General features: G+C 34.2%; 4 protein-coding genes across 8 annotated transcripts; 3 read left to right on the plus strand and 1 right to left on the minus strand.

Moving 5' to 3' along the window:
* Positions 5,454–6,119, plus strand: LOC109726499. The gene has a single exon (XM_020256112.1). The coding sequence runs from the start codon at positions 5,504–5,506 to the stop codon at positions 6,002–6,004; it is 501 nt and encodes a 166-aa protein (XP_020111701.1). The 5' UTR covers positions 5,454–5,503; the 3' UTR covers positions 6,005–6,119.
* Positions 6,944–13,667, minus strand: LOC109726498 (protein FAR1-RELATED SEQUENCE 11). Of its 4 annotated transcripts, XR_002220539.1 has the most exons (7): positions 13,458–13,667; positions 12,396–12,534; positions 10,684–11,687; positions 9,905–10,348; positions 8,248–9,581; positions 8,023–8,077; positions 6,944–7,307 (listed from the first exon to the last, which is right to left on the minus strand). XR_002220539.1 is itself a non-coding variant. In XM_020256111.1 (5 exons), exons 3-5 carry the CDS (start codon positions 11,659–11,661, stop codon positions 8,967–8,969), a joined length of 2,037 nt encoding a protein of 678 aa, XP_020111700.1. In that variant the 5' UTR covers positions 11,662–11,687; positions 12,396–12,534; positions 13,458–13,667; the 3' UTR covers positions 8,115–8,966. The 4 variants fall into 4 exon arrangements, 1 of the variants encoding a protein (XP_020111700.1); XR_002220537.1 differs by having other exon boundaries at positions 6,944–8,077; XR_002220538.1 differs by having other exon boundaries at positions 6,944–8,113.
* LOC109726407 (ferrochelatase-2, chloroplastic) lies at positions 19,981–26,610 on the plus strand. 2 transcript variants are annotated; one of them, XM_020255978.1, is made up of 11 exons: positions 19,981–20,140; positions 20,274–20,385; positions 20,936–21,251; positions 21,877–22,020; positions 22,808–22,909; positions 23,257–23,360; positions 23,443–23,569; positions 24,432–24,584; positions 24,821–24,921; positions 25,082–25,283; positions 25,753–26,610. In XM_020255978.1, exons 1-11 carry the CDS (start codon positions 20,092–20,094, stop codon positions 25,975–25,977), a joined length of 1,635 nt encoding a protein of 544 aa, XP_020111567.1. In that variant the 5' UTR covers positions 19,981–20,091; the 3' UTR covers positions 25,978–26,610. The 2 variants fall into 2 exon arrangements, with proteins under 2 accessions (XP_020111567.1, XP_020111569.1); XM_020255980.1 differs by lacking the exon at positions 20,274–20,385 and having other exon boundaries at positions 19,981–20,183.
* Positions 32,826–50,280, plus strand: LOC109726349 (chloride channel protein CLC-c-like). Its single transcript, XM_020255885.1, has 9 exons — positions 32,826–32,843; positions 34,302–34,440; positions 44,125–44,227; positions 45,261–45,461; positions 46,497–46,674; positions 47,262–47,524; positions 47,929–48,198; positions 48,536–49,667; positions 49,778–50,280. Exons 1-9 carry the CDS (start codon positions 32,826–32,828, stop codon positions 49,865–49,867), a joined length of 2,394 nt encoding a protein of 797 aa, XP_020111474.1. The 3' UTR covers positions 49,868–50,280.

The following is a 60,843-nucleotide window of genomic DNA, read 5'->3' on the forward strand; positions in this document are numbered from 1 at the left end:
AGTAAATAAATGTTAAAAAATAATTTAAAACTCATAGAAAAATTTCGGGTTTTTTTTCTAACATCTAAGAGCTGTTTGATTTCTGTAAAAAGCATGAAACAAAAATGCAAGAAAAAAGTTTTTGATGAAAAATCTCATTTTTAGTTTTCCGCCCGTTTAGTTCCAAAAAAACTATTTTTTTTTTTTAAATATTTTCAAATTATATGAAAAACCGGCATTTTAGTTTTCCTAAAAAAAGCTGAAAAATAAAAAATTAATTTGTCATAAAATTTGAAAAACAAAATTTCACCAAAAAACTAGTTTTACTTGAAACCAAATTTTTTTCATGAAAATATTTCATGAAAAAAAAAATTTCCATGCTTTTTGGGCAAAATAAACATGCCCTTAATTACCAACTGGACAATATATTGATCAATTATATTAATTTGCTTGAATTGATCTGCAATTCTTATATTTAATTCCTTGTTTGTTACGTATGAGTTATTTTAATACTGTTGATTTTCGTGACTATAATGCGTCGTAGGTTTTTTTTNTAACAATCGCATCTAATAAAGTATTTTTCATATAAAAAGTTAAGGAGAAAAAAAATAAAATTCAGAGCTCTAAATACAAAAGCCCCGATACCAATCTCTAATATTGAAACTTTTAATAGCTCTTTCCCTGAAAATATGAATTTGAATTTAAAATTTAAATACAAAAACTAAATTTTAAATCTAATTTTGAAAATCAAAATCAAAATCGGATTTTAGGAAGTAGACTTTAACTGCTTCTGATTTTGAGTCTCTAAAATTAGAAATTTGATTCCAAAAGTTACAATTCGATTTTATAAAAGAGCTCGTCAAACCCTCTGGACGGAATTTATTCAGAGAGTTCGACCCGTCCCACCATGACCCAATGTATAAAACAATTCAGTTCGACCCTTTGAACCGAATATATAAATCGAAAAAATCGCTCTAAACAATTTGAGTCGACGGTTCAACCATTAAACCAATGAACATATCCAATTTTAATCAAACCAGCCGAATTTTTTTATCAAACTATATTAAAATTCAACGACTTAAATTCAACCTAGGTGTTTTTATTTTATATTAGCATAGATAAACCAGTAGACGGTGAAACTTGAAATTTTATATCTACTTAATTTGGTCTACAATATTTGTTTCTATATAATACAATTTTAAAAAGCAAATTAATATTTAGGGCATTGTGTTGTCGTCATTGATTCGATCGGTGGCTCAGCTACTGGAGGTGACTCTTGATTCAATAATGATATTTTTGAATCACGATGCGATACTGGCTTACTGTCACACCCCGCTTTACAGCGGAAGTTCGAATTACGTCAACAGACCCGCCGTATGTATAAGAATACGGACCGTACAGTACCACGTAACAATTTTTTCTTTTTGTGAAAATCATACGTGGGCTACATAAACAGCTAAAAACGGTTTTACCCAATTCGAGCATATCCACATTTAATAACTCCGCACCACATATTCATTTAAGGAACTTTAAAGCGAAAGAAAAACGGTGTATTTTTCCGCTCACTGCTTTATGCTGTTATGTATCAACTAACTACTTTTGTCAAAGGAGGAAGGGGTAAAGTTGGAAAGGAAAAAAAAAAAAAAAAAAAAAACTATGTCGTAATAAAAAACAAAAGTCGGAAAGTGAGAAATTTGTGAGTTTAACGAATCAGATTTTGTACTCTTCAGGCACTGAAGTCGGAATGTCGATCTCTATACGATTATGGTGGAAGTTCAGGTTCGGTGTCGAACAAATGCGAAATCGCAAGTGTCGGATCGTTGGCGCTATCCAGTAATCCCAAAAGCTCGTGTTATTAGAAATACGCAATCAATTCACTTAAAACGTATAAATGCAGCGCTCAGGAGTCTCGATTGTGACTCGGTCTAAGCAGCCTCATGCCACTTCGAATATGACTTGGCACAATCCAAGCTCCCGGCATTTAAAACATATCTTCCGCCTTTTTATTTTGAATTTGGCTATTTCAACACATGTTAAACTTTCCACCAACCACTAAATCGATTAGTACATATCTTCTACCCAGAGCACTGCTGGGTCTCTACTTTAATTCGCGGTTAGAGTTTGGATACATATTAGGGATGTCAGCAGATCGAATTCGAGGTGAATTTTTTGTAAAATCTGAACCCAAACCTAAACCGGATGGAATTTGAAAATCCATATCCAAGCAGGAACATAGCCAAAAATTTTAAATCCGAACCCGAAATAATTATTTCTCTTTACCATAATTCAAAACTTATTATATTAAAGACTATATTTTAAAATACAATTTTAAATATAACATCAAATATTCATATATATTTAGAAAAAAATGTAAAATCAATTCGGATTCGGGTCGGCTCGAGTTCAGGTTCCAATTGGGTAGGTATAAAATTCATACCTAAATTCAAATCCGTCGGATTTTTTTTTTATACCCATATTTGAAACCATATCCATTTAGCAGCAAGTAAATTTCATCCGCTCAGAGTCTAGTTCTGACAAAATTCGGACAAAATTTCGAGTATCCCCATAGGCCCATACCCATTGACATTTCTAATCCCTATAGACATAGTTTTTATTTTTTATTTTTGGATGTGAAATAGTTGGACTCAGCCCAGTTTATTAATTGGACCTAAAAGGGCTTTGGGCTATGGATAGCGAAGTGTCATGTACTATTCTTTTATAAAAATTTGCTCCCGCTCTGTAGCGTAGGTCTCGATTTCAAGGCATGCTTAAAAATTGAACAAATGTATGCATGGTGTCTATAAATTTATGTTTTAAAAAATGTATACTATATAACTCGAAGTTTTTTTTTTTCTCCGGGGGTGAGGATGATACTTTGGTCATCAAATTTTTGTTTAATGTAATTTTTAACTCCAATTTTATAAAATATTATAATTAAATTTTACAGTCCAATGAAGCTGGTCAAAAGCTGATATTTTGTCGATGTGACTCTAAAGTCATCCGCCATAATAATCTCACATCATTATCATATCAACAACGTGTTAGTGTTCGTCAATTAAATTGTATTGTAGGACTTGATTATACAGTTCAAATAAGCAATAAATTTAAGTTTGAGGGCCAAAAGTGTAATTTAGCCTTCTTCTTTTCTTTTTTTCTCTATATTCATAATAAGCTAATGGACCAATCCATGGCCATGATTAAGGATTCATTACAACCATCACTAATCATCAACTACTTAACACGCACCTTCTCAATTAATTAATGAGTTAATTAATAGTTAATAAATTATTTGTCTTATTCATGGACAACAGATAAAACTTCAGTGGGGAGTTTTCTAGCAACAACTTTTTAGGAAGTTCCCGATTTGCCGTCGCGCACTAATTTTATCTTATATCTAATAATTTATTAACTATTTTCTAATATTAAATTTTTAAAAAAAAATTAAACTTCAGAAAAAAAAAATTATTATAATCTTTAGATAGTGATAAAAATGACTTGTGATAAGAACAAAACGTCGTCGGAGAACTCTCCACTTAAGTTTTTTTTTTTTTTTTTTTTTTTTTTTTTTTTGAAATTGTGGGGTCCTTAACGAAGCGTGTTGATGTTTTTTTTCCTTGAGGAAACTTCTTTGTGGCATCTCCTTCCACGTCACAAAAAGGTATCTTCTACGGAATAATCTCATTTTCTACATCTCTCTCAATAATATCTTTGGATCTTGTCCCCATCTCTCTATTAAAAAAAAAAAAAAAAAAAAATCTTTGCTTGCACCTGGTGTACCCATATGCATCATACACTGCACCTAATATTTAATAATTAATTTTAAAATTTTAAATTGTCTTTAAAAAGCAAAAATAAATTACCACCACATAACTTATTCCGACACCCAAAGCCTTTAGGTAGTGTTTGGTTCGGGAACAAGGGGGGGAATAAGCCCTTGTTTCCCCCTTTGTTCCCAAACGCAATGTTTGGTTCCCGGGAACAGTAGTTCCCGGGAATCTGGAACTAGCTGGTATAAGACTGGAACTGCTGTTCCACCCGTTTTCGGGAACAAGCTAGTTCCTTGATGAGAACAAGATTAATTAAAATCTAAATTTAATTTTAATGACAGTAAATTATTAATTAATCTAATTAATATATTTAAATCATTATTTATTACTTTAATAATTAAATAATTTAAATAATTTATTATTTATAATTAAATATTAATAATTAGATAATTATTATTATTAATTTATTATTTATAATTAATTATAAATAATTAATAATATTCATTATTTTTTTATTAATAATTATTATTCTTAATGACAATCGATATTATTATTAATTTATTATTTATAATTAATTATTAATAATTAATAATTATTATTATTTATTATTAATTATTAATAATTTTTATTCTTAATAATTAGATAATCGATATTATTATTAATTTATTATTTATAATTAATTATTTATAATTAATAATAATTATTATTTATTAATAATTATTAATAATTTTTATTCTTAATAATTAGATAATCGATATTATTATTAATTTATTATTTATAATTAATTATTAATAATTAATAATTATTATTATTTATTATTAATTATTAATAATTTTTATTCTTAATAATTAGATAATCGATATTATTATTAATTTATTATTTATAATTAATTATTTATAATTAATAATAATTATTATTTATTAATAATTATTAATAATTTTTATTCTTAATAATTAGATAATCGATATTATTATTAATTTATTATTTATAATTAATAATTAATAATTAATAATAATTATTATTTATTAATAATTAATTAATAATTCTTATTCTTAATAATTAGATAATGGATATTATTATTAATTTATTATTTATAATTAAATAATAATTATTATTATTATTTATTAATAAATATTAATATTAATTATTATTAATAATTAGATAATCAATATTATTAATAATTTATTATTTATAATTAATTAATAAGAATAATTAATTATTATTATTATTTATTAATAATTAATAATTATTATTATTATTATTAATTAGATAATCCATATTATTAATTTATTATTTATAATTAATTATTATTAATAATTATTATTTATAATTAATTATTAATAATTAATTTCTTATTTATTTTTAAGTAATATTTTTATTACTATTAATTACATAATATAATTTTAATTTCAAATTATAACTCATATTCCTCTTGTTCCAATCTAACCATCCAAACACTATTTATCTTATTCCTAGGAACAACCTAATTTTCATCCAAACGCAAAATTGGTCTAGTTCCTGCTTATACCTGAACTTGTACCTATCCCTAGAACTAGCAGTTCTTACTTATACCCGAACCAAACGCAGCCTTAATGAAGTAGATTCTAATTTGACTTATAGGTTGTTTTTGTGCACCAGGTGCACGCAATAATTTTTCAATAATTTTTTGGACCTCTCGCAAAGCCACATTTCCCATATAGATCCAGTTTTGATCTACCACCCCCCCCACAGGAGCATCACCACCACACCCAAAAAACATGGCCTATTCCAGACCCCAAAAGACCCTAATCCTTCTCCTAATCCTAACCCTAATCCTCTCGGCCTTCGGCGGCCGCAAGGGACCAATCTATGGCTTGCCGACGGCGTACCAAGTCCTCGAGGGGTTCGACTTCCCGCCGGGGATCCTCCCGGCGGGCGTGACGAGCTACTTGCTGCGGCAGGACGGCTCGTTCGAGGTCTACCTTTCGGAGGACGACTGCGAGTTCAAAATCGCGGGGCAGTACCAGCTGAAGTACCGGCAGAAGATCACGGGGACGGTGCAGTCGGGCGCGATCAAGAACCTGAACGGCGTCAGCGTGAAGGTGCTCTTCCTGTGGATCGGAATCAACGAGGTCGACCGGAGCGGCGACGAGCTCAGCTTCTACGTCGGGCCGCTCTCGGCCTCGTTCGGCGTCGCCAACTTCGAGGAGAGCCCCCGCTGCGACTGCGGCTTCGACTGCGCCACCGCCGCCACCGCCGCCGCCGCCGCCGCTTCTTAGTGGTTTTGATTCTTCTTGTGTGTTTTGATGGGTGGGGGATTTGAATTGGTTTTGTTTTATGATTTGTAGCAGTACATGATTTTTCATGATTATTATCACTTCGAATTTGCATGGATGTTTGATGTGAGTTTTTAAGATTGAAACAGTTTGATATTACAGCTTCATATATTATAAAAAAAAAAAACAAAAAAGAAAAATCTCCCCCAAAGGAGAGCTAAGTCCATAATGGATCATATGAGAGAACAAGTATCGACGAACTAAGACCTAATCTGTAAATGCTGTAACTAAACTCACCCGCTTTAGAACTTAAAAAGATTTAGATATATTAATAAGCATTCTGAAGCTCTACTATAATAAAATGGTGGTGGAAACAGCTATCGAAGAAGCAAAACGAAACAAGAAAAGGAAGCCCCCAAGATCGTGTTTTGAGTTTGGCCACCGCATTACAAAACACGGCATTAATCCGAGTTTAAGCTAACTAATTACAAGGCAAGTATGATGATTAAGGGTTTGGGTGAATAAAAAAGCCCTCATTAATCATCATTAGATAAATAAAGAGTCCAAATTACAACATCCATTCAAAAGAATCATAGTTTGGTATATTCCAGGGTCCATTAATACATCTTTATAAAAAATGAATGGAATTGTGGAATAGGGGAAAGGGACAATAGCAAAGTTCCAAACAAGCAAATTTATCCAAATTATCATTAAAGAGTCCATTTGGTATTTAGAACTATTTAAAGCTGTGTAACAAAACTGAGTTGAGGTAAAAATATATAGAAATATACTTAGTAATTTTTCGATTTCATACAATATGATTTGTATTTTTATTGAGAAACAAAATAAGAAAAAAAAATTAAAAAAATATCTACATGCTTCTACCCCAATTCACTGCATGAAATAGTATTAAGAATTTAAGATGGCTCTCAACACCAAACAGGTCTAAGATAAACACATTGATCCATAAAAAAGTTAAATTAAGTTTGTACTTAAAAGGCCCCAAGTTGGAAGCATAATTGCTTCACCTTTCTAGCTGAGTTACATTTCTAAAAAAAATGAACGAACCAGATCGCTTGCTACCTTTCTCTCTCAACAAATAAATTAAAAAAAAAATCTAAATAAGCAAATTGAACCAAATTTTTATTAAACAACTCCATAATTCGTATAGTAGTTAAATTCACCCACAACACTTCCCAAAATAGCTGCAAATGCATCCAAATTTCCCATTGCATATGATTTTGAGCTTTGCCACTTTTGCAACATATGAGCACAATTTGATGAGCTAACCCTAAGACAACATTGTCTATTTTAAATATTAAAATATGAAGTTGCAATACGCATGGAGTTAGATTCTATCCACCTTTCTCATACAATTTAAAATAGGAAAATAAAAAAATCAAATTTACAAACAAACACTCAATAGCCCTCTTTGGAGTTGGACCACAACCACATGGTTCAGTCAAAGTTATGTTAATGGAAAGAATACTTATTAATCTTTCACATTAAGTTATACAAAATTATTTTAATCATACTGTTATAGAAAATAATAAAAAAAAAAACTGCAATAATGCAAAGTAGTTCATATGAAAACAACAATAATAGCATATGTCACAGTGCTAAAAATAGGTGTATTTACATGAAGAACGATCGCGGTAGTAAATATTTAGAATTCAGTACCGTATACTGGAACACATATCTTAGTGATAGTTCTCTCTACTAAGCTACTTTTAATATGATTATGGCCCTCAATAGATGCTCTAGTTCTAGCTATTATATAGTAGTGTTTCCGGAAAACCAAAAAAAACAGGATCTCATCTAGAAGTTTGGTTACTTATCACAGTACAAAGAAGATCTAAAAGTTGGCAATCAGGTCTAAACAGCAGTGTTGTTCTAGTAGAAGATTTGTGCAATGATCAATCAATTATATACTTGACTGATTTATATAAACTCTATTAAAAGACAAAGGGCATAAACTTTGAGTAATGATCAATCAAATATAAACTTGGATAGAAAATTACCTGATATAACTTCTGTGGAGGTGATCTTACAAACTGTAGAGCCAGACGCAATCCGCTGAAATCGAACCCAAAACCATAAGCCAAAAACCAACTGTTGGAAGGCAATAATTATTGACAAACTTATGGGCAATGTATAGTCAGGCAATAATTATTGACAAACTTATGGCCAATGTATAGCCATAGTGATATTAATAAAACTGTTAGATCTTACAGAAGGGTCCCTACAGGATAATGATATAAATGGTAGAACCTCCACACCAACCATTTTGCATGGATACTGTATCCTCAAAACTGCAAAAGCACCGACTGTTTTCGTCTGAGCCATGAAAGTTAAATAACACCGAGCGTTCCCAACCTTTTACTGTAGTTTCAGTTCGATCCCAACCATTCAGCACCTACAATTAGATCCCTAGTATTTACATTTCAAACACAATGTTACCCTTTCAGTTGAACTTCCCCATCAAATTAAGAAGAAATGGTTATGCAACCATCATCTAACGACCACTTAAATGACTTTTGGACTTCTCATTTTATGAGCACACACGCATTTCGTCCAATTTTATCGAGGGACTTAATAAACAGGTAAATAGCAAACTAACGCAAAACGTGAGGGGCCAGATTGTATCAACAGAATGGTTGGGGTCCTGACTGAAACTTTCTGAAAAGGTTGGTGGCTCCTGGTGCCATCAAGTGAGTTGAAATTCCCTTGGCAACCATGAAGACAAAATGAGTTCTTCTGAAGGTACATTATGCCATTGCAAATCAAAGAACTACAAAAGCCACATAGCTCCTACCGTGATTTGCAACTGAAAAGGTGCCTATTCCAATTACAATGCACTGACCTCCCATGCTGCGTCCCTGAATTTGGTCTCACATTGGTATATTATGTTCCCTCTCTTTCCCCACCAATCGCTTGGATGTTAAATAACAAATAGTGTGACTTCTTAAACTTTGTGAAAGTCATATCTTGAGCCATGGACCGAAACAGGTTGCTGCCTTATTCGAGACAAGAGACTCGAGACCTCACGTGATGCGATATCCATACGATCTTTCGACTTGGCTGCTTCGGCTATTAGGGCTGACATCATCGACTGCAGTGCCTGCACGCTCTCCGACTGCTCATTCCAAGAAGCGCCCTGCACCATCTTCGAGGGCAACAAGTTGGCCCTCCGCCATCTGATGGGCAAATGGCGGTCTGGGATCTGAAAGCAGTTGAGGGTCGAAAGCACTCTTAGAGTGTGTCTACAAAGAATCCCTGAGAACTCAAACATGTGGCAGCTACAAGAAAGCACTTCTTCCCGCGGTGCCCAAAGCACTTTTCGGCCACCATCGATCTTTGTGTGGTGCCTGATAAGGAAGCAGTTCTCTTCCATCTGGAAGGAAGCATAGTGGGTGGCCATGACAAGCTCCTCTTGTAATTTGGAGAAAGCGTAGGGGGTGAGGACGGAGGCTGCATGAGCTTCCATTGGAGCACCTGTTTTGAGGCAGATGTTTTGTATGTTCTGTTGCATCGCCTGCTGCTCCCCGGCTTGGTCTCTAAAATCAATGGCTACCGCAGCCTATTAACAGTAATGCAGAATTGCTTATTTCATCTAAACAACTTGAAATTTACAAATTTTAGAAGCCATATTTATATGATTCTAGTTCCTCACCTATATAAACGAACAAAAAAAAAAGAAACTTAAGGAAAACCATAATTATTTCTTAAGGAAAACCACATGATTATTTCTTAAGGAAAAAAGAAACTCCCATAATTATTTCTTAAGGAAAACCACATGCTGACATACAGATAAAACTTAAGTGCGACAAAAAAAAAATATAAAAAGAATAACTGGAATTGCCATTGAATAGGTAAAAGCTCACTTTAACAGACATAGTTTACCTGTTCGATAAAATGAGCAAGGCGAGTCTGCGCACTCAAGAACCTCTGAATGAAAGCATTTATTGACTTTGACAAACCTGTTGCAGTCATTCCTGCAAAGAAATGGCTTCTCAAGTACGGTAAAGCCCAGAATGTTCGAAAAGTAAACAAATTGGTAATGTGTCTATTTGCATGAAGCCCGTATAAATCCACCATCTCTTGCCATCCGAGCTCAAACTCATCTATACTTTCCAAATTATAGAGCCTACAGAACTCAACTTTCCATTCATTGTACCGCTCTCCAAGAGCTGCGTTGAACCAAGATGGGAACTTTGCTACTATAAGCCATATGCAGAAGGCATGTTTGGTTGTTGGCATTTCTTTAGCTATCACTTCCTTAAGACACATATTTTGATCAGTTAGGATTGTTTGCGGAGCCTTTCCATTCATGAAGCTAAGAAACACCTGTCATGGCAGGAGATAAGTTAGAGCGTTACAAGAAATAAATAAGAGGGGATTTACCTATATATATTACTGCAAAATCATCTACTTACTATTTACACTTGTAAAATCTGAATTTTTGTATACACACCTGGAAATTGTTAAAAAGATAATCATAGCTCAAGTTAGGGGGAAGAAGTTACCTTTGTTAGAAAGTTCTTTCATATGAGGGTCACTCTTGAAAGTTCAAGGGCAAGATTAAGTTTTTGAGGAGAAAATACTTAAACGATAAACACAGAAATTTGCAACTTGCAAGAGTATATATGTATTCCTTATTAATAGCATATCTGGTAGCCTACCTGTAATGCCCATGTATAGGATCGCAAGTTTTCTTCTCTTAGAAGCACACAACCAAAGAAGCAAGGCATCCCATAATTGTTCATGCCAACCCAAATTCCAAGCGGCATATCAAAAGCAGCTAAACGGTGAGTCGTGTCGAATACAATTGCATCACCGAAGACCTCATATGATTGGACCGACGATGCATACGACCAAGCAATATTTTCCAACCTATTATTGCCATCAATGGTGAAATCATACTTAAAGTTGGGGTCTTTCTCCTTAATGTTCTTGCACATCCTAAGGAGGTCGATGCTGTCCTCATCTTGATCAACCTTCCTAAATGACTGTATTAAATTCCTCACATCTTTCTCCGTGAAGGGCAGAAGTCCAGGCTCAACACACTTCTCTAACTCCAATAGTTTCATCATTTGTTGCACGGAAATGCCAGTTTTTGCGAACATCAAGATTCGGTTTTTATCAGCCTCTGAGATGACCCGATAAGCCGGAAGAAAACGCACTTGGTTTGGTTCTAAAAGCTCGTGGTTGTGGTGATTAGAAAATCCTGTGACCCGCCATTCTGTGATACCCGAATCCACATTCTTGCTTATACGCAGGTATGCTTGACATCCACACCGAGAGGACTTCCTATTCCTTTGTGGTTTTGTATCGTTTGATGATTTGATAGGGGTATTGCCAGCACGATGGCACACGAAGTACCGTCTAGTGAGTCCTTTACCAACACCGTCTTTGCCTTCTGTGCGGTGGCGGCGAATCGAGAAGCCACACCGCTTGGCAAATTCACTGTAGAACTCGTACGCCAAATCGTGGGTTTCAAACATTTGGCCAATGTAGGGAACAGCATCGCTTGAGGATTCCAGCGAGAGCCGCGTGTCCTCTGGGGACTCTTCTGCACTGCTAGTTTCCTCCTGGGAGAAGGATCTACGATCTGAGGGGTCGTCATACACTTCTAACATTGCTCTAGCTTCTTCAGACATTATCTTTGGCTCACAAGATAGATAGCCTGGACATGCCAAGTATAAGAAGCTTTGAATAAATCAGCAAGGGAAACATAGCAGACTTTCTTAGAAAGGCAAGTACTCAACAATCAAGAAGTTTAAAATGATGAACAGAAAAGAAATGTAACGGATATGCAGCTATGAGTAACTTGAAATTTTTATCCTGGGTACAATTATGTTGCATCACGGAGCACTGTGCGAGGCAACAGATTTAATGAACTAAACCCCAAAGTTCAACAACCTGGACTAGAACCCAACACACCCCAAAACCCACCATGGTGCCTAACCACTAGGATACTACCCAAGCTAACTGTGCCCAAGAAAAGTTAACCATATCCAAGGATAGCGCCAAAAGTTCACAAAAAGGAAAAAAAGAAAAAATGTTCAAAATAACAACAAAGTGGCCCAGGAACAGCCTATCATAATAGAATTTCATCACCTCAATTATGCTGGATTCAAATAAGAAAAAATAAGTCAACTTATATCCTCAAGTTTGCAATAAGTCGTTCTATCTTTTATAACCGCAATATCAAATTTTTATATTTTTTTTCCCCCTCCATCAAGTCCTTAAAGCCAAATTGCATTTATCAAGTGCATATAGTGTTAAATCTTTAGTGTGCATCCAAATTCTAATCAACCAGAGGTAGAGAATTCAGATTCATAGGCATATCTAGTAAAACTCCATGCTGTATTAGGTAAAAGTAGGATTGTACCTTAAGTTCCTCCAGTGTGAAGCCCTTTAAAAACTCTAGATTCATTTGGTAGACTAGTGGTGGGTCCAACAGCAGACAAAAAGCTGAAAAGGTCCGATAGTAGGTTTTTGGAAAATCTTCACAGCATTGTTCTGTCTAGCTGCAATTACAAGTTCAGAATCCATATTACTAGAAAGAGAGACAATTATAAGCTTGACAAGTGATCAACTCAAAAGAAACTAAGAAGTATACTAAGTATGAATAGAAATGTATCCTATAAATACTGGAAAGAGTCTACAGAATGTAGAAAGCGTAATATCAAGCTAAAAGCTGAAAAGGGCAAACAAATGCTGGAAATAAGATCTACCAATACAAAAGACTCAATTTGCTTCTTCAAACAATTTGTGGCGACCTCGTGGCATTGCGAAAGAGAAGAAGAAAAATTATAAGCACTTCAAAATAGCAAACTAATAAGATAATTCGCATACCGACTAGCATTGTTGGGCAAAAATTAGCTTGAAAAGAAAATGAAATGGAATGCCATATGGTAGATTCTTGCTTTGCAAGAATGAATTTAGGTGTAGCATTGCGACATTAAATACCAGCAAAAGAGAACCCAAAAAAAAAAAAAAATCTCTGTGAAGAAAATTGTGCTTGAAAGTAAAAAGTGGAATTTATTTTTTTGTTGTCATTTTGTCACACATACCAAATCTAATTCGGTGCGAAAAATGTACGAAGATCGTTTCAACTTTTTTTAAAGAAAAATAAAGACACAATCTAAATATTTGTTTGCTCTAATTTGAGGTATTCCCATCAAACTAAATTAAGATTCCATTTAAATAAACAGTTCTGCTAGCTAAATTAACGAATCGCCAGCAAATTTAAGGAAATTTCACGATTCACCAACATAGCTTAGATTGAAAAAAAAAAAAGCAGATTTTAGGTATCGACTTCAAAATGGCGTACAATTGAGGGGCTCTACACACATTAAACCCTAACACAAACTCATTTTAAAGATCACAAAGGATCACGGAGCGCACTGTACATTGTATCATAAAAGCATCCAATAGAAGAGGCGATTACCCATCACACTGTGGGTCGACGATGCGGCGGCGGCGCCAGAGATCCATACATCGGCGGCGGCGGCGGCGGAGGCGGCGGCGGTGGACGGAGAAGGATTGAAGGAAGGGGGGGAGAGAGAGAGGGATCGATCGAAGGGGAATTTGGGGTTTCGGGTTAGGGTTTCGCTTTTTTTTTTGCCCCTCCCCAAATTCGTTTTTTCGATTAATTGGGGAAAAATTTACTGAACCGTTACAAAATAGTGATGACCACACAGAACTTTAGGAATTTCTTTTTCTTTTCTTTTTTTAATTAAACTAATCCTTTTTATCAATGTCAAACACTGTAAATAATAAGGCCAATTTGCATAAAAAATTTACAAATTTTGAGCTTTTATAAAATTAGACTACCTTTTTCAATTTTGCAAAATTCGAGTTGGATTTTCAACAAACCAAAATACCATTATGTTGAATTTTATCTTGGGCTAAAATAGGTCCAATTTTTTATCCCGTGATAATAGGTCCAGGAGACTAATATGTTGAATTGGATTAGCCTAATAAGTTGAGTGGATGTGTGGTCCACAAGAGACCTAACGGCAAGAGACCCAACGTCCAGATGGGTTGAGTCAGATCGAAGCCCGCAAGCACTGTGGTTGTGCCCTTAAGTGCGATAGATGCGCCTTTCCGGTCAGCACATGCTTTTTAGGATAATTAGTTAGCGCTTACGATCCACAAGTAGTATTAGAGCCAGTGGCACGGGTTTGATTCCTACATGCTGCATTAACGTGCAGGTGTTGGAAGGGGGATTGTTAGCTATTTATTATTGGGCTAAAATAGGTCCAACTTCTTACCCGTGACAATAGGCCCAGGAAACTAATAAGTTGAGTTGGGTGAGCCTAATAAGTTGAGTGGAGATGTGGTCCACAAGAGACCTAACGGCAAGAGGCCCAACGTCCAGGTGGGTTGAGTCGGATCGAAGCTCGCGAGCGTTATGGCTTAGCCCTTAAGTGCTCTTCTTTTTTTTTCCTTCGTTCTTTTTTTTCTCTCCGACCCTCATCGCCTCCTCTATTGCCTTTGCGGCCTCGGCGACGGTAATGAGGGCGGTGCCACATCCTCTTCCTCCATCTTCTCCTCCGCTGGCGCCGACGGTCCTTGGCGACGGTAACAAGAGCGGCGCTGCCTCCTCCGCCTCTGCCGATGCAGGAGAAGTAGAAGGAGAACTCGAAGCGGGCCTAGATGAGAGCGGAGCGGACGAAGGTGATGAGGTCGTTGTCAAGGAGGTGCTAGCCGCTCCATGAGGGTGAAGAAAAAAAACGCACCTATCTCCAAGGAGCGAACAAAAATGCAGAGGGTAGAGAAAATAAGAATAAAAAATAAAAAAGAATAAAGAAAAAAAAAATCTCTCTTCAAAATACCATTATATATTGTTGCTGCTACCCAAAAGTCTAAAAAGTAGAGAAAAAGAAAGAAAAAGATGAAGGTTATACTGTTAAAATAAAATTGCATTGTTTTACAAGAAAATTGTATTGTTTAATATGAACTTTGTACTTTTTGATATGAAAATTACACTCTTTGAAATAAAAGTTTCACTCTTTCGATAAAAATTATACTATTTAAGAGAAAATTGCACTATTCTCTGACCATCATTGCCTCATCATCTTCTTCTTCTTTTCCCTTCACCCCCTCTTCCCCCTCCCCCTCCCCCTCCCCCTCCCTTTCCGACTCCGATCTTCACCAACGCAAGCCTCTCTACCCCGTGCGCCACATCTGAGTGTCGAAACACCGAAACAACCTATCTCTCTCTCTCTCTTTCTTCTTTTTCTTTTTTTTCTTCGTTTTTTTTTTCTCTCCGACCCTCATCGCCTCTTTCACCGCCTCCGCGGTCCTCGACGATGGTAGCAAGAGCAGTGCCACCTCCTCTTCGTTCATCTCTTTCTCCGCCGACGCTGACGACCCTCGACGACAGTAACGAGGGCGGCCCCGCCTCCTCTTCCTCTGCCTCTGCCCTCACCGGAGAAAGAGAAGGAGAAGGATAACTTAGAAGGGACCCGAGTGAGGGCGGAGCGAACATAGGCGATGAGGTCATTTACGTGTTTCGAAGCTCTAATGCGGCGCACGGGGTACAGAGGCTTGTGTTGGTGAGGATGGGGGTCGAAGGGGGAGGGAGAAAAGAGGGTCAAGGGAAGAGAAAAAAAAGAGAAGAAGAAGCTGAGGCGATGAGGGTCAGATAATAGTGCAATTTTCTCTGAAACGGTGTAATTTTTGTCGAAAGAGTGCAACTTTTATTTCAAAAAGTGTAATTTTCATCTCAAAGAGTGCAATGTTTATATTAAATAGTACAATTTTATTTTAATAGTACAACCTTCATCTTTTTCTTTCTTTTTCTCTAATTCTTAAACTTTTCGGTAATAGCAACAATATATAATGATCTTTCAAAGAGAAATTTTTTTTTCATTTTATTCTTGTTTTTTTCATCCCTCTGCATCTTTATTCACTCCTTAGAGATGGGCGTATCTTTTTTCCTCACCCTTACAGGCAGCGAGCACCTCCTCGATAACGACCTCATCGCCTCCGTCCGCTTCGCTCTCACCTGGGCCCGTTTCGAGTTCTCCTTCTCCTTCTCCTTCTCCTTCTTTGGCACTGGCGCCGGCGGAGGAAGAGGAGGTGGTGCCACCCTCGTTACCGTCACCGAGGGCCGCCAACGTCGTCAGAGAAGGAGATAGAGGAAGAGGTGATGGCACCGCCCTCATTACCATCACCGAGGCTGCGGAGGAGGTGGAGGAAGCGGTAAGGTCGGAGAGAAAAAAATGAATGAAGAAAAAAAAGAGAGAGAGAAAGGAATAAAGGTATTTTGGTTAGTTTGTTGAAAATTTGACCTGAATCTGCAAAATCAGAAATGGCGGCCCAGTTTTACAAAAGCTGAAAATTTGTAAATTTTTTATGCAAATTGGCCAATAATAAAATTATATTTTTACAATAATATCACAATTTTACATTCACCGTAATTTCACATCGATAGAAACTCAAATTTCTCAAAATATTAAATTGACTTGGGGCCATCAAAGGTTAAAGTCAATTATGGAGCAAAAAATATAAAAAATAATAAAAAAATATACTGTGAAAAACTTTAGCTTTTATGCTATTTATTTTTGGCTAAACAAAAAAACAAAATACTTGATTTTCACAGCTATAAAATAAATAGTAAAAGAAAATTAATTTTTACTTGAACCTTAATTCATCTGAATATCTATTTCAATTTGAACTTTACCTTCGGTGAAATTAACAAATCACTTGAAAGTAGCAACTAGCAAACATGGATTTAAATGCCCATCGCACAAGTCATATTCATCGTACCGTATCGTGCGAACAATGACACAATACAGTACCCGTATTGATGGCATAGCTCAAAACTATCTTTTCTTAGCAGATCAGAGCGGATTCAGGACTAGTTGAATTTTATTTAATTTTTTGTCTTTACTTACCACTCTATTTAGGATAGGACTAAATGAGAGCTATTTTTTGGTGGACTGTTTGCATATCGGAGCGGATCATAGGAAAGAAGAGGTTTTTCACCTTCTGCTCCATTTCTTAGCAAATAGGAGAGGATTTGGATGGGATTAAAATTTTTTTATTTTAAGTTCTCACTTACCAGCCCTTTCGGGTAGGATTGATTTGGGATCACCAGCAACTGGGATCCATTTGCATCCCTACACCTTCCCACTAGCACTTCCCTCTAAAGATGTCAACGTGTCAAATTTGGAGGTGAATTTTTCAAACTTCGAACCCAAATATGAAATCTAAATCAGAACCCGATGTATCCGATATATTTCAAAAAATCATATACAAATACAAACCCGATTAATAATCTAAAACATAAAACCTGAAACTAAACCCAAAAAATCAGAACCTGAAACAATTATTATTATTTTTTACTATATTTCAAATATATTATATTAAAATATAAAATTTTAAAATACAAGTTTAAACATAACATCAAACACACAAACACACACACATATATATATATATATAGAGAGAGAGAGAGAGAGAGAGAGAGAGAGAGTTGGACTAGGCTACTATTAGTAGCAAAATCCAATTGTTGCTACCAGTTTTTTAGCCTTTGGATCAACTCTTTTCATTATTTATAATCATTGGATTAAATACTATAACCCAGTGGGGATCACTCAACCCTAGGGGGATCACTCTGACCGACTAATATCATCCTGACCCTATAATTTTTCATCCAAAGGTTAAAAATTTGATAGCAAAAAAAGCATTTTACTATTAATAGTATTCCAGCCTAATTCTATATATATATACTATTCTATTGTTTCGGAAACAAATAAAAAAAAAAAGAGAAGCAGTTTTTCTTTCTTTTTCTAAGTACACTAATTTTTGCCCTCAAATAAGCCTTCTAATGAGTTGCCCTCTAATTAGCCTTCTAATGAGTTGAATTTTTTTAAATTTTTTTAAAAATTATTTTATTTGAAATATAAACTCTTGATATTGAGTTGGCAAATATTTTGATATTGGGAAGTTAATGATTTTTTCTTATGTATTATATTTTTAATTNAGTCTAGTTCTATATATATATATAAAGAGAGAGAGAGAGAGAGAGTCCGACTACCATACTATTAGTACCAAATATTTGATGCTATTAAGTTTTCCATCATTAGATCTACCATTTAGATCATCGCTACATGTTAGATTATTATTCAACCAACCACCCACTCAATCCTAGGATTCCAATATCATCATAACTGTACATCTCTTCATCCAAGGGCAGAAAATCTAATGACACTAATGACTTGGTGTTATTAATAGTATATAATCTAATTCTATATATATATATTCTGAGTTGGGTTGGAATACTATTGATAATATTTGACATCTTTTGCTATCAAGTTTTTAACCTTTGAATGAGAAATTGTAGAGTTAGAATGATATTAGTCCCTTATGATTGAGTGGTTCTCACTGGGTTATAATATTTAATCCAATAATTAGAAATGATCAAAGAAATTGATCTAAAAACTAAAAACTTGATAGCAAAAGGGGACAAATACTATTAATAGTATTCTAGCCCAAGAGTGGGCTGGTATGCTTATGGAAGGCTTCCAAGTTGTTTTCGATGATTGGATTACATCGAATCGAACATGGCTCACGTCAGTAGTTGATTAGTAGTATTTGAAGTACCTAGAAAATAAATTTTGCGATTTTTCGATATCATTTGCCTAGTGATCGAAGGGGCTCAAAATCAATAATTTTAACGGCCGTGGTGAGCCGGTTGCGAAGTTTAACGGTGTGAAATATTCAAATCACATGAAATTTTGATAGAAATCTTTTATACCATATAAACACAAGATCAATAACTTTGATCTAAAATTTTAATGTCATGATCATCATATTTTGTAAGATTTTTATTTCAGCCGTTGATTTGAGCCACTTCGATCACTAGGCAAATGATATTGAAAAATCGACAAATTATTTTCTACATATTCAAAATACTCTAGATCAAATCTAACAGAGCGATCGTCAATATCGAAGTCCAAACATCGAAAATAAAGTGGAAGCACGGAGATAAGCATCTAGCCTCATCTTAGCCAATCATATATAATATATATAATATATATTATATATATATATATATATATATATATTATATATATATAGAGTTGAGCTGGATATACTATCGGTAGCAACGGGCTCTGTTGCCCACCCATTTGTTTTCGATGATGGAGCCTCCAAATCGACGATCAGGAACCGTTGAAAATGATCATATACCACTTGAAGTATTCTAGAATCAAATTTACATACTTTGTCGATATTATTTTCTTGTCCATTAAATGGGTGTAAAATGAATGGTGAAAATGAATATCCTCTAAAAGTGATGATAGAAATTTTGTATCATGATCGAGAGTATAGATCTTGTTCTAAATAGTTTAAAGAATTTTCTAATAAATTCAATTGATTTGGATAGCTTTACAACCGCTTAAACGAAAAAACCCTCATATACAACCATTAAAATGAACTAATTTGAACCCTTTGATCATTAGGTAAATGATGTTGAAAAGATTTGAAATATTGATTTCTTAGATACTTCAATGTGATATAGATTGTTCAACGGTGGGATCGTTGATTTGAAAGTCGATCATCGAAAACAAATGGATGCAACGCACCGTTTGCTATCGATAGCATTCCAGCTCAACTATATTTATATATATATATATATATATATATATATATATATATATATATATAATCAATTCGGATTCTGATAAGGGTACGGACAAAATTCATACCAGAATCCAATTCTATGGGTCTTCATTTTTTATACTCATACATGCAAAATTGTCTCAGTTCAGCATCGTATAAACCCGCTTCGTGAGGATTCAAATTTGAATAAAATTTCAAGTATCCGTATCCATTAGCATCCCTACTCTCTACTCTCCACACTCCGCACGTGCGCGCCGGCTCACACAAACTGGGCGAGGAATAGTCCCCACCAATCGTCGCGGATAATAACAATTCCTCTCTCTCTCTCTCTCTCTCTCTCTCTCTTTCTTATTCTCTCTCCCCTAATTATTAGCGAATAGCGAGTGAGGAGCGAGCGACGTAGCTACGAAGAGGAGCGGCGTGCACACAAAATTAGGGCATCGCAAATGGGGATCGAGGTGTTGGCGCTCTCCCTCCCCTCCCCCTCCTCCCACTGTGAGCAAGCCCTCGTCCTCCTCCTCTTTATGCTTCGATTCTGGTGCGATTTGATGCGATTTTCTCTGCTTTTTTGGGGATTTTTTTTTTGGTGATTTTTGGGGGGGTTTTTGTTGTTGTTTTTTTTGGTTAGGGGAGAGGTTGTCGTCGTCGCACCAGGCGAGCACGAGGGGTGGATCCGAGATGGGTAATTTGGAAGTGGGAGGAGCTCCCAAGTTGGCGCAGCCTAGGGCTCTTCCGACGAGGTTGTAGCGTTTGGTTTGGAGAAATGTGGCTCCTTTGATGTGCACGCGTGGGGATTTTAATTTGTTGAGAAAAGAGTTGGTTTTGCGATTGATTTCACAAATAATTCAAAAATTTTTAGAAGGGAGTAATTGTAAAGTTTGTTTGTGTTGATAGTTTTTTTTTTTTCTTAATGCACTTTTCGTTTGAGTGCACGGATTAGACCTTAGTTTTCTTCGCTATCAAAAAGCAATTTTTAACATGTATTACGCAAAATTCTTCGAGGTTACATTTCGGTGTATTCATTAATATTTACAAGATTGGTATAGAGTCGCTTCTGCAAATATGAATTCCGAGGAGTATCTGTGATATCGCATTATCCTTGAGTACACTTGCAGAAAAAAATTCCTTGTCTATTTTCAGGGATTGAATGACAGTCATGCAAGTTTCGGACTTTCCCGAACTTTGACTGATTTTGTTTTCCCTTTCACCTTTCTCCTATTGTTTTTCTCTTATGAAATATATTTCAGCTATCTAGTAACTCCTAAGATTGTTCTATCGTGTATGTAACAGGGCTGTTCTGCTGCCAACATGCTCAATTCAAACATCTAAATGTTCTTCTGGTCGCCAAATTGAAGCTTACGCTAGGAAGAGTTCCGTAGTCTCAAAAATTTACCCTGCATGGTTTCATCCATCTTCATCTGATTCTAGGCATTCCTTCCAAAGATGCTTCTCATCTTCAGAGGCGCTACTTACTTCCAAATCTCAGCCTGCATCAACTTCACTTGTTCTTGGCAATGAAAAAGTTGGAGTCTTGTTGCTGAATCTCGGAGGTCCGGAGACTCTTGATGATGTGCAGCCTTTCTTATTTAATCTTTTCTCTGATCCGGTAAATGAATAATTGAGCACTGCTACTTATTTTACCCTTTGCTTGATTTTGAAAGTTTAATGCATATTCCATTGTTGGCATGGCATATACTAGACTCTATCTTTCAAATATGTTAAATTGCAGTGCTAGTCCCTGTACTTCTAGTGAAGATTCATTTTGGTCCCAAACTTTTGGAGTGTGCATCAAGAGCCTAAACTGTTTGTAATGTTTTATATTAATACCTCCTGTTGTCGTCCGTTGGAGGAGAAAATTTTTCCTGCACCTGGTGTATCGATTAATCCATGCACCGTACCCCTGTCGACCCTCCGGCCCTTCTCTTAGTTTCAATCAAACCATCCATTTTTCAAAATAAAGAAGGCCTCTACTCAATGAATAGTAGGATTGATTTATGAGATGGCAAGGGGGGCTGACTGATGGAGAGGTCCAAAGATGTACAGGTGTATTTTGTTCGAAGGGAGGATGACAGGAGGGACTGATGTGAAACAGTATAAAGAGTTTGAGGCGTCTGATGCACATTAGAGGTTCAGGGATTTAACTGAATCTCTGGTGAAATTCAGGGATTGGTATTAACCTATACATTTTGTTGGTAAATTGCAAAAGCTGACTGATAGTGCATAACTGACAGGACATAATCCGGCTTCCCAGGATGTTCCGGTTTCTTCAAAAGCCATTGGCACAGTTTATATCTGTTGTTAGAGCGCCGAAGAGCAAAGAAGGTTATGCTTCAATTGGCGGCGGTTCTCCGCTTCGGCAAATAACTGATGCGCAGGCATGATTCCTTTCATGTCTTTTTAGAAGCTGTTATCTTTCTTGAGTTTAGCCTCTAGGTCGAGCATTATTGTTTTTAGTAGTTATATTTTTTGTACAGATTTTCTGAATGATATAGGTAGGCTGATAAGTGAAAACTATCTGTCATTGTTTAACCAACCGATAGGGAGAGTGTAGAGGCAACAACAATATGATGGCTTGAGTATAATATTGTCACTGTATAGCTTTCCTGAGATAAGGTTTCAAGGAAGGTTGTTTATACTTGAGTATCGTTTAAGAGTTTGTGGTCACCAATTGGAGAAGGAAAGGGGGACGTTCCTCTTGACTCTTGTTTTATTATATTCAGCCCAATCATGATGGCTGCCTGTAGCTGGGTGTTAGGCAATGGGAATGATAATGTCTCTCACTCTCTTTAGTTATATGTAATTGAGCTTCCCTTGCAGAAGTGAACCTAGATCTACACATTAGTAGTCCCTAGTAGTGATTGTTTCCATGAGCATAATGGCTTAAGAAATTGCAATCTAGCTTCAGATTCCAGACTGCTAATTTCTCATTTTTTACTTCAATGTTTTATTGTGTTTATTCTGCATGCTAAAAGTAATAGGCATCCCTGGTCCTTGCTTTTTGTCATTGAAGTAGATTGAGATATTTCATGGGGGCTCTCCTTCTGTATTATTATTCTCTTGATTCATTTGCTGATTCTTTTTAACTTGTAATAATAACCTTTTAATTGTATGTTCTTATATTTAGTCTCTAACACTTTTTAGGGATGTTATTATAAAATGCAGGGCGAGGAGCTGAGGAAGGCCTTGTGTGACAAAAATGTCCCTGCAAAGGTGTATGTTGGAATGCGCTATTGGCATCCATTCACAGAAGAAGCTATAGAACTGGTAGCGCATTGAGCTTGACATATGCCTAGGAGCTCATTTTTATTTTAATGGCAGCTAAGTAGTTATGTGAATTACAGACAAAAATAGCTGAAAATTGCCCCTACTCTTGCTTGTAATGCTAAGCAGGCGGCTTCGCTATGACATGAAATTGGAAGACATGATGATGGTTCCTTTTGTTGATGATTTTGCATATCTTTTTTTTTTTTTGGAAGATCGATACTTTAGTTTGGAGAGGCTTTAATGTGAAAAGGTTTTGCTGTGATAGCTAGATAGTTTTACTTCAGTCCATAATCTGATCAAACATTGCATTGCTGATCTAGTTGATATTCTTCTTGGTATTCTTCCAGATTAAGCAGGATGGTATCACAAAACTTGTTGTGCTTCCTCTTTATCCACAGTTTTCTATATCAACTAGTGGTTCAAGTCTTCGTTTGTTGGAGAGTATATTCAGGTAATACCATAAAAGGTTCAAATATTAGTTTCTACGATGCTTTTTCCGAAATCAACTGTATAACTTTTATTTAGTACTCTAGGGAGGATGAGTATTTGGTCAATATGCAACACACAGTTATACCATCCTGGTACCAGCGTGAAGGATACATCAAGGCTATGGCAAATTTAATCGAAAAAGAGTTGTCCAAATTTGCAACCCCTCAGAAGGTATGAACTACAGAAGTGCTTAACTCATGACAATGTTCATATCAGGACCCTCTTTCAGCTTTATTTTGTCTCTCTTTGGATATTAACCAATAAAATAGCTATGAATGAGTCAATACTAACAGTGAGCACCGACGACTCCTCTTTTTTTTTTTTTCTTTTTTCTTTTCTTTTCCTTTTTGTTGTTCTTAACATTAATCAGAAACAGACAGAATAGTGTCAAAACTAACATGGTTAGTGCTCTGTTAAGTATAGCGACGTTCAACATTAGAATGATTCTATCAATTTGTTGTTTTAGAGCTTTTGATACTTGGCCTTTATTGCTTAGGCAAGTACTGCTTTTGAATTGTCTAATAATACATTTATTGTTCGATGCACCTGTCATGCAACAATTTAACTAGTATCTTCATCTATTTACTAAGATCTTTAAGGTTTTGAATTGGCAGTTATATATGATCTGTGCTTTATTGTGAGATTGCTTCTTTGTTAGGCAAGGAACTTCTTTTTATATATTGTACGGCAGTAAAATAATATATAGGTAACAATAACAAAATATTTTAAGTTTACCTGGACAGGTGGTCATATTTGTAATACTTTAGAAATGATCCAATTGTTGACTAGGATATCTTGCAGTGGCCAGAAAACCAAAAAAAGAAAAAAAAAATCTAGTAACTACCTTGTATCCAATTTATTTTTATTTCTTCAAATTAGGAAAGAAAACATTGCAAGTTTGCCTTATTTCAAGCTTTTATGACCTCGGAGTCTTAAGTTATTACTCACCTTTAAGCATATGCTATAGTTGTTTCCTGGATTTTGTTTGAATTAATTTGTATGATCGTTTTCGTTTTCTATTATTGAATTGTAGGTCATGATATTTTTTAGTGCTCATGGAGTGCCGCTAGCATATGTCGAAGAAGCCGGGGACCCATACAAAGCAGAGATGGAGGAGTGTGTCGATCTGATTATGGAAGAGCTGGAGAAACGTGGAATCACCAACCCATGTACACTTGCTTACCAGGTAAATCATGGTATACGAGCTCTTTAATTTTCTGCTAGACTTTTTTGATAGCATAGAGGTGATGGGAGAAATGACTAATGTAGCTTGCTTAAATAGTTTTGCACCGCGTCAGTTAATGCAAGACTCTGTTCCTTTCACAGTTCTCCATCTTTTTTGCTCCTACTGCTGCTTTTGGTTTGTGAATACTATACTCTCTGATTGTTTCAAGCTGACAATTTTTTGACTGGATTTGATAGAGCCGAGTCGGACCTGTTGAATGGTTGAAGCCCTACACTGATGAGACAATTGTTGAGCTTGGGCAAAAAGGAGTGAAAAATCTTTTAGCTGTTCCTATCAGGTATTATTTCGCTCAGTACTTTGATATCAAATTTAGGGTTTAGGGTAACTCTGATCTCCTTCAACCTTCTCTTTTGCTGTAAGTTTGATTGTGCCCCTTATAAGATGAATTGGAAATAGCTGATTACCGCCAGTTTCGCTACTTCCTGTATGATTTGCAGTTTTGTTAGTGAACATATTGAAACTTTAGAAGAAATTGATGTCGAGTACAAGGAGTTGGCTCTAAAATCTGGTATTGAGAACTGGGGTCGAGTCCCTGCGTTAGGATGCGAGCCCACGTTTATTTCAGATCTTGCAGATGCTGTTATTGAAAGCCTCCCTTATGTAGGAGCCATGGCAGTTTCGAATCTTGAGGCTCGTCAGGTAACTACTATTACATTCATATCAATTTCGTTTATTTCATCTCTCAATATCTGATATTTATGCTTTTTAATATATCTGAGAGTAAGATGTTTTGGCAATCTCTCTTTTATTCTTAAATTGCAACTTGATCCCTGAAAATTTTATTCAAACACTTCCCTGAACTTTCACATATGTTGCAATTCATCTCCACTGGTTGAAAAAGAGGGGAAAAAAAAGAGAATTTCGTGGACTTTTGCTGTCAAATGATCCTTGTAACCCTGTTTCAAGTAAAAACTGAAACAAGGAAATCATTGCAAATGAGAAGCGAAAAGTTTTGAAACCGACTCGTAGTATCAGGATAGTACAGGGACTTAATTCATTTTACATTTTAGAGTTCTAATCAGATGGAATGCTATAGAACGGGTGATAATGTTTCTTTTTTTTTTTCTCATTTTTTGTTTTTTTAAAATTGATAAATTGATTTCAACAGTCACTTGTTCCCCTCGGGAGTGTCGAAGAGCTATTAGCTGCTTACGACTCGAAGCGCGGGGAGCTCCCTCCTCCCGTGACTGTGTGGGAATGGGGATGGACCAAAAGCGCGGAAACCTGGAACGGCCGAGCCGCCATGTTAGCCGTGCTCGCTCTTCTAGTCTTTGAAGTCACCACCGGCGAAGGGTTCTTGCACCAATGGGGCGTCCTACCCTTGTTCCGTTGATCGAGTACCTTTTTCTTCCTCAATAGATAATTTGATATAGGTAAAAATATACAGAATTTATCTGAGTTATAAACAATTTTGAATCAGCTATCCAACCTTTCAAAATTTTGATTTTATTATTCAATCTTTCAATTTGTTTGATTCGAGTCAGCAAACGGCATTTAACTTCAAAATATGAATGCATTATTTATCCTTAACGGGTTTTGTCATTATACTTGATGCAAATCTAAACTATAAATTTATTAAAGTGAGTAATTAGTTTAAATTTCGAAGTCAAAGTACCTTACCGACTCAAATTAAAAAAAATTGAAAGGTTGTACTGCAAAATCGAAATATTGAAAGATTAGGTAGTTGATTCAGAATGGTTCATAGTTTAGATAAGTTTTGTACTTTTTTTTACCGTTGATATATCTCCAACAGGGCATGTTTATGTTCCGGTACTCTTCGACGATTTATATCACCCATTAACATGCCCTAAGTTCATTTTCATTTGAACAGTAAACTGAGTTGCTAAATACAATTCATTTTGTTTAATTAGGGGGGTTATAATGAAGGATGATTGTGGATGGGACTTAAAAATTTTGACCAGAGAATCTTTAAATTTAAAAGGATATTTTGGTTTGGTAGATTAAATTCTGCAGACAGTTGAAACTATATCTAAATTGGTTGTAGCTCTAATTATAGCAGTTGGAGAGAATAACGCAAATAAGAGATAAACCTTTCAATCTTATTATTTTTAAATAAAAAGTATTTTCTCCTCCTATATTGAGGGTCAATTTAGCATTCTACCTATAGAGTGATAAAATCTCAGTTACTGGTCTTTTTGTTTGTGTTATAGTTTAAAATCTCTTTATAGTATTCATGCAGTGTTTTCTTTTTTTGGGCCCCCTGTGGTTTCACACTTTTTCATTTTAGTATTTCGTGGTTTAAAGTGTATCAAGTTAGTACCGTGTGGTTTCTCACTTTATCAATTTAGTTCACTGTGGTTTAAAATGTATCAAGTTAGTACTATGTAATTTTATTTTTGTATCAAATTAGTATTTTGTGGTTTTATTTTTGTATCAAGTTAGTACCATATGGTTTTTAAACCACAGAGTACTAAAGTGATAAAGTGCAAAACCACAGGGTACTAACTTGATACACTTTAAACCACAGGATACTAAAGTGATAAAATGAGAAACCACAGGGTACTAATTTGATACATTTTAAATCACAAGGTGCTAAAGTGAAAAAAAAAAGAAACCACAAGGGGGTATTTGAAATTTTCCCTTTTTTTTTTGTTTCACATAGGGGTTGATAAATAGTTAACAATTAAACGTTTCGATTAAAGGAAATAAAAATTATATGCAGAGACTCTTTATAATAAGATGGTCAAATCCATTGGCCATTATATATATCACCCGAATCTTAAAGCAGTATATTATACGACAAATTACACCGTCGCACATGAGGTGGCTTTTCATATAATTTTTCAATATAATTTTTTATTTTTTCGTACATACGAAATTTCTATAGATGGGGATCTCTACTCATTGAGACAAAAAGTGTGTTTTAAAATTATTGGCAATTAATTGAATCCATTTTTAGATAGAAATAATTTGTGGTATAATTTGGGATGCCAATAGCTACGGATATCTAAAATTTTATCTGAATTCGAATCCAAATTTAGCAAATTTATTCGATGTTAAATATATATGGTTTCGGATATGAAAATAGAAAATAAAAATTCGATTGATATGGATTCAGATATGAATTTTGTCTGTACTCAATCTGAATCCAAATCAAACCTGAACTCGAATGGATTTTATATTGAATAATATAAATAAATATTCGATGTTATATTGCCATGATATGTGGTAAAGAAAAATGATTGTTTAAGATTCGGATTTCGAATTTTTGGTCCAGTATCCAGTTCAGTTTACGATTTTAGATTTCGGATTCGGATTTAAATTTTAAAAATCTATCACAAATCCGACCTGTTGAAATTCCTAATAATAAGTGTAACTTATTGCAACATCTCATCTCATACATTATTATGAGATTAACATGCTGGTCTAAAATCAGTCGAACGCATTGTCCACCGTCTGATTGGAGACATCATCACGCGGGTACACCAATACTTTCCATGTACACGCAAATTAATATATAATCCAGAGTACGTTTGATGTATCCATCTCCAAGCATTTATATGGGGACCTCATACATTATTATTAGATTAACTTGCTGGTCTAAAATCAGTCGAACGCGTTCTCCACCGTCTGATTGGAGACATCATCACGTGGGTACACCAACGCTTTTCATGTACACTCAAATCAATATATAATGGAAAAACTTCAAAAAAAATCCGCCTAAACTTCAAAAAAAATCCGCCTGTGGTTACGTAGTTTCTCACTTTGCTCCCCTGTGGTATGTATCAATTTGCCCCTCGGTGGTTTTTTTTTTTTCTTTTTCTTATCAATTTCATTATTTTTTTTCTTAAATCAGTGATAAAGTTAAAATTAAAGGGTACTAAAGTGAATATTTGATAAATCTAGATGGGTATCTGAAATTTTTTGTATATAATTTAATGAAATATTAACGAAAAAGCTACCAAAAAGATAAAAACGAAACTACAGGAGGGCAATTTGATACATTTTAAACCACAGAGGAGCAGAGTGAGAAACTACGAAACCACAGGAGAAATTTTTGAAGTTTTCCCTAGTACGTTTGATGTATCTATCGCCAAGCATTTTATATGGGGACCTCAAACTAAATATAGCCCTTTAATTTGCTGATTTTTTGAACCTTTTCTAGAAGTACATAAGACACTTTACTTCTCTGTTGTTTCAGATTATGGGACGTTCGAATCGACACTCGATTTATTAAATAGGAATAATTATCTATATACCTCTCATATAATTGAAAATATTTGATTTATTCTTTTATTTTGTAAAATATCCCCCATATGTTTCACCGTTATTGTAAAATACTCATGCAGTTATCTTCTATTAAGTTAACTTGAGTTAAACGTTAGTTAAATATATACCACAGTTTAAAAAAATTAAAATATCAATTTTATCCTTAACTTAAGGTAAATAAAAAATATTGGTGACGGTAGAGGGATATATTAGAAAAGACCAAAAGTCAAAATACTTTTTGTGCTCCAAACTTTAAGGACAAATAAGAAAGCCAGTGATGGTAGAAGAGTATATTAGAAATGACAAAATAGTAATTTTATAAAGATAACAGAATTAATTAATAGATTTTAACTCTAAGGATATATTAGAAACATGTTGGAACGTAGAAAAAAATATTTTCAATATTAGCCTTCTAAGAGGGGTAAATTGGAAAGTCGAAAATTTTGCAGGGGTATAGAAGCAATTGCCCTTATTAAATATGATCTAATCTATTTGAACATTTTAAAAACTAAATTTTATAGTTTGTTTTTTTAAAAAATTATTTATGTAGTGATTGAATGATCTTAAATTTATTTTGTATCAGTGATCTATTTAAATAGTAGACAAATAATGTTCTAAAAATCATGAAATTTGAGATCTACAAAATTTAAATAACATAGATCACATTAAATGAATAGTATAGATCATATTTAATGGACCGATCGCTAATTTAGATGACCCACCATTATATACTTCTAAAAAACCTAGCTTGCTCTCCCTCTCTCTTTCTCGTTATATAGAATGACTAGATACGAGTTAGCAAGCGGAGAGGTATGCTTGCTCAATTGCGAAGGAAGACGGGCGCTGCACGGATTTGACAAGTAATTTTTGCTCAAGTCTGTGACAGTTGCGACAGGCCCTAGCAATTTTTGCTTGTTAGGGATCAGGGGGATCATACCACCAATCACAAAAGCAAAAAGGTCTGAGAGAATCACTATGTCAGATCGTTCGCACTAATAATTAATTTTAAAAATTCGAGCTGTTAGAAAGATGTGACTTGGCCTAACTAATCTTCCGCCAATTCAAACATGATTTGTCCCAAACCGACCTCACTCTATTTCGAGCGTGACTCGGCCCAACCTGGACTCTTGCCATAGGGTGTGATGCTAACCCCTTCGAAATCTATTTTTACTTTACTCCTTTAATTACAATCACTCAAATCCAAAAAAAATTACTGCCGGAGGTTTTGCCAGAATCTTCCAAAAGTATTAACAGGTAACAAGACTGTGAGACGCAGAAACTAAAGAGTTAAGTGTCTCTTAGGATTCCAGAAGTATTAATGGGTATCGAGACTACGGGATGCGAAAACCGAAGAATTAAGTGTCTCTTATTAGGATTTCCAGAATATGTAATCAATGTAGTAGACTCTTGGGAACTTGTAGCATTCCATTTTGGCCTACAGTTTTGCACCACCTGATGCCTTTGTCTTTACTCTCTTGGATGGCGAGTGGCTTATATAAATTTGTGGCCTCCGTTCCCTCAACATTACTCAGGTACACTCATCTGCTCTCGCGTAATAGAATGTTATTTTCCTTGAGAACTTGCTCTCTCGCACTTAGTAGCCGAACGAGCAGGTCCGAACTAGCAAGCAGAGAGACAGTCTTATTCACTTCACGAAAGAAGATGAGCGCCTGCACAGACAGGACGAGTGATTCTCTGCTTAGCCTTGTTCACTTCACGAAAGAAGATGAGCGCCTGCACGGACTGGAAAAGCGATTCTCTGCTTAAGTCCGTGACAGTCGAGAGGGGGTCGACGAGCGCTGACACGGACTAGACAAGCGATTTTTACATACGTGTGCGGCAATGAGCTCGCGCACACGGGAGTCACGTCGACCCACTGAGTTGCCGAATCTGGACCGTTTGATCGATGGGTGGGACCCCCAAAATAAACGGTGATCAACACGAGTTTTAAAGAAATAAAAATAATATATAATATATATATATATATATATATATAATATTGATGTGGCCACGTTGTCGGAGCCGATGATAACCAAAAAGTGGGTCCCACCCCTCTCTCTCTCCCATCGCCATTGATTAACACGCACGGGACGATTCATGTGCAATTATGTCTAACCACCTCATTGGTGGGCCCATCTCCAACGTTGATATCGTCATCACTTCCCAATACCGGGTTCACCACGTCATCTGTAGACCAATCCAAAATTTATTTTTATTTTATTTTTCGTGCTTCTCGACGTTCTCGTGAGCCTCTGGTCCGGTGCCTGGAGATGCAAATGGATTCTGGTTGGTAGAGCTTCCGTCAAATTCTATTTCAATAGAATAATTATATAGGCTAAAAAATACGTTTTGATCTGCTAAAATATATTCTGCTGAAATACGTTCTGATCCGCTAAATTATTTAAAAGAAACATACGTTTTGATCTCCTAAAAAATAAAGTAGAAAATTGGAAACTCTTCAGCCAATTCGTTCGTCTCGATTCGCCAAAAATTCGCCAAAAAACTCATGGATGTCCTGATATATCCCGAATGGAATGATAAGCAGAGCCACGAAAATGGAAAAAAAATCAACTTACCCTGAAAAATCAACTCACTCCGAATTTGTCCGGATCTTTGCTAAGAAAATATGGCGGGATGTGAGAAACACATTCCATCATACAACATTCCATCATACAATTCATACAAATGGCCATTTTTAGGCCTCAGAGTATTTCCGTATATACTCGTATATATATACACGATTTCGAATACGGGTAAAATATTTCGTAATCGAGTTATAGGTCACTTGAGTTCAACAGTTCAACCAACTATTCTAGACAAAAAAAAATATTTTTTTTTATATTTATATTTCTTTTTTTCGATCCCTTTTAAAATTATCAATCACTTTTTAGTTCCGATTCAAAGTAACAAAGCACAAATTTTTTTTTGCTAAAATAAAACGCATTTCGAAATGAATATCCGAATTTTAAAATTTAAATTTTTTTTATTACCTGCTCTGAATATACATTCTTATTCAAATTCAACGGCATTTATAATTATCTAATAGGGCATTTCGCAACGGAATAAAATATTTTTATATATATTTTTAAAAACAAACTATGAAATTTTTTTCAGATTCTGAAAAAAAACTTTATACTTTTCTAAATATTAAAATAAATATAAAATTAATAATAAAATTAAACCTTTTGAAGTTTATGTAGGTAAATAGATTTTTTTTTTTACGCTCATTAAACTTGGGAGAATTGGTTGGAAATGATTTGGTGGTCCACTGATGGTGTGGTGCACTCGGAATTTTCAAAAATTTTGATTTTACAATCTAACTTTTCAATTTATTTGATTTGAATCGATCAACGATATTTCGACTTTACAATTTAAGCTAATTTCTTATTTTAATAAATTTATAATTGCGAAAACTATACGAAGGACAATTATTAAACCTGTAAAGACAAAAGACATATTTAAATTTTAAAGGGAAAATACTATTGACTGACAAAAATTAGACAATTGAAAGATTCAGTACGAAAAATTAAAATTTTGAAAGATTGAGTAAGTCGATTCAAAATAGTTCATAGTTCAAACAAGTTCGGTACATTTTTATCTTTTTCATATTAGAAATAATTTTTTCGTCTCCAAAATACAAGTTTCCAACTGCATATAGCTAAATAAATCATTTATACCTATAACACTTTCTATTGAATCTAATCAGATAATATATAACTGCTATATTTTTAACTGTATATTATGTATTTATAATTATATTTGGCGAAAAGGCCTCATCATGATGACAATTTAACAGCATTTAGGCGATTGTATTAATTTTTACATACAAAACCTATATTAGCTCTTTGGCATATAAAAAGTTTCCATCTATATTCGCTACACAACAAACGGAACGTTACCATAAAAAATAGGATTAATTTCATATAGGTCTATCGTCCGTCGCTGACGTAAATGGCAAAGAACTTAGTGGTTAGTATCTGAGGTCCAACGTTCGAATTTTAGTTGATTCACATTTCCAGCTAAGTTTATTTTTAAAAGAAAAAAAACGAAGCGGATAGCATGCTATCTATTTCTCTAAAAAAAAAAAATCATACAGATCTTTGCAAAAATAGTGAATGGCAAATATATTCCTTTATAATAACTCGCAAATATAGTGAATGACAAATATATTCCTATAATATAACTCTTAAAAACAATTCATATAAGTCTCTGCAAAATATAGTGAATGACAAATATATTTCCTATAAAGTACCTTTCATATATTGTTCCTGCAAAAGTTCTGATATTTTCAAATATGTTACTCTGATTTGTTACCGTTAAAAAACTATTTATATTTTCAATTTTGTCATCACAAATTTGTTCCTCTAAAAGTTATAACAGTATATTATAAGAGAGGTAAAAATATCAAAAACTAATCAGAATTAAGTATTTAACCTATAATTAACTAAAATTTTCTAACAAACTCTAACAGCATAATGTATTTAAAAACATCAAGACTTTTACAGGTACAATATATAAAAGTTGAACTTTATAAAAATATATTTGTCATTCACTGTATTTACATAGACCTGTATGAAATTAATTCTAAATAATAATAATAAAAACACGCAGTAGCGGACTGATGCTCTCAAATAATAAAGGCGCAAAGTGAAAGTTTGCGGTATTACGGGGGGCACAATTGAAGTTTGCCTAAAGTTTTAACATTTTTATAGGGACCTAATAGCAATAACGAAATTGTACAGAATGTATTCGTAATTTCTCTTTTTTTATTATTATTATTAGCAATTTTAGGAGTAATTGCATGCACCATTTGTCCCCAACCTTTTCTATTTTCTAATTGAGCTCTTTGCTTTTTTTTTTAATCAATTGAGTATCCAACCTTTATAAATTACTTTAATAGGATTCTCCTATGTTCGTAATTTTGTAATTTTGATTGAATTTAATTTATGAGTTTCTAGCATCTTCAAGAAAAAGAAAAAGATAGGAGGATGAGGATATGGAGAAAAATAAATTAAGAGGATGAATGAAAATGAAAAATCAAAAAAGAAAAACGGGAAAAGAGAGGCTAAAAATGATAAGAAGAACGAAGAAGCAAAGAATGATAATGACAATTTACCGTGCTGTACTAAGAGAATGGGAAAGTAGAAAAAGGAGAAGAATAAATTTAAAATAAAGCAGAAAGAGGAGATACGCAGCGAAAATAAATAAAAATATTAAAAAAAAAAAAAAGAAAAATTTTTGATCCGTCAAAGAGTGCTTAAAAATATAAAAAAATTTACGGAATTCGGCCAATCATGCATGATAGAAATTCGATTGAAACGAATTATAAAGATTAGGTTCAGGGGACAAAAATAAAAAAAAAAAGGATCGAATTTAAATATTAAAAAATGCTAGGGACCAATGATGTAATTAACCCATAATTTTAAGCTGCGCCACCGCCCTATAAAACCCCATCCCCACTCTCTCTTCGTTATCAAAAAAAAAAAAAAAAAAAAAAAAGCATCTATACGTGAAGTAGTTGTCGCCATCGCCATTTCTCTCTCTACACGAGGAGGAGGAGGAGGAGGAGGAGGAGGAGTCCCGTGCGAAACCCTAATTTCTCCCTTTTTAAACCTCCCCTCTCCCCAATCTCTCTCGAGATCGCGAAGCATCGATCGAGGAGGGAGAAGAAGCGATCGAGATCAAACATATTGAGAGGTACGAAGATCGATCCCTACTCGAGCTCAATTTCTTCGATCCATCGGTGTAGATACCCAGTTTAGGAAGCGCAATCGCGTACGGATCTCATAAACCCTAATTCGCTAGGTATGATTCTCCCATTCTCGCTCGATCCCTATCGCGCTTTGGTTTTCCAAAAAATTTTACTCCGATTTTGAATTACGGATGTCGTTTGCTTTGGTTTCGCTGTGCGATTCGTAATTTTTGAGCTCTCGATTTTTTTTCTTTTTTTTTTTTGTATAGAGATATTTGGTAACGCAATTAATTTTTTGTTCCTACGTAATTTTCGATTTTGAATATTTTTTTTTTTTAAATTGAGACTACGATTGTTGAACATGATTTGTCGACGAGGAAGGAGAAATAGAAACAGTGTTGTGGACCCGGTCCACCATGTCAGCACTGTGGATTATAAACCTATCTAAGTACTTATTTTCATACCATCCCAATTTTTTTAGTAAATTATTTTTAATTTTTATTATTTTTTTTATTTAGTTTTTTTAAAAAAATTCTATAAATAGTCTTACAAAACATATATATATATATATTTGCGAGATTCGTCCTATCCTCACCACATAAGCACCATACAACCGTTGATGGTAACATAGGCTAAGTTGAACGCGGTGAACTATTCATTTTATTTAGACACAGTAATTCATCATTTTCGTAATATTTAGTATTTTAAATTTAGAAAGGATATGGTGAAATATTCATCGTATTTAATTCACGGCATTCAAACATGGTAAATGATTTACTGCGTTCAGCATGACGCTCGTTTGGCGCTTACGTGGCAGAGATAGGGTCAATTTTGCAAATATAAATTTTGTGGGACTACTGATGAAAAAGAATTTATGAGGAGGCTAAATATAGACAATTTTCTTATTATTGAATACTGTAAAAATGAAATAGGTGTGAATATATATAAATGTATAGATATATAGGTAGCTTTGGTTGGTCTACAAATAATATGGTGGACCAGGTTCATAGAATATTTTCTCCAGGATGGACAAAGTCCCTCTAATCCCTACGGCGTTGTCATTAACGCAATAAAACCCCACGTGGTAGCCCCGTACACCAGAAGCGCATGTGGCCACCGAGCTGTTTCCAGTAATTATGCGCCCCGGTGGGTCCCACAACGAGTTGCTTAAGTGACGCTCCATTATTAGTTATTATTATTATTATTATTATTATTATTATTATTTTTGGAGAGAGATAAGTAGCATGTTATCCGCTTCGTTTATTTTATTTAGAAATAAACGCATTTCGTTTATTTCATTTAGAAATAAATTTAGCTAAAAATGTGAATCAACTAGAATTCGAACTTGAAATCTCGAATACTAACCACCAAGTCCTTTACCACTTGCTCTAGGACGGTCGGTTATATTATTATTATTATTATTATTATTATTATTTAAAGGGTTTGGACCTCTCGTGGAGAATTATTATTTAGTATTAGTAGGCAAAAAGAAATATATATACTTTTTTGTGCATAACTAGATATAAATCTTACTGAGAATTACAATTTATGCATAGTTTATACAAATCCATCCAGCTACGTTCTTAATTATTCTTATGTTGTATAGGGTTCAAGTCCAATCCAACAACTTAAATTAACAAATAGAGAATATCCTTCATATTTTACACAGTAGCGATTTTATTGGGTATTCAATAAAAAGATTTATTATTTTTGATATTTTTTAGGTCTTAAGTTGGTATGAGTTTATTCTAGTTGAATCCCTACTAGACTACGTAGTTGATGATCATATTAATTTATATAATATCAAAATCTTAATATACTTGCTAATATAATTTTTGTTAATTTAATCGTATTTCACTGGCGAGTAAATAATTAATATTAACTTTTTTACTGTTTTGTTAAGTTGGACTAGCTGACACAGAAGATCTAGATGTACATCTTACAACTCTTCCATCAAAGATTTATAAAAATTATTTAGGTTTTAGTATTTTAAAAAACCCCATGCAATAAAAGAGTGAATTTTAGCCATCCGAAGAACTAGGATGTAAACTTCACACCTATATGCCAGGGGTATAGATAACATTGCTCAACTAAGACTGATACTTAACCATCGTCTCAAAATGAATAAATCCAGTTATTATCGTGAGAGTCTTATATTTTTATTCTTTCATTCACAATTTTTTGTCCATTCGATATGGAACTGTGGGGCGTTACAGACTCCTTTCTCTTAGAAATAGTGTCCTCGTCGTGGAGTTCTATTCATATCATAGCAATATGAGACCCACAATTTTTGACTAATAAATTGAATTTATTACCAAATGTGACGACCTACCTTGTTATATAGTATCATATAATAATTTTTTGGGTCCAAACACTGATTCAAAATGTGGAAATCTATTTATTATTGCTAGTCTTTGATTTTTGCAATTCTTTGCGGGCCACAACACTAGGGAACACCTAGGTATTTGTCTCTTTGCCTTTTAGTCTTAAAAAATTACTGTGGTGGATGTACGAGAGTTACAATTTCCACGTGCATAATCCAGGTGGAGATTATATTATTATATAGAAAACGAACTTTGCGTGATGGAGAATCCCATACGACAATAAGAACTAGGGCTGGCAAATGAGCGAGCTGGCTCGTGTTCGACTCGCGTTCGGTTCAATATTTGGTTCGCTCGAATTAACTTCAAACCAAGTTTGAGCCTAAATTTAGGCTTGAAATTAATTTCAAGTCGAGCTTGAGTATTACCGGACTGGCTCGAATTAGGCTCGAAAAGCTCGAAATATATATATATATATATATATATATATATATATATATAGTACCAACCACTTGCTATTAGGTTTTCGGCCATTGGATAAAGGGATATGCGTTAGAATGATAATGATCCTCTAGGATTGGATAGAAATGGTAAAAGATATAGATCTAACGGCATAAAATTCGATAGCACTAAGCATTTGGTACTATCGATAATATGGCAGCCGAACTCTATCTCTCTCTCTATATACTCCGGCTATTATACTATCTATAGTACCAATCGTTTTGTACTATAGAGTTTTTTGCCGTTAGATCTACCTATATATAGAGAGTCCGACTACTATACTATCGATAGCACCAAGTGTTTAGTGCTATCGAGTTTTCTGCCGTTAGATCTATCCTTTTGGCTATTTTCATTCGTTAGATTATATTATTCAACTTGCCACCTCCTCAACCCTAGGGGGCTACTATCATCTTGACTGCACATCCCTTCATTCAAGGGCTGAAATCTAATAGCAAGCAGTTGATACTATTAATAGTATAGTAGCCTAATTATATATATATAGGTCAAGGTTACTATACTCTTATGAGTATAGACCCTTTTATACTCATAAATTTTCGACCGTTGGATGTGCAATTAGGATGATAGTGGTTTCCTAGGATTGAATGGGTGGTTAGTTGAATAGTATGATTTACGGATGGAAATGATCAAAGGTATAGATCTAACGATCGAAAACTTATAAGTATAAAGAAGTCTATACTAATAACAGTATAGTAAGTTAGTAACTGAACTCTCTCTATATATAATTATATGTAATATATATTTTAATTATATAGAATAATATATATTATGTATTTTAATTATGTGTATATAGAATTTAGATTCTCGGGCGAACAAAACTAAACCAGCAAAATCTTACTCTAATTGCTCTCTCTCTCTCTCTTTTTCACTCGCTCATAGAGTTGCTTTTCCTAATTTTTTTAATATTATAATATCGTATTTCATGCATTCATTTTGTATATTGGACTATTAGATATTGTATCAAAATTTAGATAATGTTTTATAAAAATTAAACTGTATATTGCATGATGTTAGGAATTTCAAGCGGCTCGTTTAGGGCTCGAGCTCGCTCGACTCGAATTTAGGCTCGCTCGAGCTCGGCTCGAATTAATTTCAAGCCGAGCTTGAGCCTAACTTTAGGCTCGAAATTAATTTCAAGCCGAGCTTGAGCCTAACTTTAGGCTCGAAATTAATTTCAAGCCGAGCTTGAGTTGAGGTAAGCTCGCTCGAGCTCGGCTCGTTTCCACCCCTAATGAGAACCCCTTAGTCCTTAATACTATTTTAGCTTTGTCACGTAATAATATGATGCAAAAGCCAAATCTTGTTCTCCACTAGATATGCATCTCACAAAAACATGTCCCTATATATATTTATATATATAGAGAGAGAGAGTCCGGCTATCGAGTTTTCTGTCGTTAAATTTAACTTTTTGACTATTTTTATCCGTTAGATTATATTATTCAACTAATAACTCACTCATTCCTAGAAAGCCCACATCATCGAAATCGTACATTTTTTTATCCAAAGGCCAAAAACCTAATAGCACAAATAATTTAATGCTATTGATAGTATTCCAGCCTAGTTATATATATATAATAGAGCTCCTGTGCTTTTAAAGCATAGGAGCTCTAATGCTTTCGAGTTTATCACCATTGAATCGGCACAGTTAGCGAGGCTAGCTGAACGAGAGGACAGAAAACACGATTACTCTCTCTTCTCTCTGGGTTGCCAGAGAGAAGAAAGAGATGGATTCACACGTGGAGAGAGAAGAGAGAGTAACGACGTTTCCTATCCTCTCGTTCAACTAGCCTCACTAACCACGCACGAATCTGGAGGTGAGGCCGATCCAGTGATGATAAACTCACAAGCAACCGAGCTCCTGTGCTTTTAAAAGCACATGAGCTCTACTTAATATATGTACACACACTATTGTTTAAATGATAAAATAATCACCAATCGTTCGGTGATTGGTATATGAGGTTTCAAGTTCGAAGCCTAGTTATTTTACATTAATTTTCAGCTAAGGCGGTGTTTGGTTTCCCGTAAAAGTGCTCCGAAAAATTTTTTTCTGCTGAAAACTTCTTTTTCTGATGTTTGGTTAGCTGTAAAAAAAAAATTTTGGAAAACTCTTTTTACATATTCTCGAAAAAAGTGTGTTTTCATTTTCGTCTCGCAATCGGCGGAAAACGAAAACTGTGAGCTCTAAAATCGCGGCTCAGGGCATTTGAGTATGCACGGTCACGAGGCAAGGATGCCTCGTGTGACGCGTGAGAGAGAGTCCACGGTAGACCCGTGGACTCTCTCCCACACTTTTATATATATAATATATTATATATATATATATTAATTTATTATTTAAATATTTATTGTGTAATATTAATATATATTATTATAAATACATAATAATTTATTTTATAGTATTAAATATATACTATTATATATTATATATCCATACTTAATTAATGTAAAATATAATATTTTAGATTTTTTTATAATATAAATTATAATATAATATATGTAATATAATAATATAATATATATACAATAAGAAAAAATATATATAATAATTATTTAAATATGATTTATATATATATTATTATATATTATATTACATATTTATTATATAATATATTTTATTTATAAATATAAATTATAATAATTAAATATATTATGATAATTATTATATATTAATAATATATAATATATATAATTAGAGAAAATATATATAATAATTATAATATTATTAATAATATATATAATAAAAAATATATTAAATAGTTTTTTATCCACTTTTTTTTTTCCTTTCAACCAAACAACCGTTACGGAAAACTATTTTTCTTTTCCTACAAACCAAACACAAACAATGTAAAACTTTTTTCCCACCGAAAATTTTTTTTCCATCGAAAATTTTTTTTCCACAGTTTTACGTGGAACCAAACACACCCTAAATTTATTTTTTTAAAAATAAACGAAGTAGATAGTATGCTATCTTTCTCTCTCAAAAAAAAATAATTTAAACAAACAATTATCACCTAGAGTAATTTGTTCTTATCTGGAGACTATTTTTAAGAAAGAGAGTGTATTTCACCAAAAAAAAAAAAATTTGAGTCGTTGAGTTACGTAGAGTATTAGTTATAAGGTCAGTTCAGAATTATTAGGAGATTACGTCAATTATGATATATCTTCTACGGTTCAATCAAAATTTTTTTAAAAAAATATCAATCTATACTTTGAAAATTTTAAAAAAAAACATATTACTCTATACTTTTGTTCCAATTTCATTTTGTCTACTAGTCTCAATAGTAATGAGACCTAAGAGATGTTGAATTGAGGTGCCCATAGGTAACTAAAAATAAGGCAAATAATTACTATTCACAGCTAAGAGATCGAGTAAAGTTACTAAAATTTTGACTTAATTAATTGATGTAAATTATGTACATTAAAAAGTCCAAAAGAAACGGAGTTGATTATAAGAATAAGGATTAATTTCATACAAGTTCCTGCAAACACAGTGAATGGCAAACATATTCTTACAAAGTTTAACTTTTATATATTGTCTTTATAAAAGTACTGATATTTTCAAATATGTCTTTTTGGTTTATTACTGTTAGAGAACCATTAGAAAATCGTTTATATTTTTTCAATTTTGCCATCATAAATATATCTCTTCAAAAATATAACAGTATAATATAAAGGAATAAAAATATCAAAAACTAAACAGAGTTAAGTATTTAATCTATGGTTAACTAAATTTTTTTTAATGGTAGGAACATATTTGAAAACATCAGAATTTTTATAGGAACAATATATGAAAGTTGAATTTTGCAGGAATATATTTATTATTCACTATATTTACATGGACCTGTATGAAATTAATCCTAAGAAAAAAGGTTGGGGATTGATTTCAAATTAACTACAAGGTAAGGGGTTTTATGCATATTTTCACCTTAACCAGCATATAACAATAAAAATAATATTTCCCTTTTGTTGGATCCTAATTATCCACAAGGGTAACGAGGAGAACAAACACATGACACAACGCAATCACGGCAATAAAAGAGGTTGCTTTGGGCCCAATAACATTTTCTTCTTTTTTTTTTAATATAAAGAAATAGATTGTTTGGTTCTAGTTTAACACCACACATATCCGTCCACGTCATAAGTTGGTGGGCCCCACACCTAACATATTCGTCCACGCGTTTCGAGAGAGTTGGCGCCATTCGACTTTTACGCGCACCCACACGTTGGTGGCCCACTCCAATTATTGGAGTTGTCGCGAAGACCATGGACACCCGAGAAGTTATTCCATAGACCGAGGTCTATAGACCACGGTTTCCAAAAGCTCATTTTCCAAGGTATTGAAATATAAAACTATTTGATTCACACATAGAGATTAGAGACTGTTTGGTTGAATATATGTGGCATCCCAAGAATCTCATATACTAGATGTAGAAATATATAAACTTAATTAGGTTAGACATAATAATTGGATTTAAATATTTGGGGCCGATGGTTTAGGCCCAACGAGTTATTATTGCTTAGCGAGTCGGGTCGTTACATTTGGTATCAAAACAGATTCACCAGCAGAAAGTGTGAGATGAGTCTTGACTAAACTAGGATCGAAATAACAGACTAAGTCAGGATCGGAATAATAAAGCTAGCGAGACGGTGAATGACATGCTAAATTAGGGTCGGAATAATAAAGCTAGTGAGACAAAGACAAATCTTACATCGCCTGGTAATTTTAGAATGTGTGTATATAAGGTTGATTAGGCTAGACATAATAATTGGACTTAAATATTTGGGCCGATGGTTTGAGCCCAATAAATTATTGTTGCTAGCTAGTTAGGTCGTTACAATATAATTATAATACACATATAGTAAAAAAATATATATGCACTCAACATATATCAGTCACAATTTACATGCATTTTGTCCGATTAATACAGTTGAAAATATTGTAAATTTGAAGTTATATATAGTTACATCTGCAGTACAATTTTAATTACATACAACCAAATAGTTTTTACAAAATAATTGTATATTGAAATTACAACTTTTAATAACTTCTCACAAGTGTAACATGTAATCAATTTTTAACGCTATTAAGCTTTTAATAACTTCTGTAAAAGTATTTTATGCTTACATAGTAGGTTTTAAACATCGCGGGGTTGCACATGTGAACTAATTAGAGCTTCTGTATCAGATTTAAGGGCTTTTTTTACAAATAGCCTTCTGAAATATTTTTATTTTAAAAATAGTTCTATCAAAATTTAAATTGCAAAAATGACCCTAGTCCTGCCACGCAGGCGCCACATCAGCGCTATGCTGGCGGGGCTGGGCGAGATAGTCAAGTTAAACACGATGAATCATTCACCGTGTTTAGACACGGTGAATGGTTCACCGTGTCTAAGGAAAGAAAAGGGAAAGAAAAAATATACGTATTATAAAAAGGATAAATATGAAACACGGTGAATCGTTCACCATGTTTGAACACGGTGAATGATTCACCGTGTTCAACTTAACCGTCCAACCCGCCCGTGTGGTGCTGACGTGGCGCCTGCGTGGCAGACCCAGAATCATTTTTGCAAATTATATTTTGACAAGACTATTTTTAAAATAAAATTTTGTCGGGGGACTATTTGCAAAAAAAGCTTCAGATTTAATGGTTTGTATTTAGATTTTAAATTCTCTTGAGTTTTACAGCTTGCTTAGTTTTGCTGTAGGATTAATACTATTTCCCAGATAATAGTTTTAGCATTATTCTTTTCACTTGACTTTCAATATCGAAAGTAAAAGAATTAAATTCAAGCCTTTTATTTTGAGGCTGGAAATTTTATATTAGCCTTTTATTACAACATCATCAGTAAAGGACTTGCTTGGATGTCAAAATAATTTGCTTGGATCGCTCATCCTCAATAAAAGGGGGCAAAATGCTCGATGGTTAATATCCGAGATTTTAAGTTCAAAACTTAATTCATTCATATTTTTAATTAATTTTTATTTTTTAGAAAAAGAGAAAAAGAGCGAAACGGGTAGTATGCTATTTTTCTCTCTAAAATAAAAATGTACTTTGCTGTAAAATCTTTTTACCTGATTGGAATTTGGTTCGTGCTTTTTTGAAAGATCTTTGCATCAATAATTTGATAAGATAATATATTTTATTTGTCAGATAATTTATATTTTTTTAAAAAATAATTTGAAGACAGAATACTACACTCTATCTAAATATTTAATTACATTCTTCATATTAAAAAAATATACCGAATATAATAATTTATGCTCTCATAAATAGGAGAAAGTCTACTACACGACAGTCACACTACATTATCTATAATTAATCAATCATATCTATTCTTTTAAAATAAATATATAATTAAAATATTTTTTAATGGGTAAATTTGAATAGTACATTTTGATTGGTCTGAGAACAAGAAGGTGATTACGACACTCTAGATTTTTTTTCCCCCAGCTGGGCACAGTACCATTTTCGCTTCAGTTACTACTTGCGTCAATAATCGTGCTTATTAGCGTCATCGTCTCCCCTGTGCTACTCACGACCTATTTATTCCAGGTGCGGGAGAGGAGAGGGGCGGGGATAAGCGACGATGGAGAGCTTTCGCCACCAGCGGGGGGGGAATAGCAACGCGGACATAGTGAGCATGGAGGCGGCGGTGGGGGGGTGGAGCAGGGAGAGTTTGGGGAGGAACGGGTCGGAGCTGTTCGAGGATTACAAGGAGGGTGAGGGAGCCCCTGCTCCGGCGCCGGCGCACCTTGAACACCACCTCCCAGATCGCCATCGTCGGCGCCAACGTGTGCCCCATCGAGAGCTTGGATTACGAGTAAGCATATAGAATCTAGGGTTTTTTTTTTTTTTTTTTTAATCTTATCTCGCCTTTTTCCCGGTCCCTTTTCCTTATTCCTGCTTCTTTTTTCTTTTTTTTTCCCCGTTTTTGATGGGTTTGTTCGCCATTAATGGTGGAGTTTAGGGTCCGTTGTGGAAAAAAAAGGGAAAAAAAGCAATTTTTGGTGGCGAAGGTCGGATATTATATTTGTCGAAGCTTAAAAAGTAGCGCTTTTGATGAAAAAATTGTTCTTTTTCCCCTTTTTTTGTGGTGATTAGGTAGCAATTAGTGTTCATTTGAAGAGTAAATGCTATATTTTTATGAACAACTGTTTGAGCGGTGCTGGTGATGTACTAACCATTTTTCCTTTTATTTGTAAATTTCCCTCTTAAAGAAATGTTGGGAGATCCCTGAACTATCGCCGCTTTTCAAATAGGCCCTCCATGTTCCGCCCTTAATCCTTATTACTCACTCTGAAATGTTTTATTCTTTTGATTCAAGTTGGTTTTATCAGTTAAATTCGGGGATTTTGCTAAATTTAATGGTAATTCTGTTATATTAATTATTTTGAAAAGCTTATGGAACTATTATTTAATTTTAGAAAATAACAGTTGAAGGAGTGTCAATGAAAAGAAAACTAGTTGAGGAGTCTATTTCAAAACGATCTATGGTTGAGGTGGTTCTTATGCAAAAAAAAAAAAGGGGGCAAATTTTGTGAGCAAAGTTCTGATATTATATTTGCATGATCTGAAAAAGTAGGGCTTTTTAATGAAAACTTCTATTTGGGCGATTAGATAGATAAAGTAATGTTCGTCGATATTGTAATTATAAGGCAACAACGAACAGAGTATTATTTGATTGATTGGATATAAACTATAAGGTAATTCATGTAATCAAATTCCTATATAACATAAACCTATAATCCTCTTGAGTATTAAACATGGTTTCCTTTCTTCTTACATTAGCTTAAATAGCTTCACCAAAATCTTGTCTAACTTTATCTGATTTTCATTTTATCTATTTGTCTCAGAATTGTGGAGAATGATCTAATCAAGCAAGATTGGAGATCGAGAACGAAAGTTCAGATATATCAGTACATAGTTCTCAAGTGGACTCTCGCTCTTCTTATAGGCATAATAACTGGAGTTGTTGGCTTCTTCAACAACCTTGCAGTTGAAAACATTGCTGGATTCAAACTAGTGTTGACAAGTGATCTCATGCTTAAGCGCAGGTAAGGCCTGACCTTTTCTGATGTTACTATAGGAAGTATATCACATCCGCCGGGAATTGCAGAACGAACCGTTTGAAAGCAAACAAACGTTATATAGCACTGCACGTGGATTGATTTAAAGAACCAAAAGATACGTAAAAGTAAATATGAGTTCTACAAAGATTCAGAAACAGTACCTAGCTTTTTGTTCTTGTCAAACGTTGTTTGTTTCTTAATTTGCTTCTTATGAGAGCTTTCTACTAAATCCTCTAAATGATATAAGAATGCAAGTGTTCTTTTTTATTTTTTTTACTGCTAGACAATCTCAAAGAAATGTTTCATTAGAAGAGCCAATAGCAGTTCAACCTGACATCTAACCTTTCCCTACTCCCGACAAATTTGACATAACCAACTTTATGTTACAATTCGGCATTATTGGATATTTGCTGGCATAGTGGAAGGCATGTTGGTATTTGGTTATATATGGTTTTGATCAAGGATTTAAGTACCTTGGCACGAGGTCGTGCCGGAAACTAGCCAGCACGGTGCATGCTGAGCCGTGCCGATGCGTTCCGGTCAAAAAAATTCTTGTGTACCGACACATAATAGTATAAAATATTTATTTTCTTTAGTAACAAAATATTCTAACTATTTTATTATATCTTTTTATCACATCATTTGAACTTTATTGAGGGAATTACTTACTAATTTAAAGAATAGAGGGTTTTGAGCTGTGCCATGATGCCATCGGCACGGGGTCTGTATCGTGCCGGTATTTTGTTGGTACGTTACGGCATGGTGGATACGGCCCGTGCCGACGGGCACTTAAAACCTTGATTTTGATAAATCTATTTTTTTTAGATGCATCACAAAGGAAACAAGTGTGTTATGTTGAAATTGATGGAAGCTTAAAAGGCACTTTTCTTTCTTGGCAATGAGTTCAGTAACTCGACAGTGTGTTATCTATCAATAATTATGGCATTGATGATAAATCTGTAAGTATTAATTTGTACAATATTATTTCAAGTAATCAATGCGATTCTGGTTCCAGTGCAGATACTTTAGTGCATTTCTAGTATATGGAGGATGCAATTTGATTTTGGCAACTGCAGCTGCCGCAATCTGTGCTTATATCGCTCCTGCAGCTGCAGGATCTGGTATCCCTGAAGTTAAGGCATACCTAAATGGAGTTGATTCTTATTCTATGTTGGCTCCTAGTACACTCTTCGTAAAGGTAACTGCTAAATTACAAGCATTGGATCGCAAAACAAGTTTTAGCTTGATCGGATTGGCATATTTTTCTTCCATTTTCTAATTCTTTCTATTCATGATTTTATGGCCAACTCTTGTATCATTCTGTTTTTTCCTTTGCTTGCTTGTCCATGCATACATTCATAAAAACATACATGAATACATGTATTAATAACCTAGAATCAAATACTTGCCAGAAGGAATATAGCAGGGGAACTCCACATATGAATTATTTTTTCTGAAAATATCTTTTACATCTCTAGTAAGGTAATTTATTTGATCTTCATTGGTTCTCGCTAATCTTGCTCTATATTTTCCATTGTTTATTTGTTAAGTTTCATATATCGATTTGTTTGATACCTTGAATGTTGGGTCTTTAATTGGAGCTTCTTGTAACTTTTACTTTACAAATTTAATGTTCAGTAGGGGTCAAACTATGAGAGCTTATACCCTATCCATTTAGCCAGACAATTGTTAGTATTTGGCAATACTTAGCAACAATGCTGAACATTTAATTAACTTAGAAGAAAGCATTCACAGTTATAATGATTTGGTTCCTCACTTGTGCAGATATTTGGTTCAATTCTCGGAGTTTCTGCTGGATTTGTATTGGGCAAGGAAGGGCCCATGGTGCACACGGGCGCTTGCATTGCCAACCTGTTTGGTCAGGGCGGATCCCGCAAGTATCATCTGACATGGACTTGGCTCAAATATTTTAAGAATGATAGGGACCGTCGGGATTTGATCACCTGTGGTGCTGCAGCTGGAGTTGCAGCCGCCTTTCGTGCGCCTGTTGGTGGTGTCCTCTTTGCTCTTGAAGAAGCAGCATCTTGGTGAGACTTTTTTTTTCTTTTTCCTCTTTTTTTGCCCCTTATGTTACTGGTGAAATTAGAATTTCTACTTTTAGCAGTCAAAATCATGTGGATTGAGGACAAAACAATGTGCGTTCTAGTACAAAATATCAGAAATATCATTTCATATCATTTCTTGGTTTAATGTGAAGAAGTTTTCAGCACTTAAATTGCTCAAATAAACATCCAACAGGGTGAGCCAAAATAATGCATTTATCTCTTTGGAGAATGTGCCATGATAGAGTACAGAAGCTATAGGTGATAGGACTCCCAAGCTGATAAAAGAAAGAATCTAGAGCACCGATTCCCCCCCCCCTCTTTCTCTGCTGTCTTTTTCGAAGTTGACAGTATTTTTAAGTTCCTTTTTTCATTTATGTTTTCTTCAGGTGGCGAAGTGCTCTTCTCTGGAGGACGTTCTTTACGACGGCTATAGTTGCTGTTGTGCTGAGAGCTTTAATAGTGTTCTGCCGAAGTGGAAAATGTGGACTCTTTGGGCAAGGAGGATTGATCATGTTTGATGTTAGTCAAACCATTAGTACGTACAGTATTTCAGATCTTATCGCCATATTAGCCCTTGGAGTCATTGGGGGCCTGTTCGGAGGCCTCTTTAATTTTCTCATGGACCGTACTCTTCATGCATATAGTATCATCAACGAGTATGTTTCAAATAATTATTTATTTATTTTGTAGTCCTCGACTTGCAAAGGCTCCAATTCATTTTCCCAGTGTTATAGCTGATATACTTTACACCTGGTTCTAAGTACAGCACTTTGTCCCCTGCCATTGTTATTTTGATTATCCATTGCAACCGACACTAAAATTAAACTGACATGATGTAGCATAGAGGGTTTCTGAAGCTTTTCCCTATACTTTAGATACTGATGGAAAATCAAGTCAGCAATTGCAACGGGACAAAGTGGAATCAGGCAAAAACTCAAGAGTCTTTATTTTCTTATTATTTTTTTGCATTAAATAAGTTCAATTCACCTGCAGGAAAGGTGCTCCATTCAAGATCCTCCTCACCATCGCCATTTCTCTTATCACCTCATGCTGCTCCTACGGCCTCCCCTGGCTCGCCAGGTGCACTCCGTGCCCAGCAGGCATCCAGGAGCAGTGCCCGACAATCGGCCGCTCGGGCAACTACAAGAATTTCCACTGCCCCCCCGGACACTACAACGACCTTGCCTCACTCTTCCTCAACACAAATGACGATGCCATTCGCAACCTCTTTAGCGCCGGCACCGAAAACGAATTCCACATTTCCACCCTCGTTATCTTCTTTACTGGCATCTACTGTCTCGGCTTCATAACTTACGGCATTGCAGTCCCTGCTGGTCTCTTCATCCCTGTTATTCTCGCCGGCGCTTCCTTCGGACGCATTGTAGGAACTCTTCTTGGCACGATCGCTGACCTTGACCCCGGCCTCTTCGCGCTACTTGGTGCGGCTTCTTTTCTCGGTGGGACTATGAGAATGACCGTCTCGATCTGCGTTATTATCTTAGAACTCACCAATGACCTTCTTATGCTCCCCTTAGTTATGCTTGTTATTCTCATATCCAAAACCGTCGCCGATAGCTTTAACAAGGGAGTTTATGATCAAATTGTCATAATGAAGGGCTTGCCTTACATGGAGGCCCATGCAGAGCCATACATGAGGCATTTGGTCGCAGGAGATGTGGTGTCGGGCCCGCTTTTCACATTTTCAGGCGTGGAAAAGGTTGGAACCATTGTGCAGACACTAAGGTTGACAGGCCATAATGGTTTTCCGGTGATCGATGAACCGCCACTTTCTGATGCACCTGAGTTGGTCGGTCTCGTGTTAAGATCTCATTTATTGGTATTACTAAAGCGCAAGATCTTCACCAAGGAGAGGGTTAAAGCGGGGGTAGGGGAGGTACTACAAAGGTTCGGCAAATTCGACTTTGCAAAGCCAGGATCGGGGAAAGGTTTGAAATTCGAAGACTTGGATATCACTGAGGAGGAAATGGAAATGTATGTCGACCTACACCCGATAACGAATACTTCGCCATACACGGTTGTTGAGACGATGTCGCTAGCTAAAGCCGCAATGCTTTTCCGCGAGCTCGGGCTCAGGCACCTGTGTGTTGTGCCAAAGACACCTGGAGTGAGGCCTTTCTCTCTCTCTCTCTCTCTCTCTCTCTCTCTCTATATATATATATATATATATAAAACATTTGTGATGCTAATTGTGAGCTTATATTCTCCTTTTTGCAGAGGCCTCCGATCGTAGGAATTCTCACACGACACGATTTTATGCCGGAGCACATTCTTGGGCTATTTCCGCATCTCGAACCCCACAAGTAGGCCTATATAGAATCCTTGTAATCTTCCTCTTTCTCTCTCTTGTTTTGTCGTTCATGTTGTTGTAACTTTAAGACGTTCGTTCATGCTATTTCATCGGTTCCACTCTCGCGCTTTCAAAGAGATATAAGGCCTATTTTGAATGCTCAGGAAAGAACTGGTGCTGTACTGCGAAGCCTGATTGTTTTTTGATCCATGTTTATATGCTTCAAGTTACATATTTGAGAGCTTTACCGCTAAACAACATTGAATCTTTAATTTTCAAATTCAGACATTTGATACTGCAGTTTTTGTAGATTACTTTTTGGAAGAATAAAAAAAGCTCTTCAATAATATGCTTGTAAGTATTGTAGAAGCCAGAAATGTTGTAATATTTGGAGTGACTTTGAATCTAATATTTCCATTTGGTACCGTTTGTGAGCTATTTTTCTTATTGCTTTTGTTTTTTGTTTGTATTTTTTGGGATCATGTTTTGTTTGAGTTTTAAATTTGTTTACTGATCATGTTTGGCATCTACCATTTTCGTATATTCCTCTGTATGTTCAGTAGTTGAGGTTTACATTGGGTGTCATCAACAGGTAACTGTGTTGGGCATCATATTTTATAACTCTTTTTTTATGCTCTTTTTTATTCTTCTGTTGTTATATTGTTTTATGCCACTGATTTACATGTTTGATGCCATTTATTGCTTTGATTTGCAAAACAAAAATTTAGGAGTACATGCAAATGATGTCGCTACATTCGGCCCGGCCCAAGCCCAACAGATATTGGGCCTTGACGTTGCTAGTATTACTGCTTTTTAAATTATTTCTTATCAGATCGATCTTTTAGTATACAGTATTTATTCTCTGACCGTTTTCTATCAAATCGATCTTGTGTGTTACACTTCTACGCAACATTTGGTTGGAGGACAATGACAAATATATTATGGTATCAAATATTCCCCAATTAGAATTATGTAGAAAAAGTTACCCTCTTATTATTATTTGCAAGAAATGTTCTACAGAAACAAATGATGGAATTGCACTATGCCCATAATGAGCTCCCTATGCCTAACTTAAGAATGTTACCTAGATAAAAAAAAAATCCCTATAAAAGGTGAGGCAGAGGACACCAACAGTGCCTAAAACTGTTTGAGTGTGCCCTTCCTTTTGGAGACCAACAAAGAGCAAAAGGCTGAAAAGAAAATCAGCACCACACATCCAGCAATAACTCATCATCATCTGTGGTCAAAAAAAAAAAGAAAAAAAAGGGGAGTCAATTGGTGTGGCATCCCAGCTGTGCCTTTTCACCTATAATTTTTTCTTTTAACACCTCTCTATTTGATTGTATTAACTGTAGTACCTGTACTATCCCAATATTGCAACTAATCTCTCTCTCTCTCTCTCTCTCTATATTTTTTCAGTACTGCTGCAGGTACTTTATAATATTATTAATATATTGACAAATTTATATGGCTTTTTTGCTGTGTGTATAATTCAATTACGATCTTTCGTATTATAGTGTCAACACATCTATTACTATATATAAAAGTAGAATCCTTAATGAATTCTATGTGAGAAGCTGACACGTGGCTTTCTATATACTTGCCACGTGTCAAACTCAAATATGGATATTTGGTTACGAATTATTTAAAATTATTGGTTTAACGCGAATTATTTGAAATAGTTAGTTGCGAAAAAAAGGGTCAAACTCAAATTTCGTAAATTATTTGAAATAATTGGTTGAAAATTTCTGGACATAAAAATATTAGTAAAAAATAATAGAGATATTTTTGGAAAGAGAAAAAATTAAAAACTCATGATTTTATAAAAAATTAATATCTTTTACTATATTATTAAAAATTACATATAATGATGAAAATTTTATTTCAAAGTCATTTCGATATTTGATAAATTTATGGATATTATGATGCGAAAGAATTGGCGATGCGGATATTACGCATGAGAAGAAAAATATTATTTATTTGGAAATAAATTATTACTTATTTAATTATTTGAAATGATTGGTTGAAAATTTCTAGACATAAAAATATTAGTAGAAAAGGATAGAGATATTTTTGGAAAGAGGAAAAAATTTAAAACTCACATCACTCCTGTAATTTTCTTCGCTCTTAAATATTGATGCTTTAAAATAGAACATATTATTTTCCTGTTACTTCTGTAATTTCCATTTCGTAATTTTTTTCTCTACTGTCACTCCTGTAACTTTTCATCTTCATGCAATAAAATTTTTTTCTTTATATTTTTTTTGAAAACCAACATCTATATATTTTTGAATTTTAAAAGTGACAGTAGAAACATAATATATGTGTGCTTACTCTAATGTGTGTCAAATATGAAAGTTTAGTTGATCTCATTATATGCTTAAATATTAATGTCATTTGTAATTTTTCATATCAATTTTAGTTATCATTTTATTTCGCACATCAATATGTAAATACAAATTATTTTGCACACCAATTCATAGATAATAGAGCAGGATTGAATTTTGCATTTTAGTTGAATATTTACTTTGGTCCAAAATTTTTTTTCTCTAGCTTGTATACTTTAATATGTACTATAATTAAGATTGATAGTATATTTTTTTATTTGTTAAAAAATATAAAATTAATTAGAAAATCTTTTTGTTGTCATCACATAATAATTTTTATTATTCTATATTATTATATTAGCCGTGCATCGCACGGGTGAAAATCTAGTTAATAATATAGTGAGAGGGATTCAGAGTGGAGAACTCAAAGCATATCTTTTTTTTTTTCTCTCTCTCTTAGTGAGTTCCATCCTAATATTTCACATATAGTGCACTTTAATTACTAATCATAGAGAAGATCTCTTCTTACTAATTAAACTGACACATTTACTGCATTTTACTTCAAACAAGATTAAAAGATCATTTTCTAATAAAGATTTCGCATTTTACTTCAAACAAGATTAAAAGATCATTTTCTAATAAAGATTTCTTTTTTCTTTTTTACATAAGCGACTAACACGCAAGTAAAAGATAAGCGAGCAAAGCACGTTTGCAATATTGGCATAGTATGGGGACCATCAATTTATGCATTTTACCCTAGAAGCAAATCCTATAGGCTATTCTCATATCTTCAAAAATTGAAATCATGTGTCCTTTCATGTTAGGCCATCAATTATACTATTAAAAACTATATATATATATATATATATATATATATATATATATATATATATATATATACGAGTAACTCATGCCTATCGGAAGCACGGAGCCTTTCCGTGCTTCCACCTCGTTTTCGATGTTTGCGCGACTTTCGAATCGTCGATCGTTCCCGTTAACTTGATTCTAGAGTATTTTGAGTACCTAGAAAATAAATTTTATTAGTTTTCGATATCAAATTGCCTAATTGATCGAATGGGCTCAAATCACAAATTTCAATGGCCGTTAGTGAGCCGTTTGCAAGTTTAACGTGAGGAAATATTCAAATCACGTGAAATTTTTGATAGAAAATTCTTTATACTAATTAAAACAATCAATATCTTTGATGTTAAAATTTTAATGTCATATATTATACATTTTGTAAGATTTTTATTATTCACCGTTGATTTAGCCCTTCGTTCACAGTAGGCAAATGATATCGTAAAATCAATAAAATTTCTTATCTAAGATACTTCAAAAATACTCTACATCAAGTTTAAACGGACGCCGATGCGACGATTCGACAAGTCGCAACATATGAAACGACTGGAAGCACGGAAGGTCTCCGTGCCTTCCGATGCATGTACGCCTTACTCTATATTACTATATAATATATATTGAGAGAGAGAGAGAGAGAGAGAAGTGAGGCTACTATGCTATCGGAAGCACGGAGCCTTTCGTGCTTCCAGCTCGTTTCGATGTTTGCGACTTCGAATCGTCGATCGGCTCCATTAAACTTGATCTAGAGTATTTGAAGTATCTAGAAAATAAATTTTATGATTTTACGATATCATTTGCCTAGTGAACGAAGGGGCTCAAAATCAACGGCTGAAAATAAAAATCTACAAAATATAATAATACGATATTAAATCTTAAATCAAAGATATTGATCTTGTTTTATATAGTATAAGAATTTTCTCATCAAAATTTCACGTGATTTAGTATTTCTAACACCATTAAACTTGCAAACGGCTCACTACGGCCATTGAAATTTGTTGATTTTGAGCCCATTCGATCACTAGGCAAATGATATCGAAAAAAAAAATAATAAATTTATTTTCGTAGGTACTCAAATACTCTAGATCAAGTTTAACGGGACGCCGATCGACGATTCGAAAGTCGCAACATCGAAAACGAGCTGGAAGCACGGAAGGCTCCGTGCTTTCCCGATAGCATGTAGTCTCACTCTACTATATATATATATATATTAATTATAGTATATAGTATAGAGAGAGAGAGAGAGAGAGAGAGAGAGAGAGCAGAGAAGAGAGAGAGAGTATAGAGTAAGCATATGCCTATCGGAAGCACGGAGCCCTTCCCGTGCTTCCACCTCCGTTTTCGATGTTGTGCCGACTTTCGAATCGTCCGATCGGTTCCCGTTAACTTGATCTAGAGTATTTTTGAGTACCTAGAAAATAATTTTATTAGTTTTCGATATCAATTGCCTATGATCGAATGGGCTCAAAATCAACAAATTTCAATGGCCGTAGTGAGCCGTTTGCAAGTTTAACGTGGTAGAAATATTCAAATCACGTGAAATTTTGATAGAAAATTCTTTATACTAATTACAAACAATCAATATCTTTGATTTAAAATTTTAATGTCATATTATTAACATTTTGTAAGATTTTTATTTTCCACCGTGATTTGAGCCCCTTCGTTCACATAGGCAAATGATATTCGTAAAATCAAATAAAAATTTCATCTTCTCTAGATACTTCAAATACTCTACATCAAGTTTAACGGAAGCGCGATGCGACGATTCGACAAGTCGGCAACATTGAAAACCGAAGCTGGAAGCACGGAAGGTCTCCGTGCTTCCGTAGCATTGTAGCCTTACTCTATATTACCTATATATGATATAGTATGCAGAGAGAGAGAGAGAGAGAGAACAGTGAGGCTACTACTGCTATCGAAGCAACGGAGCCTTTCGTGCTTTCCGAGCTCGTTTCGATGGTTGCGACCTTCGAATCGTCGATCGGTCTCCATTAAACCTTGATCTAGAGTATTTGAAAGTATTCTAGAAAATAAATTTTATGATTTTACGATATCAGCATTTGCCTAGGGAACGAGAGGGGCTCAAAATCAACGGCTGAAAATACAAATCTTACAAAATATAATAAACGATAATTAAATCTTAAATCAAGATATGATCTTTTTTATATAGTGATAAAGAATTTCTCATCAAAATTTCACGTGATTAGTATTTCTAACACCATTAAACTTGCAAACGGCTCACCTCACGGCGATTGAAATTTGTTGATTTTGAGCCCAGTTCGATCACTAGCAAATGATATCGAAAAATAAAAAAAAAAAAATAAATAATTTATTTTCGTAGGTACTCAAATACTCTAGAGTCAAGTTTAACGGGACGCCGATCGACGATTCGAGAGTCCAACCATCGAAAACGAGCTGGAAGCACGGAAAGGCTCCGTGCTTTGCCCGATAGCATGTATCTGCCACTCTACTATATATATATATACTATAATTATATATATATATAGAGAGAGAGAAGAGAGAGAGAGAGAGAGAGAGAGAGAGAGAGAGAGAGAGCAGGGCTGCTTGTCTCTCAGGACCACGGAAGGCCTCCGTGTGCTCCTGAGCCGTTTTCGCATGATGGAGTTTCGAATGCGAACACGATCGAGCTCCGTTAACACTGATCTAGCGTATTGAAGTTTCTAGAAAATAATTTTTTGCGATTTTTTCGATATCATTTACCTAGCAATCGCAGTGATCTTAAATCAAGTCAATTTTTAACGGCTGAAAAGTAAAACCTATAAAAAGTGTGATATAGCACTCAAAATTTTCGTCAGAAATATTGATCTTGTTATAAGATATATATAAAGAATTTGTATCAAAATTTCATCTGATTTGAATACTCTACAACGCATTAAACTGCTGAAAACGGCAGATGTCAAAGGTCAGTTAAAAATTAATGTTTGAATCCTTTTCGATACTAGAAATAATATCAAAAAATCGCAAAATTATTTTCTAAAAACTTCAAAATGCGCTAGATCAAGTCTAAACGGAACGATCGGCGATTCGAAATTTCATCATCGGAAAAACGGCTTAGGATGCACACGACGGCCCTATCTCTGAAGCACAAACCCTGCTCTCTCTCTCTCCATACTCTCCTCCCCGCTCCTCTCTCTCTCATCATCATCTCCCTCTCTCTCTCTCTCTCTCATTCCTCAAATATATATAATACTTATACTATTATAATACTATATAGTACAGTCCTGGGCTACCTATGCTATCGGGCACGGAGCCGTCTCGTGCTACCAAGTGTGTCTTTCGATGATGCGTTTCAAATCGACGATGCGTCTCGTTAGACTTGATCTAACACTATTGAAAGTATTTGAAACTAATTCAAATTTTTTCCGACATCATTTGACTACTGATCAAAAGATCCAAAATTGACAATTTTTAATGCCGATGTGGTGTGTTTGTGAAGTTTAATGGTGTACAAACAACAAATCATGAAAAATTTTATAGAAAATTCTTTCAACATTTACGAATAACGATAGTATAACTGATCTTGAATTAAATCTTTATCATCCATTTTATGAGATTTTTACTTTTCAGTCCGTGTCAATTTTGAGACTACTTGTTTGATAGTAAATGATATCGAAAAAATATGAAATCTAAAGTTTCTAAATACTTGTAATAGTGTAGATCAACTCTAACGAGCCATTTCGTTGATTGGAAGCCACATCATCGAAAACAACTTGTAGCCGTAGCGCTCCGTGCTAACCGAATAGTATAGTACCTAGCTGCTATAAAATCTATATATATATATATATATATATATATATATATATGTGTGCTACTATACTATCGATAGTATCAAGTGCTTGGTGCTATCGAGTTTTCGGCTATTGAATAAAAGGACGATGAGTTAGGATGATAGTAGTCTCCTAGAATTGAGTAGGTGGTTGGTTGAATAGTATAATCTAACAGGTAGAAATAATCAAATGATAGATTTAACGGGAGAAAATTCGATAATACCAAGAGCTTGGTACTAGTGATGGACTCTATATATATATATATACAAGCTTAGCATAAAACATTGTAGCCATGTGGGCCCAGAGAAATCATGGAGAGATCCATCTCTTAGATTTCAAGCAAGACATATCACACCAAAATATTTCATTTTGAATAATAATTTTTTAATTAATGTGCATATGGGATTACCTTGTATTTAAATTGTGTATAAAACAGTAGAGATGCAATTAGAAGAATCATATATTATAGCAAAAATCTACCAAGTAACTATCAGATCGTTGGCGCCAACCATTAATCCTAAAAGCTCGAGCTGTTCGAAAGATATAATTAATTTACTTAAAGCGTACAAACACATTGCCCACAGGTCTCGACTGTGATTTGGCTTAACCCGACCTCCTGTTATTTCGAATGTGACTCGACCTAATCTGATTTTCTGTCACATGACGAGATGCCAACCCCTTTAATTTTTTTTTTTTTTTTTTTCTTTGTCGAAACCTGGCTTTTACTTTGTGGGTAAAGAAGGTGCTTCTGAGAAATTCTGCTTGCATTGTTGGTTGTTTCCACTACTGCCATCTTATTCTTTTTCTCCTTTTTCATATATTTTTTTTATCATCTAACATAAAATTCTATGCCATGCACCTATATCTAACATGAGAATCTATTCTTTTTCCCTTTTTTTTGTTTGTTTGTTTGTTTTGCTTTGTGTGTGTCTGTGTGTGTGTAGGCTGGTTCAATAAAACTGGGCCATGTATTTGCTAGAATATCATTTGAATCAATTAGCACATTACCCACTCATTGAATTCTATTGTAGCTCTTATTTTTTATTAATGGAATAAGATATGGTGTGATATTGAAGCAACATTATTATAAGTAAAAGGGAAAGAGTAGAGAGAGAAAAGTGTTTGAGATGCCTAGGTAATAAGTAAATAGAGGCAAAAATGTATGGAGACCCCCTCAACTAAATGTCTTTGTTGCAACAGGCCCCTCTACTTTTTTTTTATTTTATATTTTAGTTGAGACCCCTCAACTTCCAATCCTTTGACTTGGAAAATTTAGTGAATAAAACTAGTTCAATTGGTAATTAATAACTAATAATAAAATTATTAAATTTGATAAAATTTTCTTACGTAACTAATTATTAAAACTCAGATAAAAAAAAGATAAAAATGTGCAGAACTTACTTGAAATATAGACCATTTTGAATCAGCTTCCGACGTTCCAAATTTTGATTTTAAATATAACCTAAGTACTTATTTTAGTGAAACTTTAGTTACCAGAATTATATGAAGTATATGTAAAGATAAACAACGCACTCAAATTTTAAAACGAAAAATTGTTGACTGATTCAAATTAATCAAACAAATTCAAAGGTCGGATAGTAAAATTAAAATTTTGTATAGTTGGGTAGCAGAATCAAAATAGTTCAAATAAATTTTCTAAATTTTTACCAAAAAAATAAAATAAAATCAGAAGCTGAGGGATCTCTTTCAAATTGGCCTGTAGTTGGGAAGTCTCCATGTTTTTTTTCCTAAAAGAAATTGAAAAAAAGTGTAATGCCACAGCCAAAAGGGTGGCAACAGCTGCTGGAAAATCTCAAAACAGCTTTTGTGTTGTGCTTTGCATTTCCTTTGACTTGGTTCTTGTCTATCTTTTCATGACAAAAATGAGAAGAGATTCTCTCTCTCTCTAGAAGAAACTATTGCACGCACCCGGCGCACCACATCATCTTGTGCACCACTGACAAGCAGTATCCCTCTGTCTCATCTCGTACTTCAATTTCAACGATCCAACTCACTTTATTTTTAGCGGATGGCATACACTGCAGTATAAGATGAGATGGATCGCTGAAAGAATGCGGTGCATGAGACGGTTCTATGCACTTGTTGCATCAAATGATTCCTCCAATATTCTCAAAAACATTAGCAAGAGAATATTTTTAGCACCACATGATGCCACTTGTGACAGTTATTCCAACCCATGATAATTGTACAATAGATGCAAAAGATTGCAAATTTGATACAACAACATTAAGGATATAATAAGTTGCATAGGAGGAAGTATCTTCAAATTGGAGAAAAATAAACATTTTTCTTTCAATTGTAGTTTAAGATAATTGTTAGAAAAGTTCAAATACTATCATTAGGAAAGAGTTTCATCAGGTGCTCTAATGTCGTGGGAGGAAATTAAATAACGCTAGAATTATGACGAGATTTGAACTTAGTATTTTCCATTCTTGTATCGTATTAAGTGATGCAAAATAATTTTTTTTCTCCAAAAGTTTAAGCCACTCTAAAAGCTTAAGCTATTAAAGAATGTTGTTTAAACATTTTTATATTTAACACTCTCCCTCACGTCTGGGCTCAAGACTTTTTAATCGGCCCATGACGTGGGCTTGTATTAAATGGGAGGAAATTAATATGTTAGGAGCCTGGCGTGACTCGAACTCAGAACCTTCTGCTCTGATACCATGTGAAACAATCGTTGTACTCTGAAAGCTTAAGCTGTTAGAGAACGGTGTTTAAACATTTTTATATTTAACACTCCCCCTCATTTCGAGACTTTTTAATCGGCCCATAACGTGGGCTTGAATTAAATGGGAGAAAATTAATATGCTAGGAGCCTGGCGTAACTCGAACTCAGGACCTCCTGTTCTGATACCATGTAAAACAACCGTTGTACTCTAAAAGCTTAAGCTGTTAGAGAACGATGTTTAAACATTTTTATATTTAACAAGCTTAATTAAATTTGCAATTATGATTTCTATCTCAGTATCTCATCCAGCTATGCTAAGATGAATTGGTAAATGCGATTTTTTCTTAAATATGAGAATTGAGGGGAACATAAAAATAAAATAAAATAAAATTAAAATTTGGGTTAATATGAAATTTCAATCCCAGAACTACAGTATCCTTTTCTTTTCTTTTTTTTTACTACCTCAGGCTTTGAGACATTTCGAAATCGAGAAGCTTTTCGGCGGAAACGAAACAGTTTAATAATCCTTTGTGGTTCCGATTGAGACTAGATCAGTGTGTCGTTGGGTCAAAATGTCCCGAATCTTTGCACCGTTTCTCAATTTGGTCCTCCAACATTTTTTTTGTGCAGTCGAGTCTCTAATTTCTAGATTTTATTACAATTACATCCCAGCTGCTAAAAAAGATGTTAAAATTAACAGAATCAGCACATCAGCGCCTACTTGGCTTTCTTTTGCATGTCAATTTCAGCCCATAAACTTTACACATTTTAACTTTAGTCCACAAAAAAAAAATTTAAATTTTAAATTTTAAATTTAAATTAAAAATTAATATTAAAATTAAAATTCTAAACTAACAAGAAATTAGAATTTTGAATTTAAATTTAAAGCTACAATTTTGATTTAAAGCTAAATTAAAATTATAAATTCAAATTCAAATTTTAAATTTAAATTTTAAATTGAATCTAAATTTTGAATTCAAAGTTAAAATTTTGATTTTGGTTTTGATATTTCAATTTGCATTTGAAATGAAAATTTTGAAATTGAAATTTAAATTTAAAATCTGAATTTAAATTTAAAATTATATTCAAAGTTTCAAATTAAATTAGAATTAGAATTCAAAATGTGAATTTGAATTTAAAATCAAATACAAACTTAGAATTAGAATTTGAATTTAAATTTGAATCCAAACTCAAAATTTAAATTTAAAATTTAAATCTTAAATTAAAAATCCTTCTTGGAATTTATAATTTAATTCAAAATATAATTTAAATTTAAATTTTAAATTTGATAGTATAAAATTCAAATTAAAATTGTATAATTAACTAGTGCT

The sequence above is a fragment of the Ananas comosus genome, linkage group 21, assembly GCF_001540865.1.
Source record: "Ananas comosus cultivar F153 linkage group 21, ASM154086v1, whole genome shotgun sequence".
Classification (NCBI taxonomy): domain Eukaryota; kingdom Viridiplantae; phylum Streptophyta; class Magnoliopsida; order Poales; family Bromeliaceae; genus Ananas; species Ananas comosus.

Bases quoted from the DNA above. Each gene is read 5' to 3' on its own strand.
- LOC109726499 (XM_020256112.1), top strand. From the start codon at position 5,504: ATGGCCTATTCCAGACCCCAAAAGACCCTAATCCTTCTCCTAATCCTA.
- LOC109726498 (XM_020256111.1), bottom strand. From the start codon at position 11,661: ATGTCTGAAGAAGCTAGAGCAATGTTAGAAGTGTATGACGACCCCTCA. The intron at 10,349-10,683 runs GTAGGCTACCAG...CTGCCATGACAG, and splicing joins CCTATACATGGGCATTACAG to GTGTTTCTTAGCTTCATGAA. The intron at 9,582-9,904 runs GTAAACTATGTC...TACTGTTAATAG, and splicing joins TTGCTCATTTTATCGAACAG to GCTGCGGTAGCCATTGATTT.
- LOC109726407 (XM_020255978.1), top strand. From the start codon at position 20,092: ATGGGGATCGAGGTGTTGGCGCTCTCCCTCCCCTCCCCCTCCTCCCAC. The intron at 22,910-23,256 runs GTAGCGCATTGA...GTATTCTTCCAG, and splicing joins CAGAAGAAGCTATAGAACTG to ATTAAGCAGGATGGTATCAC. The intron at 24,585-24,820 runs GTAAATCATGGT...TGGATTTGATAG, and splicing joins CATGTACACTTGCTTACCAG to AGCCGAGTCGGACCTGTTGA.
- LOC109726349 (XM_020255885.1), top strand. The intron at 45,462-46,496 runs GTAAGGCCTGAC...GTTCCAGTGCAG, and splicing joins GATCTCATGCTTAAGCGCAG to ATACTTTAGTGCATTTCTAG. The intron at 49,668-49,777 runs GTGAGGCCTTTC...TCCTTTTTGCAG, and splicing joins TTGTGCCAAAGACACCTGGA to AGGCCTCCGATCGTAGGAAT.